At 29.1% G+C, this 67,871-nt stretch overlaps 2 protein-coding genes across 2 annotated transcripts in view; both read left to right on the top strand.

Moving 5' to 3' along the window:
* Window positions 1–4,124, top strand: part of LOC113367009 (5-hydroxytryptamine receptor-like) — a 5,826-nt gene extending 1,702 nt beyond the window's left edge. The window contains exons 2-3 of the mRNA XM_026608643.1: window positions 2,002–2,242; window positions 3,740–4,124. Coding sequence (XP_026464428.1) covers window positions 2,002–2,242; window positions 3,740–4,119 — 621 coding nt within the window. The 3' untranslated portion in view covers window positions 4,120–4,124. The remainder of the gene's footprint in view (window positions 1–2,001; window positions 2,243–3,739) is intronic.
* Window positions 4,125–11,501: 7,377 nt separating this feature from the next.
* On the top strand, window positions 11,502–18,736 carry LOC113366052 (bromodomain-containing protein DDB_G0280777-like). The gene is made up of 9 exons (XM_026607602.1): window positions 11,502–11,757; window positions 11,813–11,968; window positions 12,995–14,082; window positions 14,860–15,031; window positions 15,735–16,132; window positions 16,258–16,580; window positions 18,017–18,270; window positions 18,410–18,539; window positions 18,618–18,736. The coding sequence occupies exons 1-9, from the start codon at window positions 11,576–11,578 to the stop codon at window positions 18,642–18,644; spliced, it is 2,730 nt and encodes a 909-aa protein (XP_026463387.1). The 5' UTR covers window positions 11,502–11,575; the 3' UTR covers window positions 18,645–18,736.
* Window positions 18,737–67,871: the final 49,135 nt, after the last annotated feature.

The raw sequence follows: 67,871 nt of genomic DNA, 5'->3' as shown, positions 1-67,871 counted from the left end.
TGTATTAATAAGATGAAGAATTGATCAAATTTTCATGAAGGCATCTCTAGCGGTTTCGGAGATCTAATGCAAAAAAGTAAAAAAAAAATGCCATTTGGCGGTCAAAAATAATCATTAGACATATGCACATCAAATTATCAGATATTTTATAGAGATTTTAACAATAAATTTGTTTACATTCCTATAGGTTCCGTACCGATGTTTATCTGTTAGACGCCGACGCGGCGCTTACGCGCTTTGGCATTTCGTCTCTATGCAGTTAAGCAGTACGATTGCTTTGAAAAAAAGTTCAGAATTTCAAAATATGTCAAAATAAAGAAAACATCTTTTTTTTTAAAAAAAGTAAATTTTTGTCAAATTTATATTTTCTCAAAAATCTAATTTTTTCGAAGGAAAATTTTTCTCAAAAATGTTAATAGTTTTTAAAAAAATAATAATTTTTGGTACGGCAAGTTCCAGCATTTGCCTTGAGGCACGATGCCATATTGCACTAGATATTTTTTATTACTCAGATGCTTGAGACTTTATTAACGTTGATAAGATAATTTAAAGTAAAGTATTAATGCATGTTTTTTTAAATATTTTATACATATTTCAAAATTTTTAATTATTATCAATAGAAATATGATTAAGAATTAAAAATTATGCTTTTATGGAACTAAACGTTACAATAAAACATTATTGTCCCTGTGAAATAAATGTACAGAAAGTCAAATCCACCTGTTAAAATCGGTGTTTATATCACAAGGTCTATGCATATGACATTTAATCAATCGAAGGTGTTCCACGATTGTCGGCAACGCTCGTTCACTAAGAACTACATCAGCGACTAGCGGACTAGCGACCAAAACTATATATGATTTTATCATACAGACATTGATTTTAATTTAAATTACTAGAATACGTTTTATATATTTTTTTTAAGTAGTTAGACAATAAAAATTTATGGTGCATTTATTCAATTTTCTCTTAAAATTGCAGTATTTTTATAATATTGCAGAAAATCCTAATACACTTCGCGTCTTTTCAATTTGCGTCGCAACTTTTTTTTGGAACGTGACCAAAGTGATTCTGTGTGCACCTTGTAAATAATAATATATGTTTTGAATTAAAATAATTATTATAAAATGCTTGCGAATGATTGATAAAAAAACTAATTAATGACTAAAATGAAAATATATAAGATACTAGGATTTATTGTTGATCTTCTTTGAAGTAACTTTTGGTAGGTAAAACGTATAAAATGTAAGTGTCTGTTTAAAGTATTTTATAAGTTTTTATATATATTAGGTATATATATATATATATATATATATATGCTTTATTAGGATACAAAATTGTAAGTGTTTTATTACTATTATCATTATTATTGTTTTTCCATGAAATTTCCTTTCATATAATTTATTTAGTTTCAATTTTTATAGTTAACTTGATTACCACTGAATGATGGCTAAGATGCTAGCCGAAACGTATGGATTTTAAATAAATAAATTTAAAAAAAAAACTCATACTATTTTTATTGATGTTACGCCCGAATATTAAACTCAAATTAAACATATTTATATATATATATATATATATATATATATATATATATGTATATATATATGTATGTATATATATGTATGTATATATATATATATATATATATATATAAATTGCACGAATATACGGCAGTTTTAAGTACGAAACTTAGTTAACTTTGATAGTCTAACAAGTACAAGGGCAAAGTAGTTTAACCCAGAACAATCACCACTGCAGCAATATCATGTAGTCATATTACATCATCAGAAGATACCGCAAATTATACAGGGCTCTCAGTGCATAAGTCGAAGATTGTACACTATCTACTTGTTTTATAGTTTCTTTCACAAGAAATAACATATCAATGTTGTTATAAAAAGCTAGTGTTTTCATGCGACCTTTATGCCCCGCCCTATCCTATATCATTATTTTACCTGCATATGTTTATCAAACTAATTCCTGAATTTTTTTTATTAGGGCGCTGGTTCGACCCTTGTGGCTGGTCCCACAATGTCTCCGTTGAATCCCGCGGCAAGTGGAGCGGTGGCGGCAAGTTCGGCAGCCAGCGGCGGTATTGCTGCAGCAGTGGTCACGGTTATCGGGCGGCCGTTGCCGACACTCAGTGAAACTACGACAGCTTTCACAAATGTTAGCAGCACCAACAGCAGCCCAGAAAAAGGAAGTCTTGGTAATGGCATAGAACCAGAAGCAATTACAGGTAGGAGATGTAATTTATTGTTGGATGTAGATTTATATTTGGCATTTTACCATGCGCACACACTATTTAAATAGTAAAAATTAAAAGACTGAATTTGCCGTAAAATAGGCCAATGTTATGTAGCGCTTCTCATACAAAATGGTACTAAATACTGTGGAACAGTCATGTATTTGCTGTGCGAACATTACACATAATATGCAACTTCACTCATATGTCACTGATCTAGTTCAATTAATAAATCAAACATTCAAGTTGTGATATGATGTATGTTAGTCATATTTAATTTTTTTTTTCAAGTGTTATTCATACATTGAAAACAGGTATTTTCCACTAAAAAATTGGTTTTTGGATTTCATAACTTTTCTCCTGAAAAAGCAGTTTCCAGGAAAACTGCAGAACATCAAATAAATTTACATTATGTACCTCGCATAAAACCATAATAATCATACACTCTTAGTCATTAGTCACTTAACACGTTTGCGGACGTGAATGCTATAGCATTTATTTTCATTGTGATGCAGAATTCCATAAATTCTATGTCAAATTGCTCAAATTTTAAAGTCATTTTATATAACCTTACGTTTTTGTATTTATTATACCTGTTAAGATAATAACTAAGGGTTTGTTGGTTTTCAAAAACCGGTTTTAAAACCCGGTTTTTTGACGAAAATTATGGAAGTAGAAAACCGGTTTATAGTAAAAAAGGTTAGTTTTCACTGTATAAATGAAAAATAACAAATATAGTCAAATATAAAAGATAGTAGCAAGCTGGTAAAATTAAAATTCGAAAACCGGTTTTCTGAAATGTCGGTTTTTGTATAAACCCTAATAATAACTGATTCTTCAAGTATTTTTGTATTATATTTTTTTTCACGTAGTCACTAATTAGTTTGGGTAAGCAAATTGCGTAAAATAGAAGTGTAATACTTTTGTTATTAAATTTTATTTTCATTCTGAAATCTATAAACAACCTGCCTAACCAACTAGCTTGTCATTTATACCAGGAAGGCCAACCGACCAAGCTCAAAAATAAAATACCTGGAGATCTAATATAGTTTATTTATAGTTTTTTTATGTCTTTAGTGTTTTTTATATTAGTTCTAGTGGCGTATGTACTAATTTATAGACAATCATTAGTTAACAACTTGTCAGCATTCTCTGCTAAAATGTAATACTTGAGGTGCATGCCATAGCGTATATATGACTACCCTTATAAACGGTATTTAATAAAATTTCCGAAATCAAAACAAATTTAAATATAAAACGACTTTGCTAAAACTTTTACTGTCTGTGAACGTAACGTAAAATCATTACTTTTCACTTGTTCATCTATGTCACTTACCTAGTTTAAATAATAAATCAAACTTTCAAGTTGGGATATGCAGTATGTTACAAGTGATATTGTATGATTATTACCACATACTATTTTAATGTAAGTGGCCAATTTCACTGAATTCCGAGTAAAGTCTATAAATTTTCGTTTCCGAATCGCAGGAGCAGATTACAGCCAGCAGTACGGGCAACAGTACCAGAAGTACCAACAGCGGGTTATCAAACGGAAGTCGAGAGACGCAGCAGACTCGAAGCGAGAGCGGAAAGCTGCCAAAACTTTAGTGATTATCACTGGCGCCTTTGTGTTCTGCTGGTTGCCGTTCTTTGTGCTGGCCATCATAATGTCCACATGCTCCACGTGTGATTTAAGCCCGTACTTGATGTCGCTAATGATATGGCTCGGATACTTCAACTCGACTCTGAATCCTATAATTTATACGATTTTCAGTCCGGAGTTCAGGCACGCTTTCAAGCGTCTCTTGTGCGGGAAGAGGTACGGCATGCGTCGAAGAAGACGCCACTTGGGCATCATGAGGCAGCAATAACGAAGCGCGCAGGTCATGCGACCTAGAGCTTCGAGCTTTTGAAAAGGAGCATCGGCCTGCCTACTAACGACTGTCTATTTTGTACAGATAATTTAGTCTATAGTGTAACATGTCGAAGCCTACTTATCATTGGAAACAGGATTTACTACATCTCAAAACAGCCTAAATGTAAATATAGATATTTATGTAATTTTATTACTAAGTCGTTTTCGAAACTATATTGCATGAACATTTCCAATCCAATAATTTTTATACTTCAGACCCTGTATAATATTTACTAACATTTTAACCAGTTGACTGTGCGAACAGTTTTGTGTCATTACAATCGAGAGAAAATTGTTTAAAACAAGGAAAACCGCAGGTTTACAATTCTGGGATTTTGATGAAACCTTGCATAGTAGAGTTGATGGTCAAACCGAACATCTTAAAATATCATAGGACTATGAGAAGTAGTTTATTTATAAAAGTTAATAATAAATACGTACAGTGGACCACATTACAGTGCTTCAGTAGCTCAGTCAATTCAAATTTGCTTCTAATTTTTGCGCCTAGATTCATGGATAATAGTCCAGTCATTTAAGCTTAAATAAGGTACGTACACTCTACCATATGTAGGTTTTGAGACAACTTTTAGGGTGCTACTTTAGGGTATTCACAGACTTTGCAACTATAGTATTTCGAATTCCGAGGTGAACTAGCTACAATGACTGCACTATAAGAAAATTAAAAATGATCTAGGTCAAATCCAGACAGGGTATAATTTTTTTATTTATATATTCTAATTCTGAAATTTAATGTTTCAATGGCTAAATATTGCAAAAATAATTAAAATCATTAACTCTATATGCGTTGAGTTTGCGAACAAAAAAATGATATTATTGAAACAAATTTATTCACATTGAATATTATTAATAAAGAAATTTTATTTACAAATGAAATATATTATTAATTAAGATAATATACTACTCTTCAGTTTAATTGATTTTTCATGTGTATATTTGCTAACAATTATGAATTTTACGCATAAAAAATAGACGTCGTTAAAGAAATAGACGACGAACTCATATAATATAGATACCTATAGTTTTGTTTCAAATCTATCAATTTATGCAAATTTTTTTTCGCAAAATATATGCTTTTGAGGCGATAATTTCCTTAAATCAGTTTTTATTCCCATTATATTTACTACATTAAAAAATCAAACTTATATGATCTGTGAAACACGGTTAAATAACGATCGACATGTAATACAATTTTTTTTATTGAATGAATTGAATGATTTATTTGCGCGAATTTATGACCAAGATAACTATGCAATACGGATGAATTTATAATTAGAAAATAATTGAAAGGTACAAATGTACTTGTAAAAAAATGTCTAATATATATGTCTTGTTGTAAAAAAAATAATATAGTTAAAGTAAATAATATAGAAATCATAAAAATATTTAAAACAAATTCTTAATAAAAATAATAATGAATATTTCCAAAAAAAATATTAACATATGCAATGAGTTAAAAATTACGAATATTTTTGCAGTATTTAACTATTGAAACAACTAATAAATAAAAGAATATAACAAAATAAATTACACCCGCGGTTTCCAAACTGTGGGGTGCGCTCCCCTGAGAGGGAAGCCTGACTGTTAGAAGGGGGACTCATACATCTGTTTCTCAAATACTATTATCAAAAATAAACCAAATTTTTTTACATGATATTAAGAAAAAACAAAAAATAATTAGTTTTCATGCAAATTTTTACATAATGTTGCATATTAATGTTTAGTCTTGATAATATCAGTGGGGTATTTATGAAATTAAATTGTTGAACAAATTAAGAGGAGTGCATCAAAGTTTTTTATTAGAGAGGAGGGGCGCGGTGCAAAATGGTTGGAAGGTACTTAAATATACTTTTAACTTTCTTATCTATAAATCCAAGTGCAAAAAGTTGAAGCAAGCCCTTAAACTGACTGAGCTACCGAGATATATTAATATGGAGCACTGTATGCGTTTGTCTATTTTTCAAGAGTAATCAATTTTTATAAATAGACCACTTTTCATATGCCTATAATATTTTAAGGTGTTTAGTTTGACTTTAAACTCTATCACCATTCCAAGTTTCATCAAAATTCTAGAAGATCAAACCAAATAATTCGAATTCGAATTCGAATAATTGATAAAATATGAATTTTGATCAAAATCTATTTGCAATCTATATAGCCAATGGTCAATATACAAAATTCAGACACTTTTCCACAATGAGTATATTCATCAATCATAGTTAACTGGTTAAAAAACTTCTTTTATCATGACAACATTTAGTTGAAAATAAATAACCTCATATCTTCGACCAATTAGCTGTATCTTTACATATGAGCACCTTTCAAGCCCAAATTATTTTACAATATTATGTAAAACCTTATGCATTATTATAATTATATTTTATTACATCATCCCTTAGATAAAATTCGTGTTTATTAAATTAGTTATGAACGTTTTAGCTCAGATACTTAGTAAGTTCTCAAAAATATAATTGTGATAATTGTATAGATAAAGTTATGTAAATATCATTAAATATTAATATATGCCAAAGAGGCACTTAAAATATTTAGATTTAAAGTATAATAATGTTTTTTATTGTTCATATATGGATCGAAATTATACTAGTTCAGAAGATAAGCAAAAATTACTTATGCACATATAAACATGATATCGTCGATAAATCTACTTTCAAACAGAACAAAGGCTTTGGAAAATATTTTATTTTTCAATATAATGTATAATTAACATAATAGTTTGTTAATTGCTTTGATTAGTTTTGCGAGAAAATCGGCTGAGCCGGTTTTTTTTAGAGTTAGCAGAAGAGCAAAATTTTTCGTTCATGTTTACAAAAAAATCCTGAACCGATTTTGAAAATTTAAAAAGTTCGAAGATAAGTTGAGGATCGTGTTGATTAATTTTAGGAAAAGATCTTTCTAATCGTATATCTTTGTAAAAGAATTTTGACAAATTTAACGGAATTTTGTGTGATAATAATAAGTTTATGCTCTTAACAAACAAATTCTTAAATTTTATAGGCCTACGAAAAGGTTTGATTATAAAAATTCATCAAAATTTGGAATAATGGGACGTATCAAAATTTCTAAATTCTATCGTTACATCTTAAAATTTGTTAAATCTCAATTATTTTGATTTAAAAGGATTATTTACACATATCGTGAAGATTTTGCAACTTGCCTTAAGGCAAAATGTTTATTATTTTTTAGTTATTATATTTTTTAGTATTTTAGAAAGCTTTTAGGGATAACGACTGAATAGTCGTATAAAATTTACAAACCGAAGCCACAAAATCTTTTTCATGATTTTTTTATAATAAATTAATAATGTGAAATATAAATCAGTTTTATAACTACAATAATATTGTCCCTGTTTGAAAGTAAGTTAAAGAAAGTTGTCTTCATTTGTTAAACTTTCTTATAAATCATTCAAATAAGAATAAGACCATATAATGTTAAATGTTAAGAGATTAACGGGTATATTACATATGTGTAATATCTAAATGTTATATTTTATAAACATTCGAAAAATGATAATTACATATAATGAGAAATCATTTATTACTTGAATATATTTGTGTGTAGATATTGGAATGATTTCTGTGATGTGATGCACAATCATTTACCTTTTAAAAAATTTAGATAGAATTTATAAATCTTATTAAGAGTATAATGTTGAGCAATAGATATGGGTGTATAAAGGATCGTAGATTATTAAAAAACAGAGTATATTTATCTATTTAATCTCTATGTTTATCGTATAGCGTACTTTAAAAATTTAGATGTCATCCTATAGTCGAAACTGACAAATATATTTAGTACTTTTAAGCACTGTTTTTCTAATTCCAAATTGTTATAAATATACCTATGTTATAGTTACAAAACTATAAAATATTATAAACTGTGTTATAATGTTATTGATGTACGCTTAATAGATTTATTAAGGTTCTAAATCATTGTATTAATTTTAATTAATTAATATAATAATAAGTTGCATTCACATTTATAAATGTGATACCCTCGAATAGCTCGCAGTTATTAAGATATTTAGCATTCCATGGTAAAAATTAATTGAAATGTGTATGACAAAAAATATTTTAAATTGAGTTAATTTAATTTTTGTCGATTTTTAATGTTATTTTTTGTTTAAGCGGAAAATAAAACATTTAAAGTTTATATTCAAGTTAGGAGAAGAATTCTAAAGTTAATTAGAGAAGAATGGTAGATGAAAGTAATGAATTCTTAGATATTTTAAATTGTTCAAACAAATCTGTATTTTGAACGAATTCAAATATTTTTGGATTACCAAAATATATCAAAGTGTCGATAATTACTAATGTGTTTGAAAACATGTGAATTATGAAGATAAAAATATTTATACAAAATTTGAAAAGTTACTGCAAAAATTAAGCATCAATTTTGAGTTTAGCTCTTTATTATTAAATATTATTTATTTTTTTTTAAGCAAATATTAACAAAAGTTCGAAACATGATTGCAACGACTGAATTTGACAAAATATTAGGATGTTACAACATTCTCAAAATATATTGAATTTAATATTATCAAAGATTCTGCAAAAACATATGGTAATATTTTTAAATAATTCCGAATAACGGTTCGAAACTAATTTCAATTTTTATCTTCAAAAGTCTACTTTGATGGAATTACTGAATGATATAATTTTCATAGAAATGAATTATTTAATGAAGTCAGTATATGAAATATTAGCTATTATATAGATTTTTCTTTTAAATAATGTATTTGCTGAGCCCATGACGATTCTTATCTTATTAGTTTTTGGTATTTTAGATTTAAAAAAATCATTTGCGATTAATTAATTAATTGTGATTAAATAAATTAATTATGAAATTATAAATATTATTTATATTTATTATGAACATTAGTAGTATATAATTAGATTGATGAATAATTTTTTGTTTAAACAAAAATGCTTAATTTTTTTTATTTTATTCGATGAGTCATTTTGCAATCAAAAAACTATTGATATTACGCTTCGAGCATAGTTATTTCCAAGACTTTAATAAATTTTCAAAATAAATAGATATTAAATAGAAGAGGGAAATTACTGATCACTCTATCAACTTAATTTTAGTGTGACTTAAATTTATGTATATTTTAATTTTTGTTACTTATTGCATAAATCAATTCTACATTACTTGATGTAGTTTTATGATTATTTGCAATTCTTTGTATACTTAGAGCCCAAGTATACTTCGAATTGAATCCATTTAGACATATAGCAATGGTATGAACATTTAATTTAATGTTCATGAAATGTTATGAACATTTAAAATTTTAACAGCTCTCAATACCTAATGGGCTATTTAAAAACAATATCTGTAAAGATGAAGTTCATTAAACTTATGGCATGTTGTTAAATAATAAATATTATTTTATCTTCCACAAATATATATTTAAAATTCGTGTAGTATATTAAAGCAGATTTCAGCAAATCTATTTATGTACTTATGTATTTAATTGTACATAATAAAATTTATTTATTATAGTTAAGTGCTGTTTATTAATATTTAATATAATTTTAATATTAATATTTGATCAATAATCTTCTTTGACGCATCATGGTAATCTTTCTATACTTTCTATCTAGGAATTGTTTCAAAAATATTTCATCGGAGAGAGCCGATAAATTTAAGCTTTTCATTAAGCTCAGAAAAATCTTGATCAGGTAAAATTTGACATCAGTTATTGAGGTATACAAAAAATGATTGAACTACTTAAATGACTATTATAAGTAAAACAAATCAACCAAAATTTCAAATAAACTGTTTTACGATTGAACAATCTTGATAAAAATGAATTGTTTTGTTTGAGTAAAACTTAAACTTTTTCATAAACTCAAAAAGCCTGAGCTGTAATTAAGTCAATCATTCATTTGACTGAATGCGGGAAGGACAGTTATTCGATTACTTAAATGACTTTAACAAAATAGGAGTGGTAACAGGGTGAAAATTCAGGGCTGTATTTTTTTTTCTAATTATGAAGCGTGAAACCTCCATTGTCTGCTAGTACAATACCAACAGTCTTCTTATGGACAAAACCATTGTATTCACAAATTCACAATCACATTAAACTCCTTATGCTTTGCATTAAGTGTACGGTTCGATAATCCAAAAAAGTCAGCATCATTAGCCTATTAATCCAGAAATAGCAGCTGCTTTAAAAACTTTTGCTGACAGAAGTTTAATGTGATTCCTATAATTGATAGATATTTGAGATCTTTACTAGACCGTTACTAATTTTACAAGTATAAGTACTTTTTCCGCAAATACTCAAAGCAACAAAAACAAATTTTATCATATATACATTCAACATCTATATAAGCTGCTTATCCTAAAAATTTAAATAAGTGATAGAAATTAAATAATATAATAAATAAAAAATTTTGATTTACCTTATTTTGATTCATGTACGATAAGCTTGCCTAGTTCTAAATGAAAGATTGCTCTGCCAAATGCTTATGAAGAACTGTATGTGCAACTGTTTTTCTAGATCTGTCTTAATTTAGATTCTGTCATGATATTTAATCAATTATATAATTTAGATATTGAAATTTTATATTTGAAATTGAGAGTGGTGTTTATTCAAGATTTCTTTCAGATGAACACATCAATTGTCATCAATAAACATGTTATTTCTTCTATCTCCACTTTTTATAAACTGGCACTATAAATAATATGAAATTATAATTAATTAAAGCACACAACCATACACATACGGCTTGTTCTGAAATAATAGGCCCTGGCCACCACTGGTTTATGTTTATTTAACTATGCTGGCCACTTTCCTCTTCGCTAAAGTAAACAGATACTACATATAAAAGGATATCTTTCTTCTAATTAGTTTTAATGTGCATGTATGATTGGAAATTAATGACAAACTGTAAACTTTAGCGGAAAACTAAACTTTTGAAACTAGTGGAAAAAAATTAAATTGTATCTGTCAAATTTCAAATTTCGGCCGGCCATTTTACTTCGCCATGTTGCCGCCATGAACGCCCTAAACGTACCAACTGTCAGGAACAATTTTACCTCTTGTCATCTTGTACGTACATGATTTGAAATTAAACGTAAAATGTGAATGTTGATATTGAAAAATGCTTCTGAATCAAACTAGTAAAGAAACATTAAACCACTACAATTACTCTTCTTTTATCTAAAACTTATAAACTGTATCTGTCAAATTTCATATTTCGAGCAGAAACTTTGCTTCGCCATTTCGCCGCCATGAACGCCCTAAACGCACCAAATGTCAGATTTGTGGACTTGCCTGCTGCATTATTAGTAGCAAAATTCAGTTTTAATATTTGTGTTCCCTAAGAAAACATTATTAAGATAAATGAATTAGCTTTATTTGCAATATGTCCAAAAATCCGAAACGAAATGCGTCCCAAACAAGGGCGGACAGATTTTCGCAAATGTCGAAGCAAGAAGAAATTATAGCTGAAAAGAAACGTCTTATAGAAGCAAAATTAAAAATGATGGAAACTGACAATATTACAAGCTCAAGCCAAGTCGCATTAGATAATAAGCTAGATCAAATGTATGCCATTTTAGTGCTTATCATTATAATTTCAATTATAAGTACATTTTTTTAGATCTGGAAAACCTTCTCTGGTCAATAGTTTTTCAAATGATGGTTCCTTCCTAGAGAAGTTTAAAAAAATTTCTAATCCTGTTTCGAATGAACCAGTTCCCGCCAAAGGTAATGCAGAAAAGAAGCAAAGCAAAAACTTCAATAATAATGCAAACAGGTAAACATATTTGAAGTATTATTACCTATTAAATTTATAGTATTATTTATTATGTGGGTTTGGGTAAGTGTTCTAATTGCTGTAAAATATATAAAATTTTAGTTCATAGTTTAATATTCATGTAACACTATATAGAAAATGCATTCATTACATTTGCTAAAACTTTTTTCATGTTGTCTTAACTTTTATTGGGTGTTTTCATAAATAAGATCATTTTATGCAACTTGACCACAGTAATATTAGTAGTTATGTTGATATTGCATATAGCGTAATAAAAACGACATCTAATTCTTAATTTAAAAGGCTAAAAAGAACTCTTGTATGAAAGTAAATAAAAAGTTTCTGGTTAAGGAGAGTTGAAATATACACACAATGTGAATAGATTGTTATAAAAGCTTTTGAAAGCTTTTTGTGCAATATCAACACTTTTCTTTATCAGAATAATAATATTTTTGATATAAGCTGATTTCAATTTCATTTTCGCAATGATGATTAACAATCTCATAATAAAAATCACAGATGTTCATAATTGCTTAATATACTAATGATAATAATAAAATCCAGGCTGTCATTTAACATATTGCAACAGGATTTTACTGCTTTAAAAATGAAATTTTAAGATGCTAGCATTAAAACTTGTTTTTGCATGAAAATAATTCATATTAATCATAATTTCATAACCACATTTGGGCATTCAAATAATGTATTACTTAGTAAAAGTTTTAATTTTGATATTACATTTGTGTGATCATTTACCATAAATATACACATTTTATATTAGTACAATTCACTTTTCAAATTATATTAATTCATTGACTGAGTCTTATGATTATATCTTAAATTATCTTAATTTATTAACTGAGATGCATGTTATAATTATTCTTTATTTTTCAGGGTCTATTGTATATATGTTTAACATTATTATTATTTAATTTTACCTTAGGTTTATTATAACGAGCATGATAGATGACTTAATTAGATTTTTTGGAAGAGCAAATATTTTTTATCAAATAATTATATTTTCAGGAGTAATAATCATAATAGATGGAATAATAATAAAAATGATAATCAAAGAAGTCATCGTAATAATAATCAAAGAGATTATAATGATCGTAGGCAGCAGGTCGAAAATGTGCAACAAGATTCATTTAATTTTGGATACTCTGGAAATACTAGATTTCAAGAGAACAATTATCAAGGTGGAATGTATGGAAATATGAACAATGCAACTAATTATCAAAATTGTACTCAAGATCCGTATATGAGCCAAATGAATTCTTCACAGCAGTATCCAATAATAGCAAATGAAAGAAATAATTGGAATAATTCTTATAACGGAGAACAAAGATCCAATGTCAATCCTCAAACTCATGCCAATATGTCACAGCCGCCACCTCGTATCAATCATGCACCACCTAGTATCCTTCAATCAACAGATATTCATCAGAGGCCTCCAGGAATGCCTTCTATGCAATCTAATATATCGCAGTCGGTCAGCATGCATCAAGCACCACCTGTGACATCTCAACTTAATTCAACTGCAGTGCCAGCTGGATTGCCTCATGTTCGAATGTCTCAGCCGCCTCCCCTTTTGCCTCCAGGAGTTTCTCAAACGCATCCTGTTATACCATCATTAACGAGTTTAGTGATTCCTCCACCTACTGGGATACAGTTAAATCCATCAAACAACACTCAAGTACCTCCTCCGCCGCTACATCCACAAATGCCAATGTCAATGTCACTGCAGCAAAATGTTCAAATACAACCTTTGACATCAAATGCACAGATAAAAGCTTCAGTTCAATCTCCTTTACAAATTCAATCTCCCATACAAACAAATACACAAGCACAAACTTTAATTCAAACAAATATACAAATTCCTCCTCCAATGACTTTGCATTCTATACCAGAACCTCAGCCTTTAGATGCGATGACCATACCAAGACCAGCACCATTAAATTTGCTTTCTATACCACCACCATTACCATTGTGCTTGAATCAGATACCACAGCCAAAAGATATTGATGTTAGAAATATTCCACCTCCTCAGCAAATGAATGTATCTGGTATCAAGATGCCTGATAGCACACCACTATTTCCAGTAAAATCAAAAGGTAATGATAAACATGTAATTGTCTGTAGATCTTTACTGTGAAATGTTTTAGAATTGATTGTGATAATGTTGAGTTTAAAAGATGAGCTGCTTCATTAAATTTATTTAAAGAATACAAAATTCTTTAGTATTTTTAACATATAATGTAATTGTAAGAATTTGAGATTGGATTTTGCATCATTATGTTTAAACATATTTTTTTATATACATATTTTTTAAATTTCGCTTAATCATCAAAAATTTATTGAGTCAACTCACCTTCAATTATATGAAACTCTTATTCCAATTATATGAAAATAATAATCCATCATGATTACTAAATTTTTCTCTCATAAATATGAATCATTCTAATCATAAAGAATTACACATTTAATTCTTCATCATTCTGCAAACTGGCTGAAAAATTTACTAAGATTTGTTTTGTACTTGGGGGATGCCAAATAAGAATTTTATTTAAGATATATGTTTTCTTAAAACATAAGAAGTTTTGAAATTGAAAAATGTGTTTATAAAAAAAAAACTCTGTCGTAATTTTTCTCCAGCATTTTCAAATAAATATTTAACTAAATTAAACATTCGGCTATTTTGAAGATAATCTTCTGAAATGATGTTATTAAATAGTGATACAGAATTAAAAATTCAAAGTATTCACGACATGTGGCGTTTACATCCGTTTTCAAGTCCAAATTAAAAAAAAAAAACCTTTTTTGTATTCATGATATCATTATTATTTTTGTTGTATGGAAGTCAGTACTGCTGCTGACGTTTTTGTGTATAGTTTTATCCACAGATGATCCAATGTTCCAAAACGATGGCTCGAATGATCAGTGTGATAGAAAACGAAATCCTGGGAGTAACCCAATAGAACGTGTTGCTAAACTTGTTGTAGAAATTGGAGATGGATATGAAGAGATCTTTAAACAAAAACACCAACACGAACCAGAATTCTGGTAAAATTGTATACAAGAGATAATGTATACGTTTTAGGATCTGCGTAATATGATTTACATTTTATATATATAAACACGATAATAATATTTATATATTTAAATTTGTATATTGTGTTATATATCGGTATGCTGAGACTTCAGATCTGTGGGCTTTATATATAGCACAGATTAATCATTTATCATATTTGAAAAGTTATTTTTCATTGCATTTGTAGACTTGAACTACAAGGTTCTGGACTGAAATCACATTAAAAGATAGATGGCAAATAATTCAACAATCCAATCTACATACATTATTATAAAATTTGTTTGATCTTCAAATCAGGATGGAACCTTTTCAATTCATGTTATGTAAAATATACTATAAAATAATAATTCATAGGGACTATAAATACAGATTGTCACTCAACTTTCTGTTGTTGGAATTACATACTCAAGTTTACTGATTTCGGTGCATTTTGTTCCCAAGTTATATTTTTAGATGGTTGTTTCATTTCAATACTTTGTATAAAATTAAGTTTATAAATAATCTTTATTACTGTGGTCAACAACTTTTATTAATGGAGGTATTTAAGGTCTATTTATAATGTTTTACCAAGAAAGAATTATTATTGCAAAGCCTTGTAGTTAAAGACTATTTTTGCATTAAATTTCATATACAATATGGATTACAAAGCAAATGAGTAATTGTTAATTGTTCCAGGTTTTTGTTTAATCCTGAATCTGCAGAATACACAGAGTACAAGGATTTGGTCAAAAAGTTGAAGGAAGATAAACAGAATCAATGTTACAGTCCGGAGGAATTATATGAACCTGAATATAGTTTAAATGATGATGAGGAAGATGAGCAAGATGTCAAAATTAAAATTGAAAAATGTTCTCCAAAAAAAGAGCAAATATCATTAGTGTCCCAATTTTATGATGATGTTAATGATCAAAATTCTATCGAAGGTGATACTAAAGTGAAGGTAGAAAAAACTGAAGATAGTATTGACAGTGAAGAAAATAAAAGGAAACGGAAAAGGAAAAGTCGATGGGGAAGTGAGAAAGATATTAAGCCAGTACTTCCTGCACCAAATGTTGTGCATGTACCTAGCTTAGGTAATTTACAGTTTATACATTTAATAACAGAGTTATTTTCAGTTATAAAAATATTCTTTTTATGTTAATAAATATGAAGCATTTTAAAGCATTTAAAAACATTCTAACTTTCTTTTTTTTTTTAGGAATTGCTCTGCCACCAAATGTTGCACCATTGACAGTACCCGCTCCTAAAATATCAATAAATAAAGTAACAAGAACGGATAAAGCACTCCTTCAATATGCTAAAAACACATTTGGAACTACAGATCTTTCAGAAGAAGATTGGGTAAAAGCAGAAGATCATTTCAAAATTAATTTGTTATATCAAGAAATGTTACGCAAAAGGAAAGAACTGGATCAACTTGCAAAGAGTGGGAAACATAAATATGAATATGATTCAGATGAAGAAGTTGAAGGTGGAACCTGGGAGCATAAACTACGATCACAAGAAATGGAAGCAACTCAGGTATATAATAATGAATTTAATTTGTGATAATCTGTCTTAATAATTTGGCTTAAGGTTTATTAGGACAAATAATATTTCAAACTCAATATAGGAAATTCAATATTATTAACTTTCCGTAAGGGGGAGTATGTTTTCGTAAAAAAATATGATTCACTAATTTTATGTCCTCTCGACTTTTCAAGCCATTCTGAATCGAATGAGACCAAATTTGGAAAAAGTATGTGTGGGTGTGTGTGTGTGTGTGAACAGATTTTTTGCCGTAAATCGACTCAAAAACGGCTGGATCGATCGCAAAAATTTAAAAGCCATTCGATGTATCTCGATGAGGACTAGCGTTTATCAATTTTGCGCGACGATCAGTCAAGCCATTTTTTTGTAAAGTGAAAAATTTTTCGTCCACGTTTTAGCTCGCAATTCTGAATCGATTTTGAAAATTCAAAAACTGTTCGAAAGATATTGGTTGGGAATCGTGCTGATTAGTTTTTGGTAAAGATGCCTATCTTTACCTAACGGGCCGTTTTCTTGTAATAAAGTGTTAAAAAAAAATTTTTCGACCATAGTCTTATAGATCGTACTAAAATATTACGGCCCTAACGACAAGTTGTTTAATTTTTGAAATTCGTCAAAGTTTGCAAAGAATCGTTTTTTTCTGGCGTTAGTCGAAGCTAGACCTTTCATCGACGTTTGTTCAAAAACGCCTGAACCGATTTTAGAAATTTAAAAGCTATTTGATGTATCTGGATGAGAATTATCGTTTCTCAATTTTGTACGACGATCGGCCAAGTGATTTCTTTGTAATTTGGAAAAAAGTGTTAAACTTTTCGAACACATTTAAGCTTATCCTACCACATCGATTTTATAAAATCAAAAACTTTTCCAAAGATATTAGTTGGGAATGATACTCATTAGTTTTAGGGGAAAATCTACGGAGCCATTTTCTTGTAATTAACTGTTGAAAAATAAATTTAAGCCGAATTTCATGAAATTTTTTTTTGGCGATATATATCATGGTCTTATAGAACTCACTGAAATATTACGGCCTTACGACGAGTAGTTTAATTTTAAAATTCAAAGTTTGAGTAATTGAGTAGTTTTTTTGATGTTTATTAAAATTAAAATTAGATGATTTACTTGGTATAACGATAGAGTACTTGGTCTTAATGAACATACTAAACCATTATTTAAAGTCCTACGAAAACTGGTTCAATTATAAAAATTATTGATTTTTAAAAATTTTCTTTTAGAAAATACTCGAAATTCTTTTAATGACGCATAAATTAATTTATATTTTATTGATTAAGTCGATTAATTGCACATATCGGAAAGTTCATGTAACTTGCCTTAAGGCAAAATACCAATGCCAACTAGTTTACTATTATTTGTCATTGATTTATATGATAATATTTGATGAATGTTTAAAATCTTAATTCCTGTAGAAATGGGCTGAGGAGTTAACTAAAAAATCTGAAGGTAAACATCATATTGGCGATTTTTTACCTCCGGAAGAATTAAAAAAGTTTATGGAAAAATATTCTGCTGCTAAAAATGGCCGTGAGCCTGATATATCAGACTATAAAGAGTACAAACTAAATGAGAATAATGTAGGATTTCAAATGTTACAAAAATTAGGCTGGAAAGATGGAGAAGGGCTTGGTTCCAGTGGCAGTGGAATAGTAGAACCTATTAATAAGTGAGTAATATATTTTACAATAATCAATATAATTTAATGTGATATACTTATTATAATTGCCACATTTTATTATTAGTAAGACGTGAAACTTGTTTCTTAATTTCAATATTACAACAACCACTTTTCTTTTACAATCTAGAGCCCCAAATCACGAAAATAATCAAGGTTTAGGAATTGATAGACCAGAAAATTTACAATCTGATGACAATGAATATGATGCATATCGTAAAAGAATGATGTTAGCATACAGATTTCGGCCTAATCCATTAGTAAGTTCAGACAGTCATACTACTTTTAGGTATTACTTTTTTTTTGTTTTTGCAAAACTAAGTTTATTCCTCTTACAGAATAATCCAAGAAGGCCATATTATTAAGCAAGTTTAGTAGGTAATCGATATCTATTTATATAAAAAAAATGAAATAATATTTGAAAGTTCTCCTTTAGATATTTATATCTATGATGGGGTGATTTTTATATCTTATTTTTAAGTTATGTAATATTTTGTTTAATTTAATTCATACTCATTTACTACAAATGACAAAAAAGAAATAAAAGTGTGATTGTTGACAACTTATATTGAATAATATTTACAGCAATTTCAACACATTTATTTTCAATATAGCTTCTGGGGTTTAATACATGTAATTATCATAACTTAAAATGATCGATAATTGGATTCGGTAAAAACCGCTTACTACTTTATAGCTAGTACTAGACCAATAGGTTTGAAAAGGTAGTGAGAAGGTTTTCAATTGATATCGCGGTTTTTCGATGTTATTCTAGCTCCCACTGCGGCTTGTGCGCCTTTTTTTGTTCAGGTTTGGAAAGATTTGAAAATAGGTATATATATGCTGTAGTATATTAACACCTTGAAGACCACTTGCCCATTGATGGGCACCCAATATTTGTTATCTGGAATAGATAATTTTTTATGCGCTCTCGACAAGGAAAGCACGATTTATGATGTTTTAAACTTGAAGCAAATATTACTTTGCTTATAATATAAATTGAAAGTGAAACTAGATATTTGGGGGTATTGACTTTTTTCAATATCTTAATGTTGATTGACAAAGTGTTTGATTTGTGAAATTTTTAGATGTCGATATTTATGATAATTCAATTTTTTTTTGCTTTTTTATATGACCGGTACTATTTTAAAGACTATCATAAGTTTTTTGATCTTCTTATTACAACTTTTCAAATTTGACAGAATTGAGATAATATTGAACTCGTCATTTTCATGTGTTTGGTTATTTAATTTATGCATTTATAATTTTTTGTTATTATTCTTTTTTGTAACTTTCTTTTAATGGGGATTCATATTTTTTTTTACTGAAAACTTATATATTTGTTTTCTTCTTTAAATCGAGCTGGCTCTACACTCTTTCTACAAGTAGAATATTTTTGACTATTTATTTACCAAAGAAAAAAAATTCTTATTATTTTGTTTAAACAACAATCAGAACTACGTATTCTATAAGCTGTTAAGCCGATGTCCATATTAGTCTTGATATATTGTGCTTAAGAGGTGCAACTCAGTGGTCTGTTTTATTGTGTGTTAGTTACTTATATATTATAACTATATTTATTATTTATTATACATGTTGTTAAGCGGTCTTTTACTTTTAGAAGTGAACAATTAGTCTCATTAAAAGTCTCCGCTACCCCCTCTACCAGGTGTATCAACCATCCCGTGTAAAAGCTCAATGCCATGAAGATTGTCATCTTCATGGTCAATATAATAAATCGAAAATTCGTCCGAACACGTAGCTTCGTTATAGTTTTGGACCCCTGTATTATAGTAATAAATTTGTTTAACTAGATCAGTGTTACGGCACTTGAGACTCTATTCCGGGCAAGTCCGGGTCTCTTAGACCTTATACCGTTACTCGCAAATGTGTGACGTAACTATGTCGGAGATAATGCATGCTCTTCTATTGGCATCGTTGTCATTGATTGTTAGTTTGTTATTCGATATGGTTATATCGGACGCACATCTGTGTTACAACTCATACAGAGTTATTTCAATAGAGGATTACAGTTAATCGTGTTTGCAACTGACTGCAAAAACTAGGTTGTAACGAAATTCAATGCCAAATTTGCAACTTCAGTTTGAATTCTTGAATGGTTTGGTATCTTGCATGAAACTATTGAGAAAAAAAATCAACTAGGTATAAATGGCATCCATGAATCACGTAATCGATTTTTTAAGGATTTTTGGACTCCCCTCCTTCTTGGTGATACGTGGTAATATTCGCAACTACCCTTCCCCTCACCATCAAGTTTTACGTGTATTTTTAGTTACGATAAAAAGGATTTTGTTTTTTAAAATTAACGTAAAAAAATACACGTGATATCTCACTATACCCTTCCTTCCCCACGTGATATCTCGTGATTTTTATCAAATCCCTCTTTTCCCTGAAAACCTCACATGGTTAATGGACGCCCCATAAGGAATAGGATTTGACAACTAAAAATGTCACACTTGAATTTTGAAGTTTTGACGCTGCATAAATATGTATTAATGATTTTTTATAATTAAATCACTTTTCGTAGACCGATAATATTTTAGGATATTAATTAAGACCACGGACTCTTTATGATCATTATACAAAAATTTATCAAAATCGGCAAAAAAATCAACAATCAATTACGAAAAAACTGATCTGATTTTACCAAAAACTAATCAGCACGTGCTTATAATAGTACTATTCTCAGTTGTTACCATTCGAATGTTTAATTTTCCAAATCGTTTTTTTTGCGAAAGCCAAATATTTTGCTTTTTCTGCTAATTATAAAAAAACGTCTTAGTGGAACATCTCCAAAAACTCAGCACGAGTCCTTATCGAATTTCATCAATTGGCTTAAATTTTTCAAATTCTTTCAGCCTTTTTCAACAGATCATTAATAAATGGTCGAATTTTGGCAAATGCACACCATATATACTTATAATTTCGGTGTCCAACGATTGAGAAAACAAAATTACTAAATTGGATTTTCTAGCGAAAACATTTATTTCTTCTGGAAGTTAATAATCTATTTTGAACCATGGGTGGATAAACCAAAACTGTATTATACCAGTGAGAATATTTTTCCGTTTATGAGATATCCAGAATAACGGCACGGAAAATGAATACCATAAATAAAATAGTGATATATTTTTGAACATGCTTATTGAAATTTTTTCAATATTGTTGCGTTTTGAAGATGTTCCATTTATAATATGCAAATTATTTCGCACATAGATTCAACTAGTTTCTTTTGATGACCTTTTTGCAACCCATCCTTTCCCATTGTTGTGGTTGACCTTTAGAAGGACGCATTCGTTAACACAAATACCAACTACAAATATCATGATTACCATTGTACATTAAGCTTTTAAATCTTGGATAAAATTAAATAGGTGATATTTATTTCATCGATCTAAATCTACTGTTTCAACCTTGTCTGGATGATGCACATAATATGAGCAAAAAACCCAATTTTCGATTATATTTATTATGCTTGTCATTGTGTATATTGTAAGCGCATTATTTATTAGTTATTCGTAAACTTTTATATCAATATTGAACACTTGAAAAATGTTGCTCGTCTAAACTATTATCACCTTAAAAAAAATTGTTTTCAGTTCTGCTACACTAGGCGAGAAATGCGGAATAAGTCTCGGAAAAAGCTCTCTTTCAACTTTAGCTCGAATACTAGATTTTTTTTTAATGATTAATTTAATTTTTGAATTTTTGAATAGATTCATATATTAGTTTTGCGACCATGAGAGTTCAGACTTGATACTCTCCCCGTTCCAGCATGATATCAAACAGTAGTTATTACTTAACTGTACTTAAAATATAGGTCTAAAATATATTTCCTAGTGAAAATTTCCCTTTTGCACCATTACTGTATGAAATTAGAAATATAAGTTTTAGATTCATTTTAATAATAAATATAAGTATATCAATTAATGATGGTAATTGTTAAGGAGCTCATAAATGTATTAAGTCATTTAATGATCACGGCGGAATTATCGGTTTTATTATAAAATAATATTAGATCTGCTTTTTTCTGATCTGTTATTATCTTCTATGTCGTCAGACATTTTTTTTTGGTATATATACGGAAATCAGAAAAACTAATCGGCTTAATAAAATGTTGATAAGCAAGCTGTCTTTGGTTTGTGAATATAAACAGTAATTTATTATTTTTAAAATTTACCAAAAAGATAAAAGAAGTAACTAGTAAAATTGTTTCACTACTATATTGGCCTAAACATTTTGTAGCATAAACATATGTGCGTGACATTGCCAGTTGGCTCTCATTACTATAACTATGAAAAGTTTAGCATTTAATTGTTAAATAGTCATTGACATTCTTATCCTCGATCCCTTTTGATAAGAGTTTTATGGTGGCACATCAATAATTTACTATATAATTTGGGGATAAAATGTGTATACCTTCTCACAAACTTCATGTAATTCGATAAAGTAAAGAACATGCACGTCGTGTTTATTATTCAACTTAAGATTGTGAACGGATTTCTTTATTTTTAAGTTACCATTATTTGAAGTCGATAACATATAATTTAAAATCGGTGGTATACCGTATACAATAACGCCAACACATTTTTTTGTGAATATTTTCATTGTTGAAGCTGATTTGGTGATGCCAATTAACATGACATGATTGTTTTGTTCACTTCGCACGTTCTTATTTTTGAAATGGAAACAAATAATTTGGGATCGATCATTTTAAAAAAAATACTACATTTATATCAAGTCTTGTGTTTTATATGTTTTGACTGCATAATTAGAGCAAAATTTGACGAAAAAATAGTTTTTTTTCTGAAGAAATTTAAACCACTATTTATTAATTCTGTATACAAACTATTAAAGGTAATAATAATATTGTTTTATGTTTCTACAGAAATTATATAATCAACGACAATTGGAATACTACAGTAATTACCACTGGCTAGTTAGTTGTCATTACGGTAATATTTAATAGCATATTTTAAATTCAATCAACAAACTAGTGGGGCGCATGGAATCGTGTCTTAAGGCAAATTGCTGGTACTTCTCGTACCAAAAATTATTTTTTTAAAAACGATTAACATTTTTGAAAAAAAATTACTTTAAAAAAATGAGATTTTTGAGAAACTATAAATTTGACAAAAAATTACTTTTTTTTGAAAAAAAAATTTTATTGAAAAAAAAAATGTTTGCTTCATTTTGACATGTTTTGGAAATTCTGAACTTTTTTTCAAAGCAATCGTACTGCTTTAACTGCATAGAGACGATATGTCAAAGCGCGTAAACGCCACGGCGCCGTCTAACGGATAAAAACATCAGTACGGAACCCATAGGAATGTAAATAAAATGTATATTCATTGTTAAAATCTCTATAAAATATCTGATAATTTGATGTGCATATGTCTAATGATCATTTGACACATACATCCTCTTCTTTACCATTCTTTTATCTATCATACATCAATTTTTTCTAAGATATGTCAAAATGTTCAGAAGGTTTTGAAACGTAAAGATATATAAAAAAATTCATTTTCGATTTTTTTGCGATTACTATAACTTGCCCTACGAAAAGTTGATTATTTAGTAAATTTTCCAATGTTATCCACTTATTAAGTAATTCTAAAGTTAACTAATTTATATTATTTATGTGTCCTGCGGATTCTAATTTTTGATTTCTCGATTTCTGCCGGACCAATTTACTTGGAATTTTCAGAGAATCTTTTTTTTATAGACTCCTCTCTGTTATATACTAGACTCATTCCCAAATTTCAATGTTTACTATTTTTAAAAATTCGAGAAACTCAAAAAAGTGGTAGAAAAACGGTTATTTTTCTCAAACAGTTGTCATTTTGTCAAAAAAAAAATTTAACTTGTCCATAGTATATATCATAGCGACAACATTTTATAGTAATCTCTTTTGTTTAATTCAGATTATTAGGGGGTTGCAATCGTGGGCATGGTCACGTGGTAATTTTTGAGACGCTCCAGTTCATCAACTGCTAACTCTTAAGATTTTTATCCCTTTTTCTTCATTTTTGAAACATTAATAAATCATAAAAAAATAATACTAAAAAAATGGATTTGGCGATGATTAAAAAATGACCTAAAATTCATGTCTCTACAGTAGATCACCCCCTTAATGAAGCATGACCGTTGGAATAGTTTTTATATGAAAACTTGCATTTTTGGACAATTAAACCTAATTGAAATAGTTTTTTTTTTGCATGCTTATCGAACCAAAAGAATAACCTAAAGGCATCATGTTACCTTTACCGCGCGATACATGCTTTAGGTGCATGACCTCTCTGACTCCATGCTTCAACTTCTTACCTGGATTCTTTTTTTCTTATATTTTTCTTTCTTTTTTAGTTTTGCTTGTTTCGGTCCCGATACAACGTGTTGGTCTGAAAAAATATTCATATATGCAGCGAGTTTGTATATAGATAAATCGTGGACTACTAACACGAACCGTTTTTATAATAGACTGCAGGGGCTAACGATGGGTCGAACCTTGAGACTGTGACCTTGCCGAATGAATTATTCAAAAAACAACAGATTGAAGAAGTTCACACATAAGATCAAATGCATTTTCTGATTTGGAGATAACTAAATTGGTATTTATAGTCGACGCATATAATTTAGACTTATACTTTATGTAGAAAAATGCCTTTCGTAACATATCATACCTCATACCTTTTTGGTATGTATTTTTTATTATCGATTTTGATATACCTACTCTAACAGCTATTTTGGTTTTGAAAAATTTGGTTTGTTGAATTTGTGTAATTTCGTTTAACTAGTATAATATGTAATTTTATAAATGAACTTATTTATTGGTACAACGCCATCGTTCAAAAACCAGCATTTTTCACCTTCTTTTATGGCTGACTATCAATTTAGAAATTATTAAAAAAAATTTTTTTTGCAGTTGTTGGAAACTCGGTACTATCTTTTTAATGATGATATTTTAATTCATTTTATATTTTTCTTAATTGCAAAATATGAACCTAAAAATTGATTTTGTAATCTTTATAAAGAGCGTCCAAAAATCAACAAAAAGCCGAATCGTAGTGATAATATATATCGTAACTATCATGAAAAAATTAGAAGATCTTTTATAAAAGCTTTATAAGCTTTGATCAAACTGTAATTATTTTTGTTAATTTATATATAAACTATATTTTGGATCCGTAACCCTAATCGTAAATAAAATTTCTATAACAATCAATAATAATGACTCAAGCTCTCTAGAATTAAGACTATTTGTTAAACTATGAATTTAAAAAATTCAAAATTGCTCGACTTTGAAAAGTCCTTTAATACACTAAAGTATGTTGGCGAGTTTCTTCAAAATTCGCGCTTTTAATCAGGTAAGTAATATATCGTATGAATTTTGATAGTTAATCATGTTATTTTTAGGTTTTTGTTATATTACTCGAATTATTTTATTATGAAATCAATTAGTATTTTACAATTTTACTACCCTGATTAAATGCGCAAACTGTTGATGGCGCTTGACTGCATACTTTCGAAATCTATCATTTTTGGCCATATTAAATTTACAGTTTAACAAGAAATAGTCCAAATTCAAGCTGTGGCATATGTTTTATTGTTAACCGTAGGGTAAGTTATTGTATCCTTCAAAAATCGAAATTGAAAATTTTAGCATATCTTCACGTTAGATATTAGAAAAAATGGATGTGTGTGCGTATGTATGAATACAATTTTTCGCCCACGTTTTAGGGCGCACTGATCAACCGATTTGAATGGTTAAAAAAAATTCGATTACTATTGATAGGGATTTGTGCTGATTAGTTTTTGGCAAAGACAGGTCCAGCCGTTTCATAGATACAAAACAAAGAATGCATAAAATATAAATCGTGTTTTTGAGAGAACAGAGATTTGAATGATCCGAAAAACATTCGTAAAGATGGGTTGAAGCGGTGAATTGATTTTGGCAAAGACACGTTTAGCCGTTTCGGAGATACAGAGCTAAATTTGCAAAAATTTCGAGTTTTTGAGAGAACTAAGCACCCGATTTGAATGATTCAAAAAACTATGTTTGTGTTGACGCGAAACTATTGCTTTTAGGGAAAAAATTAGTTTCAATTATTTTTAATTTCCAAAAAAAAAAATTATTCAAACTAAATTTTATTCTTCGAGTATTTCATTACGGTACGGAAAGTTCCAGTAATTTGCCTCAAGACACGACGCCATACACCACTAGTTTATGATTGGTTCTAGAAATGTTATTGGCGGTTACGGTTCCAAAGTTCAAATGAACAAAATTAATAAAAATTAGTCGCAATAACCGAAAAATGATCAAAGCTCTAAGTTGTACTTAAAAGCTCGAAATTTTCGAACCATACGGAATATATTTTTAATATATATTTATATATATATATATATATATATATAAGCTATTGATTTTTGTGTTATTATTATTTTTATAATAACTAATCAGGATGTACCTGATATCATTCCACGTAGGTGCGTAGCGAGTGATGTATGGCATGCACATTTGATAAATGTGCATCGTAACAGATTATATCTTTGCTCCAGATTTTAACTATCACAATATTTTACCACGTGCAGCCTAGTTACCTCTTGCAGTGCCCACATTTTAACTATCAACTTGTAAATATTAGTGGAACATCAGAGATATATCTACGAAAATATTTCGTAACTGTAACCGATAATGCGTTAAATGAAGGTGCAAAAGTGGGACTCAAACATTTGCATTTGTTTCAACCGAGTATTGATACATATTTTTAATCTAATAAACGCACCTATAATCAAATATTTTGTATTTTGTTTTAAGATATCTATGCTTCAAAATATAAAATTGAGAAGAAAATTGAGAGAAAAATGGGGTTCGAAGTGATATGGCAAGCACGAATTTTTGTTGATTTCAAAACATCGTTTCGGAAAACCTGAAATCAAGCAGTAGTGGACTGTCCAAGTTTTAAGATTATGATTTTCGTTTGTCTTAGGTATACATATTAAACTTTATATATTACTTTTAATTTTCAATACATTCAATTTTAATGATCGATCCATTTTGATTTCTATCCTACTATTCTTTTCATTATTTGGAATCGGGCAATATTTGTCCATAATTTTGTATTTAGTACTAAATATTTTTTATCATTTGGAATTCATTATATTCCATATTTGTGGCTTCTTTGCGGTTAATTTGTACTTCTTATTTTATAAATTTTTAAAATAAAATTTTAGTTAAACGTTTATATTATCTATTAGATAATAATTGTTGCATTCTGCTAATTTCTTTCTTATACCAGTCATTTAAGCTTAAATTAGGGAAGATTCTCGGATTTCGAGTTACCCAGCTGCAAGTCTGTAAATACTTGTATATTGACACCCTACAGTTGTCTCAAAACCTACATATGGTAGGGTGTCAATATACAAGTATTTAAAGACTTACTCCTGGGTATCTCGAATTCCGAGATGAACTTACTATAATGACTAGACTATATATTACGTTTTTCTAGGTAATGTTATAAGTAATCTCCATTTTTTTATTATTTAATATCTACTAATGCATGAAAACGTTACGTTAAATTTATACTCATAAGTATTTATACATATTACTATTTTAAAAAGAAAAAAACGCCGGGGTATTAGGATTACACAGGATTTTTAATTAGAATTTCAGTAGACCATTTAGACATTTAAAAAATTTGATTGTTCTTGAGTCATATGTTTATTTTCATTGTTGATGATTGGAGATTCATCAAGAGCCAATTATGCGGTAAAATAGATGATAGCATAGCGTTGTTATGGCAATGCTATGTAATGCTTCTTTTTTGGTACTAAAAACTGTGAAAATGCTGTGGGATCAGGCGTTTTACACATAGAACTATATGTTATAAATGCTTATCATAAAAATGCAATTATGATAACATTTTAAGGTTGTTCTATATCCAAAATACGCCTCATCGCACATCAAATAGATCCCATTTTCACAGTTTTTAGTGCCAAGAAAAAAGAAGCCATAACAACGCTATGTTATCGTCTATTTTAACGCAGAATTGGTCAGTGATGAATCTTCAATCACTAATAATGAAAATAAACATGTGACTTGAAACAATTTTTTTTTTCAAATGTTACACTAAACTAAATGGTCTACTAATTCTCCAGCGTTTTTTTCTTTTGAAAATAGTAAAATATAAAATAACTATAACAACGCTATGTTATCGTCTATTTTACCGCAGGATTGGTCTCTGATGAATATCGAATCATCAATAATGAAAAAGATCATGCGACTTAAAACAATCAAGTATTGTAATGTTATACTAAATGGTCTACTAAAATTATGTTTGAAAATTCTGTGTAATTCTAATACCACAGCGTATTTTTTTTCAATCATCACCAATGAAAATGATCATTGACCAAGAAAGAAGGATAACAGCATTGCCATAACGCATATGATAGTGCGAAAATAGCATGGAAAAAATTTGAAAATTAAAAAAAAAAATTTAGGTATAACTTAGCGACAAATGAATTAAAAGTTAAAATTCGTGTCATTTTGTATTGAAAATTCGACGCTCTGCAAAATTTTTGAAAATTTTTTCATGCTAGTTCCATACAAAACTTTGATTGAATTGCGCTCTATCTAAAAGACAATATTAAGAGCTAAAACTTTCAGAGAATTGTTTTTCATCAATTTGGAACCATTTGAGCCCTTGGGAGCAAGGAAATTCGTAAATGTCCATATTAAGGACCACATATATATATATATATATATATATATATCGTCGGTTTGAAATGAATAAGTGCGCAATGACAAATAATTTCATTGATGTATGGATACCACGTGTGTTGTGTGCATTGTATTGTCAAGTTAGCCGCACCTCGGATCAGAGCAAACACCACACCTCGCATAACATTGCTGGTTGTCGGTAACTAAACCGCGAAACCATTGTCACAAATGCAAAACGCGATCACAAACTTTTCGAAAACCGATTTAAATATCATATCGCGACGCGATTGTCTTATTTATGAAGAATTTCTTTTGATCCGAATTCGAAAATGGACCATGACGATGCAATTGTGAAGAAGAAATTGCTAGGCTGGCGGATCCCAAATCTTTTCGAGGCGTCCATAATTCACATTCAATATTTTGATGGTTATGTTTGTACTTCGGACAATAATTGGTTATTATATTGTTTTGTCAGGTTCTTTATTGCGATTGTTTATATAATATTTTGATACTTATAGAAGTATAACAGATAGTTTGTCTTTGAACAAAGAAAGGCATTGTTAAATGAGAGACTTAGTAAGTACATGATAATAATAGTAAACTAAAACTAGTAGGGTGCATGGCATCGTGCCTTAAGGCAAATTGCTGGACCTTTTCGTACCATAATTAAAAATTTTAGTACGGAACCCAAAAAATTTACACAAAATACGTACACATTATTAAAATCTCCATAAAATGTCTGATATTTTGACGTACATATGTCTTGAATTATTGAATTATTAAAATCGGATGCTTCGTTCTCATAAAAACTGAGTTACCGTTTTTGGCACTTTTTGTCCCGTATTTCGGAACGGCTAGACCTGCCTTCGCCAAAAGCTAATCAGCACGTCTCCTTATCAATACAAATCGAATGTTTTTTGAATTATTCAAATCGGTTGACCGGTGTTCCCGAAATCGTCGTAAAAAAATTGTATCCGCAAACGCGCACACACACACACATACATTCATTTTTTTAAGTAGTAGATACGCCACTAATTTATAATAAACACCAAAGGGTGTGTCTATTAATTTCTAATCAATATTATTCTCTCATATGCATATATTGTTAGCAGTGCTTGCTTATTGTTCAGATTGCAGAATAATAGTTAATAGAATAAAGTTAAATTAAAAAAAAATCTTCCGCTTCGTGCATTTTCGCAACACCTTCGATGCACCCAAATTATTTTTTTTTTATTTATGTAAGGGAAAATATACATTATCAACAAGTTGTATACATTAGTCGTGAGATCAATGTAGGTAAAGCAACAACGTGTTCTTTAACCCGTCTTCCAATCTCTTCAATAAAATTTTTAAGATTCATTTTAAATGTTTGCCTAGAGTGAATTTTTCCAGTTTTTAATATGAAAGTGTTTGCAGAATTTATGTTGACTGGTGCTGAACTCAACATTTTGTCTGAAAACCGCTATCACACCATTTATATACGACAAAATTTCTTTTTGGCCTGAAATGGTTTATCAAGTCTTTTTTTCAGTAGCCCTAAAAGGATCTGACATGCCTTTACTTATTTGTTAGAACCAATGTGGTTTTTGAACTTCCGAGTAATAAATCCATACACAGATGCTTAGATAGATTTGAAATAATCCCTACATATGCATTTTTTTTAATTACACACCAAAAGGTACGGTTACCTTTGATACCAATAAATGTAAATGATGTCATTTCCGATGTTTTTGCAATCAATAATTTTTGCAATCTAGTGTTTACCCCATCGAGTTAATATTGTCCAGATATTTTCATATTTTATGTTATAAAATAAATATATAAAATGGCTTTGGAACGCGTATTTTCACATTAAGATCGATCGATATAATTGCATTACCGCAAGTAACAGTTAATAATCATGAGAGTTTTTCTTCTTCTTTACTTTTCCATTTGCGGTTTCCAATGAATACTTCCATTTCCTTATAACTGTCTAATTGATTAATTTAAAATGCCTCAATTTAATTGAGGTTTACGGCTCTTTTGCTGCTGCGTGGGGCAGAATTATGCCTTAGCGGGAACATCTTCAATTACTTTTAAGTAAGATATATAACAAAACAGCGAATTAATATTATTAGTCACTCGAATTAAATGGGTGATTATTAAATTAAAGAAATTATCCTATAAATTTACTTCGCATGTTCAAAAAATGCTTAGTAATTAGGGTGTTTAATTCACAATTTGGCTAGAATAACATGATTTAGGGTGCGAAGATTTTGCCAAAAAATAATTTAATAACCACATATAGATACTGTAAAATTTAATCAATTCTTGATTAGTTTTTATCAGATCACATTTTTTGTAGATAAATTGTATGTTTTCAACGTTGACAACGTTTTCTCATAAATTCGATATTTAGCATTTATTTATTCTTGTATTCTTTGTAACTTCTTGAAGTTAAACTTCATGTTTATGTCATCGTTTGTCATTGTTTTTGCGATAGTTCATCATTATGAATCTTTTGCTACGAAAATGTTCAAAAGATTTGTAGGCGTATTCCCGAAAATAACACCGATTTTAAAATTTATAAAAGCCATTTGATATAACTCGATAGGGTTTGATTTTGGTTAGAAAACTCAGTTCTGCCGAATAATTGTTTTTACTCGTTGTTTACTAGTTATTCATATATTTATATGTGTTAATTTTTTTTAATGTTTTCTTTCAAGCGGCCATTCCATTTTTTTATATAAGTTGGTGTCAAAGTCCAATTTAGTGTTTGTTTCGCCCCAATAGATTTTTTATTTTGACTTTCATTACAAAATACAACAATTCATTATTACAAGTATAACAGTATCGGTCTTATTAATATCAAGTAAAGTATCCGCTTGTTCTTCACGCTCAGCGGGTTGTTGTCGTTCAAGAGAGGTCTCAGTAAATTTATTATCCCGTAAGCTTGTCCGATTTTTATATTAGTATATTTGTTGAAGCTGAGTCTATGGTCCAAAGTCACACCATAATCTTGGGCGCAATTATATATATATGGCATTGCACCGAGTTACGGATTGGGCCAGAGTCCGTTAAGGGTTAATATCATAAAAAAACATTTTTTAAATCAATTATAAAAGTTAAATTGATGTATGTGAAGATATTGCATTAATAGTGTCTAGATTTAATTCATCTAGCAATAATTAATTTAAACAATTATCTATTATTAAATTTACCAATTATTACTTTTCAGATAAATTCTTAACAATTAAATCATTGAAGACAAGATTTTTATCAATACATGTGTAGTACATGAAACAATAACACAAAAGTGTTGAATTCTAATATAATGTCACGGTGTATGATTTCGCAGAAGGTTTATGGACAATTCTTGACTGCTGAGATGTTTTGATCTCGCTTGGTTGATCCTCTTAACAATAATAGCTTCATCTCCCGGCTCAGTTTTATGACAATGCGCCTAACGATTTCAAGGATACTATTTTATTTTAATTATCCGCAATTAGAATACGAGGACATTCGAATATGTTCCGCACAGGATATTTCACGAAATAGTCATAGGCGATGATTAATCGTACTTAATGCGCATTAACATAAATTACAAGGCGATTGATTTTTTATGAATTTTGTTCATAAAAATAAAAGTAATTAGAAAGCGTAAATGATTTACGATTGATTTATTTAAATTTTTGGGTATAAATTTGATCTCAAGGTTTTTTTGTAGCTCAAATTTTAAATATTGAGTCAATTTTAATTTGTGTTACTTGATGGGTCTCAGAATATTGCAATCTCTTACATATACATAAAAATTAATAGTTGTTTGTTCGTCTTGAGTCTGTTATATCAAGCCGTTCAAAGAAAATACAATGAGTTAATTATAATATATTCTCAAATAATTATCTTACCTGGTTCCACAATAAAAATAACTATAAGCACATCCAATCATATTTGTCTAGCTAGATGAAGAAGTCTGTTTTACTTATCGTTGAAGTTAGTTTTAAATATTTTCAGAAAATGTTATTAGCTAGAACAAATATTATTCATTATTTAACATTTGTCGTTGTTGCAATGACAAGTATTTAAAATTTGAAAAAATATATATTTAATTTTGTGTGAATATTTTATATATTTTTTGAGTTTTTAATACTAAATATTTTTTGGTCAAAAATTTGTTGATTATAAATTGAAATAACTTATAAACAGTTTTAGATTAATGTTGATCACGGACGTGAAAGGCCAACGAAGGTAAAAACTAACATTTTTAGATTAAGCCACATTAACTCTTTGAGAAATTTGTTTATGTAATTTGCTATTTTTATGTCTTCAATTCCAGCAATTTAAGTCAATCTGAACCGTTTGACACCAAAATTAGAAAAAGTGTATAAAGGAGCTAAAATTTTACTTTGTTGGCTGACAAGCACCGTTTTCAAAAATTTGAAAGCCATTCCATGAAACTCGGTAAGGATTCGTGCGAAATGGAAATGTGCAAAAATTTTTGCCCAATTTTTTCTACAAAGAATCTTGAACTGATTTTGACAATTTTAAAATCATACTAAATATATCAGTTCGGATTGGGATTATTAACTCTGTGAGAAATTTCTTTTTGGAAATTGCTATCTTTATGTTTTCAATTCCAGCAATTTTAGTCAATCTGAATCGTTTGACATCGGAACGAATGAATATGGGACTAAAAGTAAAATTTCACTCCTAGTCGACGTTTTCTCAAAAAACACCGATTTCAAAAATTTGAAAATCATTTCATGAAATTCTATAAGGATTTGATTAAACGATAAACTGAGTTGTTTGTTAAGAATTAGCAAAAAAAAAAGTGCAACATTTTTTGCCCAATTTTCTACAAAGAATCCTGAACCGATTTTGAAAATTTGAAAACCATATCAAATTTATAAGGTAGTAAAAATAGGCCATAACGTTCCATCCTAATTAATTATTAAAAAACAATTCATGAAGAATTTAGTGAAATTTTGCATGGTATTACATTTTATGGACAACTATTCTAAAGTTTTCACAGACCTACGAAATAATAGACACGAACTTAAAAATGGTTAGATAACAATTACACAGGTTCACAAAATAAAAAAGTTGTCTGTATTGGTTGTGGGGCAAATGTTTTTTATGTAGTTTCCACCGTTGAATCCAAATCTGAAGTCAAAATTGTGGATCAAATGGCAAAAAATTGAGAAAAACCCTAATCTAGTAATTCTTCTGCATAATAATCAAAATCCTATAATTTCAGTTGTTTCCACTTTTTATATTGAATAACTATTTCAATTAAATAATCTATGTTTTTTTTAATTATTCGGAAGTAATATGCAAATACATTTCCTCCCCATTGCCCTTGGGTAATCAGCAACGATGTTTGCAATTTGAATATTTGAAAATGTGTTGGCAAAATATTGTTGTACTCTACAAAAAAATAGATCATTTAAGAGAATACTCAATAGACATTTAAGGTAGAAAGGGCCAGGAAACAACGAACATTATGAGATTTTAAGTATCATGCAGAAGTATTACTAGATCGGAGATTTTGTCGTTTTTAATTTTTTGTTATTTGAAACCCTAATTTTGACTTCAAATTCGTGTTTAGCGGTAAAAAGTATATTGGAAAACATGCCGCACACCCAATACAGATTTTTTTTTATTTTGTGCACCTGTGTTATTATTGATTATTGAACACATATCGGAATGCTAATTGTCCTAATGTCACTTATAGCTAGTTTCAATTAATATTTTGAACAATATCTATAGGTATTGTGTACTGAACAATTGATTTTTGTGTCCTAAAGAGGAACACCTGAAAATTGAATAGTTTCAGATCTCGTGTACCCATGAGGCCACATCAGTTTTTAATTATATTGATTTCAAATGTATCTTTAATCATATATCGTTCACTATTATGAAATTCATTTATTTCATTTCGTGCAATACAGCTGAACAGGTTATTAAATCCTCTGCATGCAATTATTTTTCGCGATAACTTCTTTCACATGACGATGCATTTGTTGAACTCGCTGTATATGGGAATATTTAAATCATAACCCGCAATCTCACTATACGTAGGTTGTTTAAAATAAAACATATGATTATTAAACTCGGTTACCGTGCTATCATACATTCTAAATGTAAAAATATTATAGAGTATGTTACCAACAGCAAATAGAGGCACACACACCGTCTGGAATTAATGTTCCAGCATTTTGTTCGCACATTTAACAATGAATATAACATTAATCGTGCTCCGAGATAAAAATATGACAAGTCCGCGGTTTGTCAGTATCCATGTTTTTTTCTCAATTGAAGGTTGTATCGATGTCTTCGGTCGATAGGAAAGTGAATGGAAGTAACGGCCTTAAAGCTGGTCGTCTTGCAGAATTAGATATGTTTATTCACACGTCTATTATCGTGTGTGTAAATCTTTAGAAAAAATAACATGAAAATCGTGAGCTTTAGCTTGTAATTCCCTGACCTGACTCATTATTATTGAAGATGAGGTCCCATTACCTCATCTTTTTTGTGAAGATTTATTAAATTAGGTCTTGGAATTTATTCAAAAAATGCATCCGAGGAATTAAACAGAATTTGAAAGTTAAGTTCATATAAATCAAAATCGTGTTATAATGTAGTGCGCGGCACTATAAATTTAAATAATTAATTGAGTCAGCGTATAAATTATTTTATTTAATGCATAACTAGATGGAAGTATCATTTTGCTTTAAGGCAAGTTGCACAAACTTCCCTATACGTACACATAATCAACTCAAGGGGGTATTCTAGTGTAGAGCGATGCATTTTAGGTCATTTTTAAAGTGCCGTAAAAGAAAGCAATGAATGTTTTTACTATCCATTTTTTACCACTTGTTTATTAATATTATTAAAATACAAACAAAATTAGAAAATAAAAAAGTTAAAAATTGTAAAAACTGGCAGCTGATGAAGTGGGTGGTCTTAGTCTTGACATGATTTTAGCCCTCCTAGCCATCTTAAATATGAAAAATAAAAAGATTATTAATCTACACTGATGTCGCAATCGCTCAAACTAGCGATGAGCAAAAAGATTTTCTTTTTACAAATTGGCGACTGTTTGAAAAAAAAAGTGTTTTTTTTACTGTTTTTTTTTTTTTGAGTTTCTCGAATTTTTAAAAAAATAGTAAAAATTGGAATTTGGGGATAATCCTAGTTCGGGCTTATAGATAGGTCTATAAACAAGACTCTCTGAACATTTCAAGTGAATCGGTCGATTAAAACTCGAGAAATCGTGTCAACAGTACTGAAAAAGTCTGTTCTGAGAAAAACGCATTTTAAGTTTTGCGTGAAGTCAAACCAATATAAAGACCGAATCAGTAAAATGCCTATAATAGCCTCCGAAAATAATTAAAATTTTCAAAAACTTTCTCGTACCCATATTTTTAGATAGGTAAACTTTAAAAATATGAAATAAAAAAAAATGTTTTTTTTTTAATTTCTACACTAGAATACCCCCTTAATCAATGTGATTTGAGATTTGGGCATAATGTTCAACTGTTTATTACGAAAATAAAATTTTTGCTTTCACTAAAAGCCAAAACGATTTTTATTGATGCCATTTAATCATTATTATATCAGTAATTGTATAATCTAATTTATTTCATTTTACACATATCATTTCATCTATTTTGCGTTCTAAAAATGCATTCATTCATGTGTGGACGTCAACTGTAATCATCAGCAGCCTACGAAACACAAAGTGTTATACATACATATGTTAAGTATACATTCTGATTAGAATCGCTTAAGTGCGCCAGGAAATTCTAAACTTCGATGATTTTTTATGATTCAACCGCATATCGTTGGCCTATAATATTTTACTACATTTATCAAAAATCGCCAGAAAAAAAATTTATATTACGCCAGAAATAAAATTTATATACCAAGAAAAACTAATCAACACGAATCCCAAGCCCAAGCATTATCTTTCGAACGTTTTTGAATTTTTATAAACGATTTAAGGTTGTGATGTAAAACGTGCACAAAAATTTTTACACTTCTCCTCCAAGATGTTAATAAACGTTAACAATTTCAAAAATTACAATTAGTTTTACTACAATATATTTTAAATTCAGTCTGAATCTTGAACACTGGGCGTTACAATAATATAAAATATTCAAATAATCAAAAAATACAACTGAAACTCAAATGAAATTATTAATATTACTATCGCGATCTTATCTTGCAATTTCCTCTCTCCTTGTTGAATATGAGCTTCCTTTGCCCCATTTTTTTGTTCATTTTTATAGATATAGGCCTTGGATTTTATTCATGATATGCATTTGATCAAATAACTAGTTTATATTGATATTTTTTGTATCCGTTTATAAGGGAGCTGATTATTCCTATACATACAATAAAGTAGTAGTAAATTGACAATTTGCAGATCTACTTATTGTTACTTATTAAGTATTGGACTATTTTGTAATTTAAGTTCCTAAAGAAGTGGTTAAAAACTCGAAGTTACAGTTACAGTTCGTTATCATTAATTTTATTATATTTATATAATATTTATTTAAGAAAATATTGACCGATCATTTGCGTGTTCTTGTCATTTCTTTAGATGCCGCCAACTTTGTTGCCAAAGCGTTCTCAAAAAATATTATAGATAGAAATTATTATCAAATACACCAAAAGAGGGCAATTGTATAAACTATATCGATATTTCGTTGCAATTTCAAATGGTTTGTTCACCAACCAAAAGTCTTATCTATAGAATGCAGCATTGTTGGTCTATGTTTGTTTACGTTATTGCAATGGTCGAGTTACTTACCTCATTCATTTGGTTCCTGAGTTTTGCAGGGACTGGAACAGAGGCGTGTCGACCCGAGCGCCAAACGCACTCGGGTCGCCGTCGCCGCATGTTCGAGGTCTTGAAGGAACAAGGACAGTTTTGTGTTAGTGGGGTAAACGTTTGAGCTTTTTCATAACTGCAATTGCTAGTTCTTGTGAAGTGAGTATTGAATATATCTCATCCAGGTATACGGAATTTTTCAATCAATACTAATTTTTCCATTTTTTGAAAAATGTATTCAATAATTTATAAAATGTGTTTGTAAACATTATATCCAACATTTAAAAAAAATTGTTTGTAAAAAATTTAAAAAATGCGATTATGATATTACTTTGCTCATTTTAGTAAGTTCACATTTTGGTTATTTAATAAGCATTTATGAAAAACTGATTTGAACTCTGTATAAGTGGTATTTGTCTTTATGCAAGTTCTATGAACTTCTTATAATCAAAAAATAGAAAGAGTTATATAATAGGAAAAAGATTAAAATTTCTAAAATTATTTTAAATTTATTAAGTACGTTGAATTTTAAAAATATGTTTTTAAATTTTAAGAATTTGACAAAAACAAAATTAATTGAATAAAATAATATTTTAAATTGATTTTTATGAAAATGTTTTGAAATATAAATTCTTTGAATTCGGTCTAGATTATTTTAAATAAATGCGGAAGATAAAATAAAGCTTAAGCTTATAATGAAGGTGCGTCTTTTAGAAGATGTTATCATAATAAACATATTCAGAATTAGTGTAATCAAACTGCAAAATAAATTCAGAGAGGAAGTTGTTTATTGAGACATCATTTTCTAGACCGCACACTAGAAACTTACATTTAAATCAAGTGTTTTTACTAAATGTTTGTAATAAAATGTAGCCGCTATTTAATAATTTTGTTGAAATCGTTATTAAAGTTGGTATTAATAATTAAATGAATTTTATTATGATTAAACTATTAACGGTTTACTATTAACAAATGTAATGGTGCTCCATTGTAGGTATTGAATAGTAGATATGAAATGAGGACTTACCTATAAAGTTTATAGTGTTTATACAAAGATATATTGTACATCTTGCGAAACAATATTTTCTTTTGATTTGTGTTTTAATATGTCAGAGGAAGGTGAAACATTGAAAGACATATATGATTAACATTTTAATTATAGAAATATTTTGATGAACAAAATTATACACTTCTTGCATGAATTATAAACTTCTCTAATACAGAAAGTAATTGTTGTGAATTGATTGCCAATTCAAATAATTGTAAAACGAAACTTTAAAATAACCAGAGAAAACTTTTTTTTAAATATTAAAATAATATGATACTAGTGATGCATAGAACCGTGCCAAGGCAAATTGCTGGAACTTCCTGTTCCGTTATTTTATTACGGAATAAAATATTCGGAGAATATTAAATGATTTCAAATAGATTATCGTAAATACTGAAACTTCGCAGCATTGAATTTTTCAACCAAGACTTTCGAAAATTTTGTAAATTTTTTGGAATTCTGTTTTAATATTCTGATTAGGTGAATAATCATTTTTATTTGAGGTGACATGTTTGCCTATACAATGAATTCAAATTTTTATAATTTAAAGTTCCAGGATTTTTGGTTTTATTAAATCCCTATTTAATTACTGATGTTACTTAAAAATTATTTAAATAGCGTTTAGAAGTTTGATTTATTTATACTATTCTCTTCGTTTTAGCATTTCTATAATATGTTAAGGTTAAATTGCATTTAATTACAAGCTAATTGTGAAAGCTGTTTGGTAATTGACAAGTACCATCAACAAAGATGTATTGCAGAATTTGTAAACTTCACTAATATGGGGATTGGCTTATGAATTTATTAACATTTAAAAAAAAAGCAGGTAAAAATTAAATAATGTTTTATTAGCGACAGTAGTATTCCAAAGATATTTCGGAAGAAAATGAATGAAATCTTTGTAAATGTAACTTTTTTTATTTCTTATCCTAATTTAACTTCCCGAAGAGAAAGTTATAGTAATCGCAAAAAAATCGAAAATAGAAATTTTATATATTTTTACGTTTCAAAGATTTCTGAACATTTTGGCATACCTTAGAAAAAATGGATGTGTGTGCATAAGTGTGTGTGCGTTTTTGAGTGTGTGTGTGCGTGTTTGTGCGGATACAAATTTTCGTCAACGATTTCGGGAACATGGATTACCCGATTTTAATAATTCAAATTAAACAAAACAATAAACAAACACAATTCTACTAGAAGTTTTTGAGAAATCCGTTTTTTTGGACACGTTTTTTTATTTTCGCTTTGTATCAAGTTGGCGACAAAATTGAAGTGTTATATGAATATTGTTGTACGCCAAAATTGAAGGTTAATGGTCGTTTTGATACAAATTACCTTATTTATTTATATACTACTAGAGCAGGTACATACTCTTAGATGCGAACGGAATTGCCTTGGAAATAGGAGTAATCCAAAAATTGGTCTTTGCAGCTTTAGATAGCAGGAGAACATCGTATTGACAGAATTTAATATCCTACGATCTAATGATGTGAAATTGGCATATTGGGTTATGATCCACGAGATGACACAATATGAAGGTAAATTAAATTTCTCGGTAATGTAAATTTTTCGGTAAAATAGACCTTAACATTGAGTTGCTATGGCAACGTTATGTTACGCTCCCTTCTTCATATAAACTGGTGGTAAAAACTGTCAAAATGCTATGTATTTGATATGCAGTTAGGCGTTTTAGATATAAAACCTAACGTGAGATAGAAGAATGTTGTCATAACTGATACTGTGCATTTATAACACATACGTGAACTTGAGTTTTATGTGTAAACAATTTTTATTACCATTTTTTATGAAGAAAGGAGCCTGGCATGGCATCATAGCGTTGTTATGACAATATAAGATTACTATGTTACCTTATATTTCAATTAATAATTTATATCCAACCCTATAAATTTTTCTTACGAATTAGCACCAGGTTTGTTTCGTTTCTATCAAGTCTTCGAGTTATATTTAATTTTGAAGCAAAAGCATTGGCTTTCCAGCTTCATACCGAATAAGAAAACAAAATAGTTTCGAATAGCTGATTCGCATAGCAATAAGTCTTTCTAAACATAGTCGCAAGGTCAAAGGAAAGCTCATTTGCAGTTGCATATGTTATGTGATGTTTATTACTTTGCCAACACGTTCTAAACGATCAAAACAACGCGGAACACCCGAACTTCTTGGTATTGGACAAAATTCATTTAATCGATGAAGGTCTAGAGTAGAAAGGTATGGATGAAAGGTTGACGAAAAATATATAAACGAATATATACAATCTTAACATATTACATTTTTTTTTGACAAATGCAACAAAATGCAACAAATCAGATGGAGCATAATAATGCCATCCTACATCTTACTATTTTATGACACTTTTTGGATAAGTGCATTAATATATTACAATCCATGTAGGAAACCACGCCAATGATAGTAGTATTTCCTAGCTGATTATTATTTTTAGCTCTTTTGATGGAACAATATGCCTCGCTAAAATTTTGAACAAGCGCATCAATTTATCGTAATCAATTCAGATAATCATACTGCTTTGTAGCTGATTATTATATCCAGCTTTTTTTATGCAAAATTTGCTATTTTAAAAGTGTGCTACTTTTTGGCATGAGAAAAGTAGAAAATCAAGTGCATCAAAATAGAAGAACTTGCAATGCTTGTAGTATTTACTAGCTGGTTATTATATGTGATTTGTGGTGGAATTATAATGAATCTTATATAAAAACTGAAGACTTGTGCTTAGTTTTTTTTAAATTAGTGAGTGGTGCTTTTTATACGTTTTCTTTAAAACGTTTTTCAACTGCAAATGCAGTTTATTGTGATCATTTATAAGTATTATTACAAGATGGTTATCGAGTATATGTTGATTTGAATGTTTCTAAAGTAAAGTAATTCTATCTAACAATTACTCCATTTCATATTATTTAATATGCCTTACATAATTTCTTAGAAGAATTATTTGCTAAAAATATTTTTTCACTCTGTTTTCTTCAATATATGTTTTTCATAATTATGAAGAGCGAATTGGCGAATAAAATTAATCATTTTCTAATTAGTGCGTTATTATTAACTTCCTGAAGGAAAAGTTTATGCTTTCGCCAAAAATTCCGATTTGCTCATTTTAAGTTTCCTCAATGTTTCAAGCTATTTTGCATCATTTGACATCAAAATTGGAACAAAGAAAAATACGTGTGAATGTGTATGTGAGTCAAAATTGGGTTTTAGCCAAAACCGACACATCCATTTCAAAAATTTAAATGCCATTTGATGAAACTCGATAAGGATTCACGTTGATTAGTTTCTTTACAACTAGCAAATAAGTGTAAAATTTTGTGTAAGTTTTCGCAAAAAAATTTAAATCGATTATCAAAATTTGCAAACTTTTCGATAAAGGTTAGTTAGGAACCGTTATAATAAGTTTTTGATAAAGATAGAGCAGATTGTGATGAAATTTTAATTCTGATGAATCTTTGAATTTTCATCAAATGTTAAGTTAACAAATCCTAAAATATGATAGAATCATGCTAAGTGATTGTCAAAACTTCAAAATTCTATTGAATTTAAATTCTTGTTGATTAAGTTGATATCTTCCAATATCAACAATTTTATGCATCTTGCGAAAATTACATCTAGTTATCTGAAAGTAACTCTTTTTCAAAGTGATAAAGTAGAAAAACAATATAAAAACAAAACTAGTGGGGTGTATGGCATCGTGCCTTAAGGCAAATTGCTGGAACTTCCCGTACCGTAACGAAATGTTCGAGGAATATTGAATGTTTTCAGATAGATTATTATAAATATTGTAACATTGACTAATATTTATAGGAATTATATAAACTGAATTGCGAAATTGAAATTATTTATTTGAAGTATATTAGAACTTCAGTCAGAAAGTAAAAAGTAAAGTAAAAATAAAATCTGAATTATTTTCGAAAGAAAAAAAAATTTCTGAAAAAAAATTTGCAATAAAATTTGTTTTCTTCCAAAATCAATTATTTTGTTAAAACAAGCAGAAAGTTCTTTGAATTATTTGAATTGGACGCTTAGTTCCCTCAAAAACTGCCATTTTTTGTACATTTAGCTCAGTATCTTCGAAATGGCTGGGCCTGCCTTTGCCAAAAACTAACAACCACTTCTCGCAATCATTACTAATTGAATGTTTTTTAAATCAGTAACCGAAAAATTGTATCCATACATACATACACACACACATAAAATTTTTCTGGGGTATGCGAAAATGTTCAGAAACCTTCAAAATGTCGAGAAATGAACAAATTTTCAATTTAGATTTTTGGACGATTACAATAACTTACCCTAAGGAAAGTTTGTAATTTAAGAAAATGGATAAAACATCGCTGTAAAAATGTCAATAATAATGTAAAATGTAATCAAAAATGATTATTATGTTAACCCTACATTTATATTGGGAACAACTAATAACAATAGGCATGACCTTTGCTAGGCTTAATAACCTGAAATCACATTTCCATAAAAGAAAGTGCGCTGTGACTTAAAATTATTTCGCTGTACAATTCCCTGCGTTAAAATGTCTTATTATTGTATCATTATACGCATTAAATAATATTTGCGTCATTTTTGCCACGATAGGCATCCGATAACATCTTGATGATGGTCAGCAATAAAAAATGTTTTATAGGGTTAACATTCCTGCAAAAACCCGTTCTATATATTGAAATAATATGAATAAATAATCGTTATTACATCCCTGTCATCGTACGTTATATAAGATATATAGAAGATCGTTTCCTGGTTATAACGGGCAACGCACCATTCACATAAAATCTTGTCGACTTCTTCGGAGACGTTCAAGTGCATTTGCGATGTTTGCGCCGTTTGCGCTGGACATCAGTTTGCGGATAATGACGGGGTGTTTGCCTACAAATATATGGCACTGCGCGTGCTAGCATTTGCGCTAATTTACTCGCTTGTTATCACAAATTATGATTAGATATTGCCTTGATATCTAGGAGATGATGAGAGGGATTTGTATATTAGTAGCCGACGTGTCTCCGCTCGCTAATGCCTTTGCCTTAAGGCGAGAAAATTGTTGATTACTGTAGAAAACGTATTGATGGAATCAGAACTATTTTGTTCTAGAGTTTTTTTTATAATATTATAGTATAGATGAAAACCATTTGTGTTTAGATTTTTTTTATTAATACATCCTGCAGATGTTTCGAGTTGTTCTTACCTCATCTTTAATGTGTATAAATATAAATAATTTACAAACACAATAATTAAATGACGCATATGATTAAAATATAACCTCGTTATGAAATTTATATGCGTGAAATAAACATAAATAAGAATAACAATAAACAATACTGAAATCATAAACTAAATGTTAGCAACGACGATTGTGATTTATGAATATAACATCCTAATTAGATGAGTCAATAACAGATAACTGCATTCAAACATCTGCAGCATTTATTAAAAAAATCTTACCTAAAAGCCATATATATATATATATATATATATATATATATACAAGAAATGCCAAACTATTGCCTGATCGATCCCTAGCAGCAAATGATACTTGGCTCGTCACTCTGATATTCCTTATAGCAAATAAATCCTTCGTATACTTTTTGTGTTTGTGTTATTATTCATTATTATAAATATTGTTGTATGATTTTTTGGGGAGTCTTCTTTCCTCCTTTTTTGTCACAATTATGACATAATTTTTATATTCTAAATACTTTTTGTTTTAAAAAAACAGATAAGATGGATAATTGGATACTATACCTAAGGGTGAATATCCAAACGAAGATCCAAAAAGGTAATGTGTGTTTATCGAAATATATGTTTTTGAAATTGAAGAATTTTAAATTTGTCATCGGTCATGCAGTATATATTATTGCATATCATCATGTTATTTTTAGGTTTTGCTTCTTTTTTATTTATTTATTATGAAGCTATTATGCCATTTTTCACTCCTGATTGAATGCGTTTGATGAATCTTGCCAACCCACTTTAGTAACTTTTTTTTACACAGGATCCTTCAAAGTCGACCAATTTTAAAAATTTCAAATCCGTAGATTACCAAAAAATATTCATTATTCTTGACTGCAAAACGATACTTACAATTATGATTCCAACGTTTAACTGAACAAAATTATGGAAAATTATACAAAGCTGTAGAATGCACTTAAAAGCTCATAATTTTCGAACAGCACGAAATAATTTTTTTGTCTAATTTTGTCTAATCAATACCATCACCCAGTTTTAGCTTGAAGTTGAGTTCTAGGATACTTTGTATAAAGAAATCTTCTTTTGGCATAAAATAAAGAATATATTTAGCACCGAGGTAACGATTTCATGTAAGTCATCATATCTTTTACGATAACTAGTTACAGTTTTGAATATATCTTCTTTATTATTCTTTAGGTTAATGGCTTATTCTAGATTTGAAGATAACTTTATTATTATTTTCCAGTAGAATTTTCTATTAGAAAATAGTTTCTCCCTACTGGTAAAAAAGTGAGACCGATATTGAAACATGACTCTCTTGAAGTCAATTACTCGATATCGAAACTGTTCAATATGAATTATGTCATTTTTTTTCTAAATTGTAATTCGGTGCCTGAGAATTTGTGATTTCTATTCGTATAAGACACGCATATCAAACTTTTTATAATACTGATCTTTTCACGAAAAAACAGGCAAAAACACTATTTAGGTTAATTTCACATATATACATGGAGGATTCATTAGTAATTCATGGTATTGCATTACTAGTAGATTTGAACCCTGTTTTATTAAAACATACTGTTTTATATTAAATGCTATTATCTATTAACTAATCATTACACGTGCTAAAAAACTGAGTTTGCAAACGGTTCAAAAAAGAGTCTCCTTATTTAAATACGACTATACGACATACATTAGGTTTTGGCATGTAAAATATTAAATTTATGTTATTGCCAGTTTAGAACATGATTAGTGAACAGAACAATGAAACATTTTAAAAAATATTTAACTTTTCGACCAATTTTGGGTAAATTTTCTGATTTGGTAACGAATATCTATTACATACACAAAATGAGCGATCTAGACTATTTAATTAAAAACTTATACATAATTAATTATATTTTAACCAATATCAATCAAATGTTTCTAATAGTTTCTTAATCTTCATTTTACTACTACTGTTGTAGATAAATACATATATAAATCACAAAAAGTTATCTTTTAATAAATTGTTTGATAAAAACATTAAAGAACTAATACTTTGTTTTTAATATTTTTAATGCAATTATATATAAAAAAATTATTATAAAGGAATGATTATTGTTATTGCAACTTGGAACCTAAATTGATTACTTATTATAAAATTTTCTACGCAGTTCTAATTAAACAAATCGTACCAAAACATTATCGATTACTCATTTAATAAATAATAAAAATAAAAATTTTACATTCATTCGTTACAATTCGCTCGCATTATTAATCGCGTTTCAAATATGGTTTGTGATATTGAAAACAATTACTATTTCGCAAAATTAAACATGCTGACTAATTGTAAGTGTTATTTATTTTTCTTGTCATGTTATTCCTTGAATAGAAATTATCATCGTCATAAAAGCAGACAATTAATATGTAGCAATTATTCTGATGAAGCGTGCGCTGGCAAATTATACGATATCTTAGAAATGCATTGCTTCGCCTTCCAATGCAGGATATTACCTTAATGGATAACCAAGATTCTTTAAGTCATCCTAACGGCATAGACGGCTAAATCGTATTAAATAGTGAAAATTCTCATTCCTGTGAATGTAAAGTAGAAGGTAGAAGGTTTGTGTTTAACTACTATTTAACAGTTTGCTTGCCAAGTATCATTAAATTCAATATTGAAATTGCCTACATGGAACTATAACATTCAATTGGATTGCTTTGAAGTCAGTGGGTATAAAAATTACTGAAATATAGTGCTGACTTATATCAAATAATATCTCTGTCGTAAATCATATACAACAATATGCATGTTGGTCATAAAGAGAAACGAGTCAATTTTTAACTTCTCGTGTGGTTATAGTAATCGGCCAATACTTGAAAATGTCAATTTTTGCATATCTTCACGTTTTAGAGGTTTCTGAACATTTTGGCATATCTCTGAAAGAAATGGATATATGTATGTGTGTATGTATGTATAGATAAAATTTTTCATCAACTTTTTCGGGAGCACCGGTCAACCGATTTGAATTACTCAAAAGCCATTCGATTCCTCTTGATAAGGAGATATGCTGATTAGTTTTTGCCAAAGGCAGATCCAGCCGTTACGGAGATACCGACCGAAGAGTGCAGGAAATAGAAATCGAGTTTTTGAGAAAACGAAGTATCCTATTTGAATGATCTAAAAAACATTACGGGGCAGAAATGACTGAACGGTTTCACACATTCTTTTAAATTTTGAATAAATGGTGTCGACTAATTTTCACTGTGCATTGAAAATTTAAAATCTATTCAGATTGTTTTTAGAATTTTCCACTCTTTATTATAAGACTTGTCTTTGAGTCAACACTCAATACATAATTCTTGAGAAATATATCAAGAAATTTTAGATAGAGATTTATCTATATTTATCTAATTATACAATTCTCCAGAAATAAACCAAACAATTTCCAATAGAGCTACCTAAATGTTTCTAATATTTATCTGAATTGAGCCAATTAGAAGATTTATTGATTAAATGTTTATCTATCAAGCTTCTTTGGGAGCATTGAAACTCCCGCTTTGAGAAAATGATAAATAATATATCATTTAAAATAGTCTTTAGTATAAATAAATGTACCCAGTATAATAAGTTGAAAATTGTCATTGATATTGTGTCAACTTATAAAATCTTTTTATTAAATATTTAATACCAATAAAAAGTCAATTTAGACTAATTTGTACATTATCATAAAACATACCATGATATCTGATTGATTTAACAAATCCGTTGACTATTTCAACACATACTTAATTAAATTTCCTGAGGCCATATACATTTTAAATGTCACTTGAGTAGTAAATGTTGAATTAATTGACCCAACTGATATATTTTTAATTTTAAACAAAATTTAAATATGTAACTGTAATTCATTTATTCATTAGTTTCTTTGTTTTTGCTTAAAAAAAATATTTTTTGTATTTTTTTCATATTTTATATTGCATTGTCGTTATTTGTACTTCAATGGCAAAGGTAATGTAATTTTTGCTCTTTCACTTCCTTGCTTACGATCGATTTTGTACACTTTTTTACCCATGTTGGAGAATCTCACCATTAAATTCCCAAATTTCTCATCGTGCAAGTCGTCAATCATATTTAAAGTTTTTATTTTTCTTTCAATTGCATCAGGCTTGATGCAATCTACTTGAAATATGAGTTCAACAGACTTTTTTTCGTTTCAGAATTGCGTTCAGACAAGCTTAATTTTCTCATTATTTTCCCAATTTTTTGACTTTTTATATTTGTTTCATTGTCATTGACCTCTAATTTCTCATTCTCAAAGTACCTTATTTGTATAAAAGATATGAAGTTTTTATATAGTTATTCTATTGTAATTACTCGTAATAATAGTGAAAACAATTTTTTTATGAAGAATATGAATTTCAAATAAATGAACAAAAATCCATTCTCTCAAAATTGCAATTTTTGTTACTTTTTACCCCCTATTTTTGAAACGACTGGATCTGCCTTCAAAAATTAATCACCAATACGGATCGAATGTTTTTTGAACCATTCTATTCGGGTGATTCATGATCTCGAAATAGTTGACGAAAATTGGTATATAAACATACACACATTAAATAAATTTTCATTTTAATGAAAAAAAGTTAATAAAAGATTCTAGAGAATAAACAGAAGCTTATTAGTTAATAGCACAAAATAGATGAATGATAAAAAATTACTTCATAGTATTATTATTTTTTCTAAAAAAATTTCTTGGTATTTAATTTTATGCCATCTTCATTGGTAACTCCAAATCGATTAATCCTAATTAATTTGTAACACATTCACAATTAACAGTGCTTAACTAAATTTTGATAAAATTTAGATAGGCAATATATGTGAATGATTAGTATTATTTTTTCGAGAATGCTTGGCATGTAATTTTATGTCATTTTCTGTAGTAACTTCAAATCCATTAAATCTAATTAATTTGTAAAAATCAGCAGTACTTAACTAAATTTTGTCAATACAAATAATCAATTATACTGTTACAAAATCTCATTTTTCAAAAAGGTCCCTTCATACGGAAGTCGGTTCTTGATTGATTGAGTTGAAATATTTTTGATATATATATATATATATATATATATATATATATATATTATAGTTTCCTATTTCACCAATTTATTTCAATATAATTTACCATCAGACACTTGAGATTCTGAAACCAGTTTTTCCGCACGCCTCTGGCTCTCGTGTGCAAGAAAATGATGCAAGTGTTTCTTTCGATTGAGAATGTTCAACTCAAACGCAGATTTATATGTAATTAAATTTGCACTTCGTAAAATAAAAAGTGACGCTATTTTATCGGCGTGTATCTCCTATTGTATGAGTTACGCAAACATTCTATTCATTAATTAATGAATCGAGTTGAAAATGAAGGGAGTGCTGAGTATTTGCTTTTGCGATGCCAATAGATAATATGGTATTATGAAATCTGCATGGCGATAATATTGATAGGCATTAGGCACTCTCGCTAGATGAAAAGTTATGTCTTTGAATCGGGAAATTTATGAGATGACATAAAAACATCAAACAATGGATGATCAAGTGTTTGTTTGTACTTACAGAGTACTGAACTGTCATCATAGCTGTTAGTGTACAATGACGTAGTCTGCCTTATCACCATCTAATCTTCATCTAATTTTTTTCTTGATATATCTTAAAACGGAAAGAAGAAGAATGCAAATGATTTACGACTTACGCGAGAAGAGAAAATACAGGGAATTGGAAGCCGAAGCGATGGATCAAGAAGCATGGTTGCAGAAGTTAGGAAAGGAAAAAAGAGTGTAAATGAGGGGGAGGAATAGTGGAAATGGAAATGATAGACGACGAAGGGTAAGCGAATCATTTATTTGTGGTTTCTCTCGCACCATGGACCTGCCTTTGGTTAGACTACCATTTATTACTATCTGAAAATCGAAGAGATGACAAAAAATCATCAGAAAAGATGATCAAGTATTAGATTGTACTTTCAGTATACTGAAACGTCCATGTTGCTTCTGGTTTACAATGACATAGTCTTCCTCATCACTATTTAATCTTCACATAATTCTTTTCTTGGTATATTGGGAGATCAAACAGATTACATAAAAATCTCAAAAAAAAATTGCCAAGTGTTATTTTGTACTTATAGTATAATGAAATGTTTACATTGCTTTGAGTACTAAATGATATAGTCTTCTTTATTACCAACTAATCTTCATCTATTTTTTATTTTGATATATCGGCCAAATGGAAGAGATGACATAAAAGCCTCAAAGATTTTTAGCAGCTAGTTTGTACTTACAGTATATTGAGATGTCTATATTGCTTTTAGTATATAATGACATAGTTTTCCTCATCACCATCTAATCTTTATCTAATTTGTTTTATATAGTAAGGAATCGAGGAAATGACTTAGAAACATCATTTAATAGATGGTCAAGTGTTAGTTTGTACTTACTGTACACTGAAATGTCTATATGGCTTTTAGTATAAAATGACATGGTCTTCCTCATCACTTTCTAATCTTTATCTATTTATTTTTTTGATATATCGGGAAATGGATGAGATTATATAAAAACTTCAAAAAAGATGGTTAAGTGTTAGTTTGCACTTACAGAATGTCTACATTGCCTTTAGACAGAGACCCTGCCTCATCACTATCTGATATTAGTCAAGGCACTTACTTTTTCTTGACTTAACATCAAGAATGTAAGGATTAACTATTTCACTAATTTTTTCCCTACCTCTTCTTAATATTAATTCTTCATACAGAGATGAGACAACTCTTAAGTTCTGACTGATGTTCAAAAAAGTTATAAAAAACATTTTTGAGGGAAAACAGCATTTAAATTTATATTTGGTAGTGAAATCACTAATGCCTAATATCTGATGGTTCAAAACGGGAATTGAACTAAAACATTGTGGTTGCATAGTCAAAGCTCTTACCAATCATATCAATAGTAATCTAATAATTGAGACATTATCAAATAATATAATTCATATTGTGCACCACAATAGAAGAGTCCATGGTAATTAGGATAATCACTTTATTCTTCCCTTGACTCTAGGATCATTTTATTCTTCCCTTGATTCTAGGATATACACAATATTATTCAAATATACTGGAAAGCAATATGAATAAATTATTATAATGATTCGACAAAATCATTAAAGGAATATAAAGAAATCGAAGATACATTAGACATTGCTTACTACAATTGAAGACAACAATCACATGATTCTGGAAATAGCACAGAATTCTATGTGATTGGAAATGCATATTAGCCCATTAATAGTATAGAAAGTTTAATCGTAAAATAAACTGCAAATTATCAAGTCATTCGTAAAGCAATTTATTGTAATTTAACTGTTTGAATGCAAAATCAATCTTACATCGCATCTAATCATCAAATGGTTTTACAGTATATGCAAAATAATTGTGTGATAAAAATTTCAAGGATTTTTGGATCTCTTTTGGAAATGGCTAGAACAGAAATTGCGCCAAATTTTACATTCTTACCAAGTAAAAAACAGAAAGAAATTGTTCAATGTGTAACGGAACAAATGTGTTTTTAATACTGCAGTAGCAGGACTGATCTTCAAAATTAACATATGTCAATTTTTCTATCAAAGATGAAAATGTGCTAGCATACAGCTAAGTTTATACTAATATAGGTATTCTTGTAAAATAAAACGTGAGATCATTATCTTAATTTTGAAGCATAAAATTGCTTGCATTGCTTAAAATTTAACTAATGCAAGTTTCATGTAAATACACACATTTTTAATTGTTTGCTAAGTTGAAGCGCCCTCAAAACTTTTGCGGGGTATTTAACAACAAATTTAGAATTTTAAAGTTATTTTTATTTACATTTGACTTAGCTGTTTAAATGATGCAACTAATTAAAAAGTTGACATGACATCTAACTGATGGCTTTTACAATTCTACTTTCAATTTTTTAAAATCATATTTTAACAACAAACAGGACCTTACGTTCAATAAGCTCTTGGGCAAAACTTTTACTAACGTTGTATTTTTATATGGTAATCCAATGGTTGATTCATCCATATTTTATCATTTTTATTATTAGAATTGATCTAATAGGGCAGACTTATTATTCAATTTGTCCAGGCACAATGTCCAGGAAGGGCTTTTCACTTGGAAACATATTTAAAATCTACTAGTGAAAATTGATATCGCTACTGCTCGATATCAGGGTTGTTCTTGACATTTCACTTTTAATGCCTGCAGTTTTAAATTTATTCATTTGATATGAATTACTATAAAATGCATAAAAGTAACAACCACTGTAATGATAATATATTTTCTGTTCTGAAATGATCTAATCGTCAGGTTCTTCCAATTGTCTTTGGATTTCCTGATACATATTATCCATTGTTTTGCTAAAAATCAGTTCTAGATTACTATTGACTATTACAAAAGAAACATTTGTAACCAATTGACAAAACAGCGGTATTTATAATTTAATCTAATGCAATTTTCTATAACAGGATACTTCTATTTATGCTTTGTTATTTTGAACGACTACAGAAAAGTATGCTGCAAAACTCATCTGCTGCAGCGGATTTCCCATAATTGTTTGGATTTCGATATCTCAAAATTTCAATAAACCATGCAGTGCTTCCTCTATTCCAAATTTAATTATCATAAACTCGAAATTATTTCATAAACATTAAACTAATGTTCCATAATATTTGGATTTCGACTCGACGATCATGTATACGTTCTTCTGGTCCATTTGATAAGCTCATATATGCATAACATTTGCCTCGTGTTTATCCGCCTATGTTATTTAATACAAGTACTCTTATCTATAACTGTATGTGATCAATGTTATTGAACGTTTTAAACCTGAAACCATAATAATATCCATAATATACGATGTGTTTATATCTGTGGGTGTGCTCTATGAAGTAATAGATATTTGACACAGTTCTGCATTCGAAATATTTTACACTATTAACAGTTACACTTTATTCATTCGCTTGCTGTCAGCATGTACCGGGAATTTCGCTATACCAGTTTCTGCTAAAGAGGTCATTTGACTTTTGATTAGATAAAATTGATTTTAAGATATATATGTACGAGATATAGATATATGAGTAGTAATAATTAGCTCCAGTGCAGTAATATTACTATAGTTTATTTAATTATGTTTATTGTCAGAGCAAAAATTCTTTCAGATATTGAATGTATAGTGAGAAACTAGAAACTGTTTTTAAAAACCATTGATATGGGGTGATAGCTTTTACAGTAGATAACTGTTCTGAAAAAATAATCGTCTCAAGTTGTTTGAAATTTATGAAGTTTTAAATGCAACCTAGAGCTACTCGAGCAAAAAATTAATACAAAAAATAGCACGTTGACTGCTAACACATTTAGCTCACATTCAGTTCAAATTTCCTTTAATAAGAAGCTGTCAAGTATTTTACCACTTTACAATCATGATTAAATTATGCCAACTTTGAAAATTGCCAACTTACTTTAATTTTTTTTTTAAAAAGTCTTTTCAAAGTCGACAAATTTAGAAAATTTGTCTTAAAAAAAGTATTATTCCAAAAAACTTAGTTCTAAAAATGCTGTTTATGGTTATGGATTCAAAGTTTCAATGAACAAAATCAATAAAAATTAAACGCAATAACCGAAAAAGTGTCACTATTCCATCAAAGCTCTAGCTTAAAAGCTCACACTTTCTAAACAATGTGTAATAATTATTAACTTTCCGTAGGGGAAGTTATATTAATCATCCAAAAATCGAAATTGAAAATTTTTACATATTTCACGTTTTGAAGGTTTCTGAACATTTTGGCATACCTCAGAAAAAATGGATGTGTGTCCGTGTGAACAAAAAATACAAATTAAGTTTTTGAGAAAACGGAGCATCCGATTTGAATGATTCAAATAACTGCTTGTGTTGACGAAATGATTGCTTTTGGGAAGAAAAAACTTCTATTTATGTTTTTTTAATTTAAAAACAATTTTTTTGAGTATCGAAAATAATTCGAATTTTAATTTTTTTTTTATCTAAAGTTCTAAAGCTCAATAATATACTTGAAATAAATAATTTTGACTTTACAATTCAGTTTATATGAATCTTATAAATATTAGACAATGTCCTTAATTTTAAATTCGATTGATGAAATTTTGTTTATTTACTTTTCTGCGAACATATATAAGTTACAGTATTTATAATAATCTATTTGAAAACATTTAACTCAAATATTCCATTACGGTACGGGAAGTTTCAGCAATTTTCAGCACGATGCCATTCACCACTAGTTTTGTTTTTTTGCTGTGAGTTGAATATTAGTAGTTATTCACCAGCAGTTAGTTTTTGCTTAGATAATTTAGCTCAGTTATAATGATGATTTCTTTTCAAAAGTGTACGTGTACGTGACAAATTTTGTGGGTACGGTTCTGACATGTATTTTTTGCCCTTTGGAGGTCCACTAATCATGTGAGGATTTTTGTGAGAGGGGGGGTTTGACAAAAAATCACGAAAAATTACGAAGGAGAGAGAGGGGTGTAGTAAGATATCACCTGTATTTAATTTTTACCTAACTTTTCAAAAAAAAAATTAAAAAATTACGATCTTTTGGTACATTCGAAAAATCCGCTCGAAAAATTTCACAATACTAAATATACACGTGATGTTTTGTAGAAGAGTGGGGGGTATTTGAATACATAACGACGTTTCAACCAAGAGGAGGGGGAATCCAAAAATCTCCAATCCAAACCCAATAAAATCAATCAAGTGATTAATGGACGCTCCTTTTTCAGGTGAAGATTAAACAGATTAAAAAATCTAATTAACTAACAATAAGATAAAATACAAAAAGAAGGAAAGAGGAAAATTTATTGTTATTGTTTATAAGCTTATTTTTATCCCTTTCGTGTGGACGGTTGTGATTGTAGTCCTTTTCTTGTATGATATGATTTTATAACAAATCCATCGTGGATTTCCACGTTTTTGCATAGAATACTATGAATAACATATCACAAGACTTTCTTGTAATGTGTAAAAATTATTGAATTTTTGGACTTTGTAATCATTTAAAAAAATATTTTATATGCAAAATTTATAAACGTTCTCACGTTAAGAATATGATGAGCTCAGTAATCCTTGAGCTCCCGCGCACAATAAGTTCAACGTTAAATTAATAAAACAATCGTAGAATATGATAATTATGTTATTATTAAATCTCAATTATCTACAGGATAAGAATAGTAAAATGATATGAATTAATTAGTTTTCAATTAAAATAGTCAGTTCAAGGACTCTACGCTCGATATGTTAGTCTAGGTTCATTTGCGTTCTATATTATCATTTATCTAGTAAAATGAATATTGCAATAAATAAATATCCTACAAATAACGAGAATAAATAGCGATGATTAAATTATGATTTATTAAATAAAGTTTATAAAATATTTGGTACTTTATAAATTATTGGTATAATAAACAAGCTGGAAAGTATCAGTAAAATCACTATGATTCAAAATCTAAAAAGTTCTCTAAATCAACCCTTCCATTTTATTATATAATTAGGCAAATTCTAAGCCTAATTTGGTTAACATGATTGCACCTCTATTGAAAAATTAAGTTTGTAAATTTTCTTAAAATATGTATGTATTTAACTAATTTAATTTATTTGTTAGTATAAAACAGTTCTAAATATAAATTTAAATTAGCATTCCGAGCTAATTTATCTGGTTTCGATAAATTTCAGATTCCTTCGAGTAATTATAACTTAATCGTGTATTTTCAACGCAATAGCTTTAGTAATTGTTAGAAATATTTCTTATGTTATTTCTAATCATTATTATTATATACAATATCGCGCGTACAGGCATAACACAAGAATCGTGCGTCTAATAATTCTTACCACATTTACGAGTAATATATTTAATGAATATGAGTATGCATATTTATGCAATTATGGCATTTCAACTTTGAGTCGTTATGCGAGGTCAATGTTCTAGAATTCAGGAAACTGGATCGTAGGTTTCTGCAACTATTGTCCTGCACAATTGATATTTGCATTGGGAAATCGACATATTGTTGCAGTAATAATGCACTGGACTATTTTTGCACGTTTTGTTTAATTGGAAACATACCAGTGAATATAAAATAAAAAAAGTTTTTATGCTTTTGTACAAAATATCACGTGTTTTTGTATTTGGTGTATATTATATATTTTAAAAAAATTCTATCGACTCATGCTTAAAAATGGTATATAATGGAATTGATGAAATTAAAACTAACGAGAGAAATTGTGGGAAAATCAATTCAGCTGTCAATCAACATATGAAAGAATGAACTTTCACAGCCAAGTTGCCTGCAGAAAGTGTTAGGTCTTGCAACCACAAGGCTCTTAGTTCAAAGTGTGCTTTGCAAACTGCCTGCTATCATCCAGTAATCATATTTGTTTGTACTTGAAAATACAGATCATAAACATGTTTCCAAGTGGAAATTTCTTGCCCTTCTTGACCTAGTTGTAAAAAATTGAAAATTCTTTATCAATTAGAAAATGGCAATTGTTGGGTTATCTTTCAATCCATCAGTAAAAAATAACACTACGTGATAGTAATTTTTTTTCCTGATATGTTATGATGGTCTTCAAGTTTGATTCAAGTTGATTTAAGGACGGTGATCCCAAAAACAGTACCAGAACTCCGCTAACAGCTTTGGTTTTCGAGATATACTAATGTGCTAGTTTTACTTAAAATTACAATAAAAAATAGCACATTTGCCTGACTGATTTGGTCGTAAACTTCAACAACTGCCAGCCATCAAGTGGACGTTCAACCTGCCTTGACATCAGTCTTCCATGGTCCTGATGTCTTGGTGGATTCTCTAGTCCTGCTCCTTGCTAAGATCTGCAATATGTTCCAAAAACCGTTCTAAATAAGAGTGCGGGTAATGAGTTCAAATCCATTACATCAAATTTATCAGTTTTTAACTCATGCTGTCTTTTCTTTTAATGTTGGTCTCTGAATCCATTAAATGGCAGACAGAAGATGTTGAAGTTGTTTTAGGTTGTTCATTATTAGCATGGATAGGGGTCGTATAGCTGATCGTAAGTAGACCCCAATACTATTGGGGTCATGGTTTATGACCATATGCTTCTATTGTCTTAATTTATTCTATTGATATTTATTACACAGAAGTAACAGTCGTCGTGGTGGTTCTGAGGTCTTTTTTTAAACGACAGGGGTATTAAATTCAAAGCATATTTTTCTTTCTTGGGTAATAACAAAAACATACTACGCAATTCTTCTACATAGTCTTAACTTTTTTCTAACGACAGGGGTATTAAATTTAAAGCATATTTTTCTTTCTTGGGTAATAACAAAAACATACTACGCAATTCTTCTACATAGTCTAAACCTAAAGAACCCATGTTTTATCTTGATTGTGTAATTCAATTTTGAAGCAGTTGAAATACACTGTCTTTATACGCAGTTCGATACAGGTTTTCGATAATCTTCTGACTTTTAACATTTTTACTATACCTATACTTATTTAAAATGTCTATTTTCATAGATTCGCTTTATTCATGTTTACATTCTATTCAATTTCTAATCAAAACCTTCTTAAATTTACAAATGATCTGTAAGTTTAGATTTGGATTTGCAATCAAGTCCTACCATTTCGGACAGGTAGATATTAGGCAGTAGTGTCTGTTTCCACTTTAAAATATGAACTTAAATATGATTTTGACTAAAATAGTCTTTAGGGGCATGGTGGGAATATAAATATTGCTTGTACAAAATTAAATATATGATCAAACTTAAAAATACATGTATCAATATTAGAAAAGAAAACCTTGAATATTTAGTAAGTTCTGATCGCTATTCCAGATGTTGTGAAACAAAGGTTAATCCGGCGCAATATTCAAATCACAAGTTGATTCAGTTTTAGTCATTGTGTTCCTTTACAAGGATAGATATAACATATGCACTATGTCATCATGGTAAACGACAATAAAACAGCGTTTTAGTAGTCTCCAGCTATGAGCCTATTTCAGCGATATATTAAATAGCCGTTTTATTGTCGTGTCAGACGAGACCGTAATCTAATCAGTATTTATAGATCTGTTCCCGGAGTATAAAGCTGCAAATGATAATTTTCCATATTAGAACAATGAAATATAGGACTGTTTGACTAAGAGAAAAAACCAAGAAATTTCAAGTCAATAGTCATAACATAAAAGTTTTTGAAACATAAGCTTGATACGTCGTAGAGGGTGGAAAAGTGTCTTAAACAAACTAGAAAAAAGAAATAAAAATAGCGCTTTCACATAATCGACATAATAGAATGCTAGTATAAATGGCATTTTGTCTCAAGGGTAGTTTAATTTTTACGTTAGATCATCTTATTTAACAAAAGATTCTAGATCTCTATTTACGATATGTAATCATTAGGAGTAACTATTTATTACTGAAAAAGCTGGTAATTAATAAATCATTTACTTAAGCTATTTCATTTATAACTTTCCTGGTGTTATTTTTTTTTTTTGTTAATTTTGATTGAAGTAAATCTTAACAATAAATCTTACGTTTTTTTGTTTTGACATTTTTATGAGAGTCAATGCGAATTCCATGTTTCTTGGATGTATATCGATTACCTATGATGAAACGTTCTATTTAAAAAATAGTTTAATTTTCAACTAATTCGATTATATTCTGAAGTATTTTACTGATTTTGTAGCTTTTTCTGGGGAAATAGAAGCTGTCGACACATTGTCGACATCCGCATCAAAATAGGTGGTACTTTCGTGATGTAGGTTGTCGACAACATGTTGACAACTATCTCAATTTATCATAAAAGAGTAAAAAGTTGTAGCAATTTGTGAGTTTGAAAGTAGCAATTGTCTTTTAGACTCTTACTAATACCTTAATCCTTAACAGGGACCGACTTATACCTGAGAGTCAAATGTCATTTATCTTATTGCAATATGTGTTTCATATATGTGTCATAATGTATTAATACGAATATACAAGTTTTTGAATAAAATTTTGAACAAGCACAAAAAACAGTAATTTAGTGGTGGTGGCAAAAACAGTTCTTTGGACCCTTTTTGGTTTCTAATTTGGAGTTAGATTTAAGTAAATATGGCACTGTCAATAGTGCATCGACAACCGCAGCCAACGTGTTGAAGGTTTTTGTATTATGCAATTTTTTTTTATTTATTTAAAATTTAACAGCAATCAGAACCTTACGTCCTATGAGCTGTTGGGCTGAAACTTCTCCTTTCTTCGTATTTTTTAGATGGTAACCCAATGGTTAATCCATCCATATTTGATGATTTTTTGTTATTAGATTTAATGTAATAGGGCTGACTTTTTATTGTTGCAGCAATTCCGGGCAAGATCTATTTTCACTTGGAAATATATGTATTATACAAATAAATCAAATTAAATATACGTAGATGTAAAATGTATTCTAAAATGCCATTGGTATCTTTTGAGAAGTACCAACTAAATGCTTTGATTTGCTTATTATAATTATGTTATGCATTACAGATTTAAAATTAGGACTTTCAATTTCCTCTCTCTTATGTCCATTAACCATAATAGCAAATTATAATAATAACCTCATATCAAGTCGTTAGGAGCTCATAAAGTAAAATACCAATCGACGACTTATTTATTAACGAATTATTCATAATTGTAATCGAAAGTCTGCTTGTTATTTAACATGAAAGGTTAAATGAAAAACCAATTTGTTAGTGTTCATGGCACCCTTATTAAGGACATAAGAAACTCAATTATCAGACATAAACTCGTTTTTTTACCTTACCGTATACATCATTTATTCAGTCGCCCACGAACGTATTTTATGCTCCAAAGAGAAGATTTCGAGTAAAACGTGAGATGCAAATTAGACGCGTTGTTTGTTGCTCGTTTTATTAGAACGGTTCTCAACATGTTTTCTAATGTACCTACCAAATTAAATTACCTATTATATGCATACGCATTTATCTGAAAGATTGCTAGTATTAGGTTATTTAGAATTGTATTATGAAATTGTATTATGAAAAAAATATAGTTTTATCTACTTTTGTTCCTCGAGCAAGAAAAACAGATCATTCACCGCACGATATTTATTTTTACCTTCCCGAAGGAGAAGTTTATGTTTTCATCAAAAAATCTGATTCGCTAATTTTATGTTTTCTCGACGATTCAAGCCATTCTGAGTCGAATGAGACCAAATTTGGAAAAAGTATGTGTGTGTGTGTGCGTATGTGCGTATGTGAACAGATTTTTTGCCGTAAATCGACGTTTTCTCAAAAACGGCTGGACCGATTTCAAAGATTTAAAAACCATTCGATGTATCTCGATGAAGACTATCGTTTTCCAGTTTTGTTTCCAGTTCCATTAAAGTCCTACGGAAACTGGTTCAATTATAAAAATTTTACATTTTTGGAAATTTGCTTTTAGAAAATACTCAGAGTTAACGTGCTCGTTCGCTTTCAATTGTGTGTATAGTAATAAATCCACCCGAATTACTTTTAATCACTCATAAATTAATTTATTTTTTATTGATTAAGTCGATTATTTAATATAAAGTATGAAAAACCAAGTACAATTCTCACCAGACTGATATGAAATTGCATTACAAGGCATTTTTTTAAATCTATAGAAGAGATTGAAAATTTTAAGTTATATTAAATTGATCAAGTTTAATTGATTAATTTAACAAATATTGCAATATTTTGATATATAATAACTTTGTACAATGAATATGTATGTATGGTCGATATTTTTGAAAGCATTGCTCAACCGATTTGAATTATTGAATAAGCATTCGATTTGATTGATAAGGTGACGTGCTAATCAGTTTTTGGCAAAAGTCGGCCCAGCCGTTTCGGTGATACGGAGCAAAAAGTGCGGAAGAAAATCGAGAATGGAGTATACGATTTGAATGATTTAAAAACATTCCACTTGTATTGACGTAATGAAAAATTGATTAAATGTTTGCAAAAGCGGCTTCAGCGGTTTTGGAGATCCAGAAAAAAAGTTAAAGAAATTGCCATTTAGCGATCGAAAATTGCATATTTTCAACAATATGTTTAGTAGTATTATTAGTAGTATAGTAATTCAGTTTTTAGAAGAACGAAGCGTCCGATTTCAATAATTCAAAAAACATTTTACTTGTATTGACAAGATGAAGAACTGATTAAATTTTTGGGAAGGCTCTCAATATAAAAAAATGTCATTTGGCGGTCAAAAATGTTTATTGGACATATGCACATCAAGTTATTAGATATTTTATAGAGATTTTAAAAATGTGTACACATTTTTTGTGCAATTTTTTCGGGTTCTGTACCAAGATTTTTAATTACGGCTCGGGAAGTTCCAGCAATTTGCCTTAAGGCACGATGCCATGCGCCCACTAGTTTTTGATTAAGATTTGATTTGATTATAAATTTCTCGTTTTGGAACCACTATGTCTGTCTACGCCGTCCGGTATGTTTCTTCTGATACATCATTCCTGAGCGATGAGTCGGACTTTGAGTGAAAATCACACACACGGCGATAGAGATGAATATTTTTTGTTAAAATAAACTATATTGATATCGAAAATAGTTGGCATCGATATACCACCACGTACAACGTGCAAAATGGAGATTTTGTAATATTGTATACGATAAGTTATGTGCAACGGTGTGAATCATTTACATTGAATTTTTTCCTGTTTATCAGATATTTGTAATAAATGATAATGAGTAATTGCAGAAAATATATGGTGATAGTGATTTTATCCTAATGCGTTATTGATTGTCTTTATATAATCTGATATAAAGTAAAAGTGATTAATAGTATTTATTTTCTTAAAGAGATAGAGAAGCAATATTATTATAGAAAGCTAGTTACATTTTTTTATTCTTTCGTTTATTTACAACTGTCCAGTTAGGGACATGTACTAAATTTGTGGAATTTACAATTATCGGCCGTAAAGGGACATTATATACTTAAGGGGCATGTTGGAAAAACAACTCAATAGTTGTTTTCCCAGCTAGTTACATTTAGCAACACATAAAATAAAATTGTCACATATTCAATGATTTCGTGGTATTTAGTTATATTTTTACACATAGTTATCTAACTATTAAATACATATCAAAATTATGTAAATGCATATCTTATCGACTTTTCTATTGAACTTCAAAGTTTAGTAAAATATTTTCATCAATAAAATAGAAAATACGCCAAAAATATTAATTTATTTGTAAGTTTCATAGAAATATTGCAGTTTACATGATTTATCTGTAACTTGATTAAAGCGAAAGTTATTGATTGATTGAACTTTTTTTATTGATTGAACGTTTCATAACGTTCTAATTTCTGTCAACAACTTCAAAATACCCAACTGCATGTGATGCATCAAGCAGAGACATCATACAAGCAAAATTGTTGGTTTATCTGTTGCTGAACTTCTTATACTCCTACTACGATTTTAAGCAAAATTTATTTTGTTGATGATCTTTTAAAGATCTTTTTTCCCTCCACTCCAACTGCCTTTATTCACCGTTCAATGTCAATTAGTAATTGTATTACATTGGGCAAACAAAATTGTTGGTTTATCAGTTGCTGATGGTCTTTTCAACAAATTTTCTTCTTTATTTCATCTGTGATTATCAACTGGTTAGGCTTTTGGTCAAATGTGAGTTTTCGTGGCACCCATTTAGCACTGAGCTTTTTCCTTCTGAAATATTCACGAATCATATGTCCAAAAAACTCTATTGATATCGTTAGGGTATCGGCTATCTCAGGCATTTGTATTTTTCCCTTTTCCCAAACTATTTGGTGGTCTTGTTTTTGCTTTTTGGTGTAACCACCTCCATTGGCCTTATAGAGCGTTCAGCATCGTCAGTGTCTGAACTGAAGACCAGAATATTAGTACACAAAGAATTCTTGATTTACAGCCACAATTATGGCAGTGAATTATTAAAAGAAAAAATAGAATAAGTGCAGATAAAAAAATAGTGTATATCACATGATTGTATTGAATAAAACTTTCTACTGAACTGAAAAAAAATATTATTCTGACAGTTAACTTTCGTAAATGAGTATTAAGTGCAAACAGCTTTAGAATCTGTCTTAGTCCAGGATTTCTACCATCCGCTGCCTGAACGGAACTAGACATATTTTTCTGCGTTAAGCCGGAACGTCCAAGTCCATGGTGGAGAAGTGCTAGGCCGGAACATCATAATTTCACTTGTTTCATGCGTAGAGTTAATTTTTGTTCATGCGTTTGTAAATATCCTGAAACGGTCGATAAACTTTTGCTGCAAGAGAGATTCATTCTTTTGCGCCAGTAGGGTGGTCGAAATTGTTGATCTCTGGAAGACCAAGTTCCAGCATATAGTCCTGTCATTTAAGCTTAAATTAGGTAAGAATCTCTAAATTCGAGATTACTACCCTAATTACCCAAATGTCTGTAAATACTGCATATTGACACCCTAAAAGTTACTATTGCATGGACCACTGTCCATATAGAATAGAATGCATCTGATGATAACTTTTTGAAAACATTTTATTCTATTCTTTTAAATAATTCTTTTTATTAACTTCCCGTAGGGTAAGTTATTGTAATGGGCCGAAAATCGGAATTGAAAATTTTAACATTTCTCGACGTTTTGAAGGTTTTTGAACGTTTTGGCATACCTCAGAAAAAATGGATGTGTGTGTGTGTGTGTGTGTGTGTGTGTGTGTGTGTATGTATGTATGGATACAAATTTCCAGTCACGTTTTAGGGCGCACGGATCAACCGATTTGAATGGTTCAAAAAACATTCGATTCCTATTGATAGGGAAAAGAGCTGATTAGTTTTTGGCAAAGGCAGGTCCAGCCGTTTCGGAGATACGGAGCAAAGAGTGCAGAAAATAGAAATCGAATTTTTGAGAGAACGGAGTATCTGATTTGAATGATCTAAAAAGCATTCAATTAGTAATGATTGGGAGAAGTGCTTATTAGTTTTTGGCAAAGGCAGGCCCAGCCATTTCGAAGATATGGAGCTAAATATGCAAAAAATGGCAGTTTTTGAGAGAACTAAGCGTCCGATTTAAATGATTCAAAGAACTTTCTGCTTGTCTTAACAAAATAATTGATTTTGGAAAAAAAATTTTGTTCAATTTTTTTTTTTTTTTTTTTTTTTTTTTTTTTTTTTAGTTTTATCAAAAATATTTCAGATTTTATTTTTAATTCTGGCTATAGTTCTAATATACTTTACAAATATTTTCAACTCTGCAATTCAGTTTATATAATTCTCATAAATATTAGACAATGTTACAATATTTATAATAATCTATTTGAAAACATTCAGTATTCCTCGAACATTTCGGTACGGGAAGTTCCAGCAATTTGCCTTAAGGCACGATGCCATAAATGCCTCAAGACAGAATTCCACTTACAGCTAGTTATTATGCTTTTTTTGAAGTATATGCAGCTTATACTTTTAATTTGGAATTTTTTGCATTATAAAATATAAATACTGCAAATACAATAAAAGAGATAAAGTTATCTTTATCACTCATTCATATTTCAATCCTAAAAATACACATAAAGTTGCAATCATCATTAACACAGTTCATTTATCAATTGAACTAATGTTAATTGCTCATATTGACACCCTAAAAGTTGTCTCAAAACTTACATATGTTGCGTGCACCCTACCTTATGTAGGTTTTGGGACAACTTCCAGGGTATCAATATACAGTATTTATAGACTTACAGCTGGTTATCTCGAATTCTGAGGAGAACTTACTATAATGACTAGACTACAACCTCATGATCACTAAAACTCCGTAAGTCTTTTTACACCCTTGGTGAAGAAGTCCGGTTAAAAAATATTTCTGAATCAAACAAACCATATAGCTGCTGACTTTATACCATAAATTTCCGGAAACAATTAATAAACTTGTGCTACATGGGAATAATGCGCCAGTACAATTTTTCAATATACAGTAGGCATTAGATCTGCGTTTGAAGTTGAAGAAAATTTCAGAGAGTGAGCAAAACGTCACCGGGGTGCAAATGCGTAAAAAATGCAAATTTATACACATAAATATTGGAAGGTTTTCAAAAAGTGCATAAATGACAGCGCGAGCGCGAAAGGGTGATTAATTGAAATATGAATATGATATATATCAAGCAATAATGTTTGCCAAATGATGAGATGATAGACGAATTGTGGTAAAGTACTACAAAAATGGTTTCGAAAATTTTGTAGTTTGCTATAATCGGTATATCGTCTTCGAAGAAAAGTATATTGAATAATAAAGAGGAAATTGCCAAAAAAATTGGATTTTTCTTAATTATCCTACGGACTTATTGAGTGATGAGATTGTTTTCTGCGAGATTTTTAATATAAACTAGTGATGCAGTAAATAGACTAGTAAATATTCAAATTGAATTACTGGTTTGAAAGTGTAGTTGGAATTTGTTAATTCTTTTCATTTCTAATTGCTATGGGCAGATAATGTACAAAGGCCTATATGTGATTTTCACAACTTTCGTGAGCCAATACTTTAATTAATTTCGAAGGACAAGCGTCCAAACACAGTATCATTATTTTCATAGAAATTAGTCTGCTAATTAATCATTTCAATGTGGAGATATAACTAATAGCAAAAGAATTTTAACGCTTTGTACTCGTAATGCATATATACTAAAATAACATGTCAAAATTTATTATTCAATGAGATGCCAGAACGCCGCCAGATGAATTCGTGAATCGTGACAAGGTCTCGTCGTGCTAACCTTGCAACAAGAGTTAATGTAATTATTAATTTCAATATTGTTTTCTAATATATCATTATGCCCAGTTAAATATTTTTTTAGAAATATAAACATCTAATAAATAAGTTTTTTTTAAATCAATTAGGAATGTTCTAACTAATTTATAGTAACAAGCGCGGAGTGTTTTTTCTATTTACTTTTCTGAAATTGCGTGATAGAGCCTCAATTTTATTTTTTTAAATGCAAGTTTGTACGTTATTAGGTTAGTCATAATATATGAAGTGTTGTGATAGATGCTATATATAATTATTTTGGATCAACATTTATATGATTAGTATAAACCGAATAGTGAAATTTGGAAATAATTACATAGGTCATGCATCGCTGAGAAGCATTTATTTACTCCTAATATAATAAGATCATCAAAGACAACGTGATGAATTGATTGAGTTGATAATTATTTGTCAATAACTCCTATTTGACACTGTTTCATCCATTTAAAACACAGGTTTCCAATCTTGTTCCTGTTGTGGATTTCTTAGATTTTGTCATCTATCCCCTATTTAACCGAAATCGTTTTTTTTATAAATTTCTATTTCTACTAGCATTTAGTTTACACATTTATTGACTTTAAAATAAAAAATAGACAATAGCAACGTGTGTTGTGACCCACTATCGTGGATCTCTCAGATGTCCATATGGACCACTTTTGGAATCACTGATTTAAAACATCCAAATTGCTAATTTTATATCATGGCAATTATATATAATATTTTAATGTATATGATATGCTAGTTTATATATGGATGATCTAATTTATAATAATAATTACACATAATTTACAATTCACAAATTATAATAATAATTACACATAAATGTGATGGTAAATTAATAAATAATAATAATATTAATATTGGAACATAAGATATTAAATATTGATTATTTAATACGACATAAGATATTGAATATTTGCTTGATGTTTTAAGTCACTCTGAAGCGATTGAGAATAAATTTGGAAAAAATATGTGAGAGGGAGCCAATTTTTAGATCTTTTTTTTAGATTTCATATTTTTTGTTCCATATAAATATACGACAAGTGGTTTTATTAAAAAAATATCAAAGTTTAAAAAATATGGTTAGTCAAATTTTTTGTAAAAAGTTGCTTTTGTGATATGATGATATCAAAATTTGAATTTTGTTGACATTTTTGATTGATTGGTTTTTAGTGAAAGCAAAACTAATTTTTTTAAATAAACAGTTAAATATTTTATCCAAATAGCTGAATCTCAATTTTGGTAGATTAAGTCAATTGCACATACCGCGAAGTTCAGGCAACTTGTTTGAAGGCAAAATGCCACTTACATCTGGTTTGAAATACATGTTAGATTAATTGAGAGTACAATAAAAATACCTGATTATACCTACCTATATTATAATATTGTTATTTTCTTATAATATTTAGTACATTATGTTTTAGTGTGATTTATTCACTTCCTAATATATTTATAATCAAATAAGTCATCCATGCATTGATAAGAACATGTTTTATTATAAACATGTATTTAAATATTAGAATTCCCATAAGCGACATGGTACAAAGCACGGTCAAGATAATTTTGATAGAAAAACCGTAAGTAATATTATAAAAATAGAATTATCACATGAATGTATGTATCTTGAAAATTTAATTAAATGTTCATGTACAAACAATACGTTGTATACGGCTCATTGATGAAAACCTTATGTGATCTTATGTTTCATAAAACTTCCTGATTAAAAAGAATGCCGAATGATTAATACTCTTTTTAGTGTTTCGACTAGATTTATTATATTTTTTTTTGTATTAATAATTAGCAATCAGATTATGCAAAATTATAAAATTTAAACACATTTTCCTGAATTAAATTTAAATTGTCAAGATCACAAAATAATTGCTCTATTTCGAATAATAAACTTCAACATAAATAGTTTTTTTTATATAGAG

Source organism: Ctenocephalides felis, unplaced genomic scaffold, assembly GCF_003426905.1.
Source record: "Ctenocephalides felis isolate EL2017-DRISC unplaced genomic scaffold, ASM342690v1 CF-g0.4_SCAFFOLD_01170, whole genome shotgun sequence".
Classification (NCBI taxonomy): domain Eukaryota; kingdom Metazoa; phylum Arthropoda; class Insecta; order Siphonaptera; family Pulicidae; genus Ctenocephalides; species Ctenocephalides felis.
The sequence above is the reverse complement of the archived record's forward strand: the minus strand, read 5'-3'. Positions and strand labels throughout refer to the sequence as shown.

Bases quoted from the DNA above. Each gene is read 5' to 3' on its own strand.
- LOC113366052 (XM_026607602.1), top strand. From the start codon at position 11,576: ATGTCCAAAAATCCGAAACGAAATGCGTCCCAAACAAGGGCGGACAGA. The intron at 11,969-12,994 runs GTAAACATATTT...TTATATTTTCAG, and splicing joins TTCAATAATAATGCAAACAG to GAGTAATAATCATAATAGAT. The intron at 16,581-18,016 runs GTATATAATAAT...TAATTCCTGTAG, and splicing joins AAGAAATGGAAGCAACTCAG to AAATGGGCTGAGGAGTTAAC.